The following is a 72089-nucleotide window of genomic DNA, read 5'->3' as shown; positions in this document are numbered from 1 at the left end:
TGAAATGAATAAGGACCAATCTGAGAAAAGCCAATTTCCTTGGAGGAGTGGGATTATTGACATGTACAGGGTTTACCAGACAGTAACCATACTATTGTAATCTTACATGAAGAGAAGTAATATAATTCCTTGAAGGGAAAGAAGAGCAAGGTGAGAATGAGGGGCTAAAAATTCACACTGTCCATGGCACATTCACTGCTAGGGCAAAATGTTCCAATTTAGTCTAAGACCACGTTCAGTAGAAATTTACATGTTAGAGATTGCAAAAAAAAGATAAACCAATTTATCAACATGTTTTCTTTCTTTTTTTTTTTTTTACTATTTGCATGACTATCTTTTGGAAATGCATTTTCTAGTCATTTATATTTCTAGTCACCTCACACAGCTTAGTTCCTTGTCTCATAGCTGTGGGTGCTGGCATATTGGTTGGCTGATCACACACATACTGAGCTGTAAATGATCCCCAAGTCTACTCTATGTATGAATAAACAAGCACAAAAGGGCCAAATATTTTGCCCATGGCCTCATAACATAACAACGGAAGTCACGAATTGAGCCTTGTTTTTCTATGACATGAGTACATTTAGTCTTTAGTTAACATACACTACAGAGTTAGTGTGGTGAGATGTAAAGTATATTACAGACCTGCTTTTGAGATCCTAGACCCACACAACTTTGAGAAAGTTACTTTATCTCTCTATGACACAGTTTTGACATCAAAAAAGAGGGCAATTCCTAATAGGTAGGCATACTGTGATTATAGATATGTCTAAAACAGTGGTTTCCAAAAGTCAAAGTCCATTAGAATCATCTGCAGAGCCTGTTAAAAGATGAGGTGATAGGCTCCATCCTTTGACATTCTCATTTTTTAGTTCAAGAGTGGAGGCCAAGAATCTGCGTTTCTAACAAGTTTTCAAGTGATACTGATGCTGAAAGTATAGGGATCATGCTTTGAGAACCTCTTATCTAAAGCAACTAACATAGACTGGACATTCAGTAATTAGTACCTATTATTATTTCTGAAGCATAGAAAGCATTTTAATGAAATGCTAGATGACAGGGAAGGTACTGAACATCCACAGAAGATATAATCAATAGCCAAGTCCTATCAACTCAGAACACAGATGGAAGGTCATTTCAGCCAAAGCTAATCTGAGAGATTTAAGAAGGAAGTGATGCTCCTTAATTTTTAGAAAAAAAATCCCTTCCTTTTATAAATGTCTTTTATACATTTTTTAATGGCTTGTACAATACACTATATGGAAATGATTTACTTCTCTCTCTTCTTCCTCTTCATGTGTGACCTCTTCCCCTGAATGTGGTGAGACTTTCATGGCCAAGAAGTTGGATGATTAACATTAATGGGAGTTGCCTGTGTTAATCCCTTGTGCATAACTGGAAGAATGGATTTTTATCTGCTAAACTATTCCAGATTTAGCCTTTACACACATAATATAATGCAGTGTCAGAAAAATTCAGTAAATGTGTTTTATGTAAAAATGAACACATGGAAGTTAGAATGTTGGCTCATATATATGAGACATGGAATACTACTGAATATCTAAACTAATACTTATAATTTTAAACAATGAATGCACACATGTAGGGGCAATTTGAGAAAAAGAACTATGTACAACACAAAAATCTCTTTTGGAACTATATATTAAAAAAAGCAGTTATTAAACCAGATGTAAGCTTGAGACTTGGGGCTATACCTGTGTTCCCTACTTCTATTAATTCTCCCAGTTATCAAAAGTTAAAAGTAAAGATAATACAAATATTCCTGTTCATCCATTCTTCATATCTAAGATGAACTGATTCTGTCCTCAACTCCTCTCTCTCAAATGTCCCTTCATTTTCATTGTCACTTCTCCCTTTCAGAGCCTCATTACCTCTCACCTAGAATATTTCAATAACCACTTAATTCTTCATTGCTCCATTCAAGGACATCCTACACTTAATGGCGTATAATTTTTTTTCTTATCATTCAACCCTCTAGTCATCAGGCAATCATTTGCATTGCTTAATGAATAAAAGTCCAAAGTTGGCCTGGTAATCAAGACCTCCGTGATTTGGCCCTAACCCCATTGCCCACTGTTTCACTATTTTTTTTTTTTTATATTCACCTCACTCCAAGCATATTGAACAACCAGACTGCTGACAAATCTTGAGCTTTCATTCTTCTATGTTGTTGCCCACAGTATCTCTGTCTCTAAATAACTAATAAAAAAAAATTAATGCTTTATTATTTATAAAACAATTTCACAAGAATAGTCTCAATTGATCCCCAAAGGATTAAATAGAGTTGTAAACTAGGCATTTTCCTTTCCATTTAACAGAAGAGTAGAGACTTACAGAGATTACATATTGATAGAAATAGCCCAGCAGAGATACAACTGCAATAATTCTAAAACAAAATCAAACCAAACACACATAGAATACATATGTGCACATGCGCTCACATACACACACAATTGGGAATCATTCCAGCCTTAGACAATCTCATCTTATAGATCATAATAAGGAAAGAAGTTGCAAGATCTATACATCAAAAGAATTCATCTGAGAATGAGCCTTGATAGAATGTGAATCAATTCAATGATAATTACATTTAGGGCAGGGTGATGTAGAATGAATTCCAAGAGCCTGAATATGGATCCTCTATGGAACTACCAAGTCATCCTCTTGAAAAGTTAATGACTAACAGGTTCTTTTTTAATTTCAAACCTAGGGAGTTTTGCACCTCCAGCAAATAGAATCTTCCCCCATTTTCCTTTCTTAAGTTTCTGTTCTTTGGCTTTTATATCCTCTTACCCCTCAAAAAGGAAACCAAAAGTTTGTGATGATACTAGCTGCCTTCTCACTGTTTCATATTGTTGTCAATAAAAAAATAAATTAATTTTATCACAAGAAACAAAAGTAGATGGTAGGTTTTGACCTGCAGAATCTAAAACATGTAAAGTTTGGACTGTAGGACCAACTATGTCAAAATGATCTGGTACTTTGTTAAAAATGCAGATATAAATTAGAATCTTCAGATATGGGGCCCAAAAATATAGTTTTCAAGCACTCCAAATGATCCTCATGCCCTCTAATGTGTAACAAACAATAGAGATCTTCCACTCATTTCAGTAATATATAACTTATATGAAACCAGACTTTCTGACTTGGACAATCATAAAAGATGAATAAAATGCAAAAAAACTAAACAGCTATTCAAAGGCATCTGAGAGCAACCAAGGAAACCTGGATTTGAGGGATTAGACTCAGGGTGAAAAGAGAAGTACATTGAGGTAAACCTCACATTTACTACCATTTTTTCTTTGATATATTTTCCAATTCCCAGCATGATTCAGAGAAACCATACAAAAAGCTGCAGCCCCAACCATATGGCAGCCATGCTGAGCTTGGAGGTAAAAATTTGAATTCAGAATTCTCAAGGCAACCAGGATGTGAAGAGCTAAAATCCAGGAGAAAAGAGAATCATAGAGAAGTAAACCAATGTTCAGCTTGGCTTTTGCCCTTTTAGATATTGGCTGAATGGAGCAAGAGGTAAAAAAGTCACCCTGAGCTGCTAAGATCTTTAAAAACTGAGCAGAACCTCACATTTTCACAGAGCTTAGAAGTCAAAATATGAGTTCAGGGTCTTCCAAAGGTCAGGGGTTATAAACTTTCCAGAGGTTCAGGTTAGACTTCAGAAGGATACCAGACTAGTGGTAAGAACAAACCAGAAAGAGACCTGTCTAAAAATCGGCCTCAGTTTACCTCATCATTGATTGGATCTAGATGATTAACCTTTAACTGCCTTCTGGGAAAAAAATCAATTTTCTCAGAATGAAGATGACATTATTAAAAACTTTTTCAATTTTTATACATAATGTCAAGCATGCAATCCAAAAATTCCAAGCATAACTGGAAGTAGGATCAAATGACAAAAAGAAAAAAAAAAGTAACGAACCCATAGTAATGCAGGTATTGGAATGATCACAGGGGATATTAAAATAACTGATGTATATCTTCAAGAAAATAGTTTAAAATATAGAAAACTTCATAGAGAACTGAATCTATAAAGTAGATGGTAGGTTTTGAAATAATTTAGAAATGAAGAAATTAAGAGATGAGTTTAATAACTATCAGGGAGTATTTGTGAACTAGAAGAAAGTTTAGTATGGGGCACCTGTGTGGCTCAGTCAGTTAAGCATCTGCCTTCAGCTGGGGTCACGATCCCGGGGTCCTAGGATCAAGCCCCGCATCAGGCTCTCTGCTCAAAGAGGAGTTTGCTTCTTCCTCTCCCTCTCCCTGCCTCTGTTTGTGCTCTCTCTCATGCTCTCTCTCTCTCTCTCAAATAAATAAATAAAATCTTTTAAAAAAAGAAAGTTTAGTATAAAATAACCAAACTAAAGCACAGACAGATCTCAAGTGAAAAAGAAGTACATAAGGAACATATGAGACAAGAGAAAAATATAAAATAAGAAGGAGGGAAAAAATGTGACAAAAACGTGACCAAAAAATGTGATTAAAAATGTGACAAAATGTGATTCAAAAAAAGTATTCAATGAGATAATGACCTGAAGAAAGATAGATCAGCAATAAGGTCTAAAGCTAACTTTTCAACAGAAATGAGAAAAACCAGGAAACAATGGAAAGAAATACTTAAGGGACTGAAAGAAAATAACTACAAACCTACAATTCTATGTCCATGAAAATAATGAAGACCAAGTAGAACTATTTTCAGACAAAAACAGAGAGAAGTCATTGCCAGCAGGTATACTCTAAAATAAATCCTAAAGGAAGTTCTTCAGGCAAAAGAAAATGTTAGCAGTTAGAAACATGGTGATGAAAACAACAACGTCTGGGAAAAGTTAAAATGTGGATGAATTTTAATAAATATTACTGTTTAAAACAGTAATAATAATTCCAGAGTTTAAATAAAAATTCCAGATTTCGAAAAAATGTATGTAGGGACACCTGGGTGGCTCAGTCGGCTAAGCTTCTGCCTTTGGTTCAGGTCATGATCCCAGGGTCCTGGGATTGAGTCCTACATCGGACTCCCTGCTCAGCAGGGAGCCTGCTTCTCCCTCTGCCTACTGCTCCCCCTGCTTGTGCACCCTCTCTCTGACAGATAAATAAATAAATAAAATCTTTAAAAAAAACAACTCTCAAAATATATACATAGATTAAAATGACAATAGCACAACAGTTGTCAGGAATAAAAGTACTAATGTATTACACACATAATGAGTCAATGTTCAATGAGTCAATGTCTCTAGGGTGACAATTAATTGGATAGTAAATGAATGTACATCTAACATGCCAGTATAGTGGGGGGGGGGGAAATGAAATAATAGTAAAAGACAAGAAAGAAGGAAAAAGAAGCAATGAATATATGGGTCTAATAGAAAAAACAAATAATAAATACATGGTTTGAAACCCAATGATTATATTAATCCTAAAGAACTAAATACTACAACTAAAAAACTAAAGATTACCAGACTGGTAAAATAACAAAATCCAAATATATAATGCTTATTAGATATATACTTTAAATATAAATATACAGAAAAAATGGAAATAAAATGATGGAAAATGCATACCGTACAAACACTAACCAAAAGAAAGTTGGTATTGCTAGGTCAATGTTAGACAAAATAGACTATGACAATAGGAGAACCAGTGGTCCATTTCATACCAATAAAAATGTTGATTTGATAGGGAAAAATTTGGTTTTCAGTGTGTAAGTAGCAGCACATTCTCAAAATACATAAAACAAAAACATGCATTTAAAGGAAAAATAGACACATTTATAATCATAGTACAAGAATTTCAATACACATCTCTCAATAACTGAAAAAAGGAAGACAAAATTAGTAGTAATAAATAAGATATTAGTAACATGATTAACAAATTTGACTTAATTGGTATATATAGAACATTACATCTAACAACTGAGGAATTTATCCTCTTTTCAAATACAGACAGAATATTTACCCAAACTGACCATCCGCTAAGTCACAAAGCAATTCTAAACACAGTTTAAAGGTTATATTCATACAGAACATGTTTTCTAACCACAGAGGAATTACACTAGAACTCAACATTTTTTTTAAAGATAATTAGAGTGTCCAGAGATAGCTAGAAAATAAGCAATGGACTTCTAACTAACCTATGAGTAAAAGAAAAAAATCACCATAAAAATTATCAAATGCTTTGAACTGATTGAAAGTGAAGCTATGATACAACAAAAATTGTGGAATACAACTAAACCCATATTTAGAGGAAAATGTATAGTATTAAATGAACATTAATTAAAAAGAAAGAAAGGCTTAAAATTGATGACCTAAGTATCCATCTCCAGACAGCAGAAAAAAAACAGTATACTAAATTGAAGGAAGTAGGGAGAAATAATAAAGAGCAGAATTTCATGAAATAAAGATCAAATGTACAATAGGGAGAATATTTAAAATTTTGTCCCTTTATAAAAACTAATAAAATTAATAAACCTTGAGGCACCTGGGTGGTTCAGTCGGTTAAGCAATCAATTCTTGATTTTGGCTCAGGTCATGATCTCAGGGTTGTGGGATGGAAAGTCGGGCTCCAAGCTCAGCATGGAGTCTGTTGGTCCCTCTCCCTTTGCTCCTTTCTCGGCTATCTCTCTCTCTCTCTCTCTCTCAAATAAATAAATAAATAAAATCTTAAAAAAATAAATAAACCTTACCACACCTGATGGTGAAGGGAGGGGGAAGAAGTCGGAGGAGGAAGGAGGGAGAGAAAAGAGAAGAGAGGACAGAAAAAGAAAACACAAATTGCCACTATCCACAGTTAAAAAATAGACTCTTATCCTTAAGATATTTAAAAGACATAGAGGATAAACAACTTTAAGACAATAAACTTGAAAATTTAGTTGATATGATCAAATTTCTTAGAAGATAAAACTGAAAACTGAGACAAGAAAAATAGAAAATCTGAATAATTCTCCATCTGTTTAAGAAATTAAATCTATAATTACTTTTTTTGCCACAAGGAAAATACCAGTATGGCTTTATCAATGGTTTTACCATTAATAAATAGCCTTTATTGAAAAACCACTCCATTTCATGATAAAAAATTTTTATTTTATTTTATTTATTTATTTGAGAGAGAGAGCGAGAGTAGGAGAGAGCAGGAGAGGGGTAAGGGACAGAGGGAGATGCAGACTCCCTGCTCAACAGGGAACCTGATGCGGGCTCCTTCCTGGGACTCCAGGATCATGACCTGGGACTCTGGGATCATGCCCTGAGCTGAAGGCAGACGCTTAACCAACTGAGCCATCCAGGCGCCCCAACATGATAAAAAAGAATTCTTCACAAACTAGGCACAGAAATAATCTTTGTTAATAAGATAAAGACTACCTACAAAATCCTACAGACAATATATTTAATGGTAAAATAGAAGATTCCCCCCACAACAAGGAATGCGACAAAGAGGTCCCTCAACATCATTTCTTTTTTCATTCTATCAGAGCCCTCGGCTGTAAACAGCTCTCAGCAGCTGACTCTCCAGGCAGCTGGGGGAATAAGTGCCTGTCCAGAAGAGGAATCGGAGGGGCTACCACAGCATCCACCATGGTACTTTACATGCATTATTTCATTTATTTCTTGTAACATCCCTATAAGGAAAGTGCTATTATTATCAAACCACAGTTGCAGAAAATAAAGAATCATCGTATCTTGCTAGCAGTAAAACCTGTATTGTCTACCACTCATTTTGCTAGGGTTAAATTGATGAAAGCCTACATTATTTTAATCAAACACTGAAGAGAAAAAATTTTGTCCTCACACCTGGAGAGTTGAATTTATTTGGAAGAAATAATAATTTAGAAGTCTAAAAATACTTAGATATTCTTCTACTCTGAATGTCTTCTACCTGATATTTTTAAAGTATTCTATACCCATACAAGGGTTTTCTCCATCAGCAGATGTTTTAATAAGCAACTGAGAGAACATTATTCAGGCCTTTCAATTATACATTAAGTGAAGATATTTATTAAACATCCACTATCATCATGGCCCTATTGATCTAGATACTGAAGGGCTCAGGGCTGGACATGGGAATTAAAAACCAAAATCAAAACCAAACCAAACCAAAACAAAAACACTTTCCTCTTAGGACCATTTATTCTCCTCAGCCAAATAAGCAATAAAACTGAAATTGCAATAGGTCTCATACCAGGAATCCTACTGAAAGATGAGATTTGTGAAAGATTTAAATGCCATTATTACAGGGATTCTAATGAATGTTAGTTATACTAAAACATTACAGAAAATTAGATTACTTGCTTTCATTTGAATTATAACCAGTCACCACATTTTAGAGTTTTCAGGCATCACAACACTTTTTGTATATAATTTTAATAGTTTTGAGATATAATTTATATATACTAAATTATGCATGTTTGAAGTACACAATTTGGTAACTTTCCACATATGTATACACTCATGAAACCATCCTAAAAATACAAGAAAATGAATATATTAATCACCCCACAAAAGTTTCCTCTTGTTGCCTTGTAATCCTTTCTTCCTACCCCGCACATCCCATACTCTATGCCAACATGAGATTTATCCATGCTGGTAGATGTACCATTTTTTTTTTTTTTATTGCTGAGTAGTATTCCATTTTAAGAATATACCACATTCATTCATCCATTCACAAGTTGATAGAAATTTGAGTTGTTTATAGTTTGGGGCAGGCACAAAACAAGCTGTCCAAGTCTTTATGTGCACATGGGCTTCCAGTTGTCTTGGGTAAACGTGTGGAAGTGGAATGACAGGATCCTATGTTGGTATATGTTTAACAACTTAAAAAATTGACAAACTGTTTCCAAACTGGTTGTGCCACTTTATATTCTCACTGGCAGTAGGGTTATGTTGTTCTTTACCATGTAGTTCTCCTGTCCTATTGAGATAAGCAGGCACGCTAGAAATATTCACCATGGAAAGACTCTTCTTCCTCCACAAAGATCTCTACCCCATGACCAGATAACATTAGCCAGTATGGTTTATCTATGTGATTCCCTACTCAGCCATGCCTCCTTTGGAGAGGAACCACTTCATGCCCCAAGTCTCCCGTCCACAGATTCTGTATCTTTTTTAAATAAAATTGATTCATTAATTAATTATTAATTAATATTAATAATAACTAATTGATTATTTAAATTTAATTATTTAATTTAATATATTTATATTTATAATAAATATAATGATTCATTGTTTGTGTATAACACGCAGTGCTCCATTCAATACGTGCCCTCTTTAATACCCATCACCAGGCACAAATGTCTGCTTTTCCTTTTAGTACCAAATAACAAAAGACTAAGGTTCAGTGCTTTAAGACCACATGAAGTCATTTTTTTGTTTGTTTGTTTGTTTTTATGAGAATCTTGTCCTGGTACTTTAGCATATTCTGGGAATTTCGAGGAAGTACCTCACATTCCCCAAGTCTATCCTCATTAATGTGTGTCACCTCTGACAACTCTCTTACTTCAGACTGCTTTCTACCTTCCTGCAACTCACTTCTTGTTAACTCATAACTAACCTCCCCAGATTTCTGCCACTTTCCATAGTTACCTTTTTTAATTACCAAAGTCCTGCTGCATACAACTTATGATTTTAGCAAGATATTATGGAAGACCTGGGGATAATAGCAAGACAGAGAAATAACAACTGCCAATAGAAGTGGATGGTCTTAGCGCTCCCAAGGCCAACCCCAACCTGAGTCCCTGGCTACTTCCTGTGAAGCATTCACAGGCTCAGGTCAATCTCCACCAATGAATTAGAAATCACCCAGAAGAGTTCTAGCCCAACTTCCATCAGCCCAACAAGAGTAGAGAATAGAAATGATTTATAGGGGCGCCTGGGTGGCTCAGTTCTTAAGCGTCTGCCTTCGGCTCAGGTCATGATCCCAGGGCCCTGGGATCTAGCCCCACATCGGGCTCTCTGCTCAGCGGGAGGCCTGCTTCTCCCTCTCCCACTCCCCCTGCTTGTGTGTTCCCTCTCTCGCTGTCTCTCTCTCTGTCAAATAAATAAATAAAATCTTAAAAAAAAAAAAGATTTATAGAGGAACCATCCATTGTATTGCAGGGGAACTCCATCCCTCCCTTTATGGATGCTATATAAGCCTACATAACCAGGACAAGAATATCACAATAGTCCAAGGTTATGCATTATCAGATAATATACCATGAGGAGCACACATGGAGGCAGGCCTGATAGTGTTAAAGCCCAGCTCAAGATCAAATCAAAATCTATCTTCCAAACGAACATAGCCCTCCTACTCTAGGCTCATCTCCCAACCTTCAATAAACAAAGTCTTACTTAGATCAGAACACACACATGCATACACATACAGATCTCCCAAGGGAAAGAAAAGTTTTCAAGCATAGGAGAGTCAAACTCCAGGTTTGGGCATGGGTTGTAAGAAAATCATCTAATTCTTCAGGGCAGAGTTCTTCTAATATAGCCAAGAACACATTCTTAAACTATATTCTTAAAATCTGTCTAAAATGCCTCCATTTGAGTCAATCTAAACCAAAATCAGGTCATATATGACTAAAGATGGTTATCAAAATATTTTCTTCCAAAACAAAGGAAAGATATGCCCTCATTCCTGTATTCCCCCAAAAGGCAGAAATTATTTGCAACCCCTAAAATGTTTTTCAACTAAATACACTTTTGTAAAATATTTTCAGCAGTTCAAGGTATAAATGCCTTAGATATTTATATCTTTCTCTAAACCAATGGGTATCTATCCTTGCTTACATGGCAAAATATTTAATAAGATATGATACCTAAAACTGAACATAGCCCTCCAGTGGACTCTGGTCCACACCAAACCCAGTGGGATCACAGCTTATCTTGCCATGGACACTCTACTTAGTTAATGCAGCCTAAGGTATCCTTAGCCTTCTTGGTAACCACCTTACATCACTGGCTCACTGCACACATTTTGGTCTGGGGGCACCTGGGTGGTGCAGTTGGTTAAGCATCTGACTCCTGGTTTCAGCTCAAGTCGTGATCTCACAGTCATGGGATCAAGTCCCACATTGGGCTTGGTGCTTTGCACAGAGTCTGCTTGAGTTTTTCTCTCCCTCCACCCCATGACCTCAAATAAATAAATTAATTTAAAAAAAATTTTTTTGGTCTGTTGCACAGAGATTTTTTTTTCCACATGAATAACTATCAAGCAAAGTCTCCCTCTGCACTTTTAGAATTCCTTTTTAACTTTAGTACACAACTTGAAATTTAGCCCTACTCAATTTCATCTTTCTTATTTTTGCTCATTGCTCATCCATCAAATAACCATTTTGAATCCTATCTTCTAATGTTAGCTATTGAGCATCAGTTTTTATTATTCATGAATATGATTTAAGCTGCCTTCTACTTCATTGACAATATTGATAAAATTTTTTTAACAAAGCATAGTCTCAGCTGGGATCCTACAGCATGCCACTATATACTTTAGTCCAGATTGATCTCGACTCACTATTTAAAATCATAATCCAAGGATCAACAAATTGAAGCCTGTGGGTAGAATTCAACTTGCCTTCTGTTTTTGTAAAGAAAGTTTTATTGGAACTCCTGTCACTCATCCATTTATGTATATCTATGGCTGCTCTCATGCTACAATGGCAGAGTTGAGTAGTTGCAACAGTGACCATTAGCCACAAAGCCCAAAATATTTGCTCTCTGGTATTTTCTGGCAAACGTTTGCAGACTTTTGCTCCAAAGTAACAGATGGATCAAACATTTATAAATATGACCTAATGGTACAATCATTCCATTTTTAGTCATACAAACATTTTTCAAATATCATTTTGCTAAAATGAAAATAACTGTATATATAAACCATTCTCTTAGTCTATAGATTCTCACAGCATCATCCATAGAGGAAATGAAATTATTTTTGTTTGGATTTTCTTGGTGCGCTCCCAGGCTCCTAGTGATTACTGCTTCCTTTCCTCAATTAGCAATTTTCCAGCTTACTAACCCATTCTAAAATGTGGCTAGTAATCCTCCATCTGTAGTTTTTAAATTTCTTTTTTCCACTCTTTTGGAAATTGAGTCTACCCTACGTTTCTGGAATATCTCTCATTCTCCATGATAAAGTATAAGGATTCCACAATCAAATAGGAAAGCCATTTCATTTAGCCATTGTAATACCAGACAAAATTACCACTAAGGTATTTCCTTTATTTAACACTAAGATACCTAAAATAACGTCAGTGTTTTATCTTTAAGAATGATTTATTTGATATTGTGAATTTTGAATAATTTATTTGATAGTATTAATTTTGAACAATTTTTGAACTATCAACAAACTAATTAGTACATTTTATAGCAAATACAAAAATTTCTAAATGTTATGAAACAAAACAATAAATTTATAACATTTGTATGTTAAACATACTTTATAGTTTTTATATAAATCATTAGCTGTTCCCAGTTCTGACACTTCTCTCTACCTAACTCCCTTTAAACCAAGCAGCTCTTGGAGTTCCTGCCTCTAATGTTGGTCTTCCATTCACGGGCTCCAGAACCTTTAAGCTAAGCTAATTCCCTCAACAGATTTCAGGAGTGCTGGCTCAGAGCAGTAAGTCTGCTCTGTAAAGTGGGGCCACAGTACTGCAATTATTGTCCATCTTCCCACCAACCCATGGGGCCTGGCCTGGACTTAGTCTACATTTTCCCCAACAGAAATATCCATACATGTCAAAAGATTTCTCCTTCGAGTTTCCTGCTTAACCTTTCCTTCTATGTTTGGAGTCAGAAACTTGACTGGGGAGAGGTGAGGTCCTGAGTTGTTGCCAGCTACTTTCAAATTACAAGTCATAAGAAAACTTTTTAAAAAAATCTGAAGATGGCATATTCTGACCCCATTCTCCATTCTGCTACCTTATTTCAGGCTTTCATCTCTCACCTGGATGAAGGCAGTGATCTCTGAATCCACCTTCTTCTGCACAATGCCCCCCAAAAGATGTTTCTCGGTGCTTCAAATCCTCCCAAGCTTCCCCATCACCCACAAGTATAATTCCAAACTTCTTAACACATTGTTCTCTGTTATCTTCCACTCAACACTCCAGCCATAACACATTGCATATCCTTGAGCACAGGATGTTTCTGTATCTTTGTACTTACTTCTTCTTTCTGGAATAATCCTCACTTTTCCTTCAGAACAACTGCTGTTGATCCTCCATAAAAATGATCATTTTAACCCATTAGTTAAGTAGTTCCTAACGTGCTCTTCAAGGTTATATTAAGTGTTCCTGTTCTGTTCTTTAATCATACTCTATACAAAGCTCTTTAATGGGGCTTATCATGTCATATTACAGTTACTTTCTTATATATGTTTATATGTTTCCCTAACAGAATCTGAACTCCTTGAGGAAAGGGCCATTCTTTTTTCACCTTTGTATCTCTAACTGCTATCACAGTACCTCCCTCATGGCCAGAGTTGAGCAGTACTTAATGAACAAGTAAATAGATGAGCAAACTCATTCAAAATAGTCTGGTCCTTTTTTAAAACCTCTGTATCCATCTTTAACTCCAATTATATCTTAATTGTATTTATTTGATCCTTTCTGCAGTTGGATGTGGTCAGATCATCTGTAATTTCTATACCTGCAATTTGCAGCTTCTTTTTTTTTTTTTTAAAGATTTTATTTATTTAACAGAGAGAGACACAGCGAGAGAGGGAACACAAGCAGGGGGAGTGGGAGAGGGAGAAGCAGGCTTCCCGCTGAGCAGAGAGCCCGATGTGGGGCTAGATCCCAGGGCCCTGGGATCATGACCTGAGCCGAAGGCAGACGCTTAACGACTGAGCCACCCAGGCGCCCCAATTTGCAGCTTCTTTAATTTCATAATTTGAAATCCATTTTAAATGGATCTTTTCTCCTAGTTTACCTCAAGTCAAATAAATGGTAAATTAAGCCAAAAGATGTCTCTGCTTGCTTTCACATCCATCAATGCCTCTCTTCCCACTGGGACTATTTTTGCTTCACAGCCATTCCTCTGCACACATGACTAAATCCTCCCTGAGGGTCCCTTCTTGATTAGCCACTTGCCCATCATTACATTTCGGACTGTCACTGCTGATTGTCTCCACTCTCTGTCCTGTTTCCTCTTCCTCCTCGTGTTTCTTTGTCTGCCTCACAAGACCCTTCCCTCAGCATCACATGGCTTGTGAGAGAGAGCTGGAAATCAGAAAATGTAGAGCACAGCTCCAGCTCCAACAGTAACCGACTAACTTAGAGTGACAAATAGCACCCATCACTGCTGTTGAAACAGCCAAAGGTATTTTATTAGATATTTCCCTTGTGTTCTGATGTGATTGTCAAAACACCCTGCAAGGTATGTACAGTCCATCCATTTTTAAAGATAAGGAAACTGAAACTGCAATGGTCACATGGCATATAAGCTGTGAACTCCAATGAGACAGCACAGAGTAAACCAGACAGACTAGGGTTCAAATCCTGACTCTATCACATATTATTATCTGGCCCATCACCAGCCAATTAATCATTTTAAGTGACAGCTTTGTATTTATTAAAATGTGGATACTACCACTAACCTTGCAGTAATGTGTATGATTGATAAGTGACTGGCACACAGTAGGTGCTCAAGAAATGGTAACTTTTTTTAAAAGATTTTATTTATTTATTTAGAGAGAGAGTGTGTGTCTGTGTAAGCAGGATGAGGGACAGAAAGAGAGGGAGAGAGAGAATCTCAAGCAGATTCCACACTCCTGACACAGGGCTCAATCTCACGACCTGGAGATCATGACCTGAGCTGAAATTAAGAGTCGGATGCTTAACTGACTGAGCCACCCAAGCACCCGGAGAAATGGTGATTCTTAGTATGACACAGTGACACATTTGGCACATGGCTTCAAACCTGCCTAAAAGTCTTTGTTCCTAGGACCATGATGCCCTGATTCTTAGGCAATTAATTTCTTCCTTAAGTAAGGGGTTCTATAAGATGGTTCTAAGTACTGCAATGACCTGCCTTCTCCTTCCAGCTTAACGTCTTCCTAAGATTGGCTTGTAACTTAATCTCTGAACCTCAGTTTCCTCATCTATAAAATGAAGGGGTTATCTTTCCTATCTCCTTGGAGTTTTTTAAGGTCAGATTACATAACATGAAATATTTTGAGAAATGTCGTATGTAAAGGAATCCCTCTATAGAGTTAACTGATTAAGACTCCTTCACCACCATCACCTCAGAAATGTTTACAGTCTTATAGGGTAAATAAGAAAATAAAAGCTACAAAGAAAAAAATTAGAATATCTAATTTTTGAGGCCCTAGACATCAACAGGTAAGTGTGAGAAGACAGTCTACTGCTTAGCAAGGCATTCAGATAATACCATGTGATTATATTTGGTTTCTAATTCATGAAGCCAGACCTAACGGAGCATCTGTTCTGAAAATTAGTGGGTCTTTTTACCTTGCCTAAAGAGTAGATTTCAATTAAGTAAGGAAAAAATTATCCTCTAAAAAAACAAAAAAAAAATATTAAGTGCAGCAAGCCAAAACCGGGTCCAACATAAATTGTGTGCAGCTAACACTGCCCACGGCATGAATGTACTTGGACAGGATTCTGTGCTCCTGAGCAACTGCACACCCCAGAAATATTATGGGATAGTTGAATGGCTAAACATCTCATTGGATGTAATTGGTATTATAATTACAGAATCCACTGAGGAAGGTCTTCTCTGAGAGGGGGTGAGAGTTTGGAAGCTAAGCCCCTGCATAGCCCGTATTTCACACTATGCCCTGTCTGGTCCATGCTGAACCTAGAGATAAATAAACCTGACCTGATATACAGGTTCCATTTCTCCATTGCTTTGAAAACTTCCTATATTCAGAAAAGCCATAGCTACTTTATGAAGAAGTCCTGAAACATTGATTCTGACCAAATACTGGGAACAATCTCAGCATCCTACAGTGCCTGGCTACTGTGATTATTACAGTGGTCCTCTTATCAGGTTTGGCTTCATTGCTCCTATAGAAATAGGGAGATATGGTACAAAACAGTAAAAAAAAAAAAAAACTCAATGTAGAGTCAGATCAACATTTAAGCCCTCCATCCAGCTCTGCCTTGCTGTGGTATCTCTCCCTGCCAAGCACAACTCTTCTCTTCCATCTGGCTTTGGAGCCATTCCCTCCTATTGCTTACATCAGGGATGTTTTATCTCCCATAGATCAAGCCTGCTGTCTTTGTTGTTCCTCCTTCTTCATCTACAGAAGATTCTCAGCTCTTGTTGATACCATGAGTCAGTCTCCCATTTGTGACCATTGGAGGGCCATTAATCCTTAAGAACAGTGGGTTCTCTGCTGCTTCTACTTCCTCATACATTCACTGAAGCCTCCTCTAATATAATTTCCATTTCCAATAGTCTACTGAAAATGCTCTCCCAAAATGTTAACAGTGATGCCTACACATTAGTTCCTACTCTTTTCTCTCAGGCCTCATACTACTGAAATTTGGCACTGTTGCCCACACTCATCTTCTTGGAACATTTCTCCTCTGATTTGAGACACTGATTTCTGTTGAGTCTCTACTACTCTTTTTTTCTCTACTATTCTTAACCATTCATATTTTAGGCTTATATTTCTCTTTAAGTGTCAGCAATCACTAGGATTCTATTCTCAGTCCTCTTCTAACTATTTACCTTGACTATGATGATGAATGTAGTCACAACTTCGTTGCAAAAGTTAAGATAATTGTTCAATACCTGGTGTTTACTAAGCATTCAATATTAACAGTAGTTATAACAAATTTTTTTACTTCATTTCCTAACACATTTTACTATAAAAATCTACATTTCGATACACATAAGATTTTATACTTTCAAACAACAACTTGGTATTTTCTCAGACATTATCTTCATCATGGAATGTCTTGCCCTTTCCCCTAAGGACTTGTTGTTGTTGTTGTAAAGAACACTTTTTTTATTGAAGTGCAGTTGACATGTGATGTTACATTAGTTTCAGGTGTACAACAGAGTGATTCAGTGTCTATATGCTTACCACAAATGTAGCTACCATCTGTCACCATGCATCACTATTACAATACCATTAACTATATTTCCTATGCTGTGCCGTTTATTCCCATGACTTATTCATTCCATAACTGAAAGCCTGTACTCCCACTTCCTTCCACCCATTTTGACCATTCTCCCCCACTCCTCCCTTCTGTCAACCATCAGTTTGTTCTCTGCATTTATGGGTCTGTTTCTGCTTTTTGTTTGTTTGTTTATTCATGTGTTTTGTTTTTTAGATTTCATATATAAGTAAAATCATATGTTATTTGTCTTCCTCTGACTTACTTCAACTTAGTATAATACCCTCTAGGCCCATCCATACTGTTATGAATGGCAAAATTTCATTCTTTTTTTATGGCTGAGTAATATTGTATGTGTGTGCATAAAATATATTACATATATATGTGTGTGTGTGTGTGTCACATCTTTTTTATCCATTCATCTATCAATGGACATTGGATTGCTTCTGTATCTTGGCTACTGTAAATAATGCTGCAATAAACATAGGGGTGCATATATCCTTTTCAATAAGTGTTTGTAAAGAGCATTTTTAAAATCAAATTACTTTAAGAAAAGAAAGTACAGAACAATAAAAAGCTTTTAGATATTTACATGGTTTAAACATTACACAACTCTAAGGACTTATAGCCTTCAAAAACCTGTTTAAATATCAATATCCCATCAGAATTTTGCTCTTGGCCCCCAGATCATATTGTTACCTCCATTAAAACTAATTGCCTTATGTCTTCAATAATAATGTAGCCTGTCAAAAAGCTGGGATCCCATGTCTCTATATGAAGTACATTCAAAAGGCAGTCCAACAATTAAAATATTTACAATATAATTCCATCTCCCCATTTGTATCTGCTATCCAATTTATAACCCACAATAAACCTTCTCAAAAAGTTCTTTTGCCATTTCTCAATTCTTTCTCATTATCTTCAACTGCTCTAGAACAATTCGCATGTTAAACCCTCTCCCACTCACCCGGTACCCATGATGTGGGAAACAAAGGCAGAAGGAAATGTAGATAAAATTAAATGTCCTTATAACCTGCAGCCCATTTACAAATACTTGAGGCAGGCAGAGTATAATGCTCCTCCAGGAAGCTCCCAACTGTCTTAATGCTAATGCCTTGCTAGAGTTAAAAATAACCTTGGTTTGACAAATAGCAAGGCCTCTGGTATCCTGTGAGTCTTCTTTAGCATATAAAAATCCTTTTGGAACTTCCCTTACCTTTACTTCTCCCAACCTCAAAGTATATCATCAGTTGCTCCTCACAATCCCGGGACAGCAACTCTTTCTGCCCATGGGTCCTGTCCCATGCTTTAATAAAACCACGTTTTTGCACCAAAGATGTCTTGAGAATTCTTTCTTGGCCCTTGGCTCCAGACCCCAGCAACACTACTTCAAAAACACATCACCCATGGCATTTTTTTTTTTTTTTGCTTCACCTTCTAGATTGAATTAGCCTCTTATTTTTCTGTTGTCTGTTTTTTGCATCAGTATTCAGATATTCCCATTTCTGTGTCTCCCAAAACTTGGAACTTCCCTGGAAAAGACAGAACTCTTAAACGTCATAGGAGTTGAGTGATACAAACGTGGGACTGAAGAGGAAAATTACCCAGAGCAGGCCCAGGCCAGCAGGCCCCAGAAGATGGAAAGTTACTAGCAATAGCAAGAGATAACCAGAAGCCCTGCTAGGAGCAAGAGATAAGAAGCCGTTTCTGCTTCTGTAGACAGGCTTCCCACCATGAGCTTCCTACACTGCCCTAACTGCTGTTCCCACCTAAAGCAACCTCCCCCACCCCCAATTTTAACCCACCTACCAGCAGTCAGCACAGCCCTTGGAACCTGACCCCCCGCACTGCCCTATAAAAGTTCTGTAACCCCGCTACCCAGGGCCCAGAATTTTGACTGCAAGCTTGTCTAGGTCCGCCAGCATAAAATAAACCCGAGTTTTCCTACTTCTCCAAGTGTCACTTGGTTTCTCACCAGTCTGATTTTTATTTTTTGCCACGGGACAAGGAAAAAACTAATAACCCTCATGTATGAAGAAATCACAACATCACAATTTCAATTGCATGTTTTCATCCCCTTAGTTTAAAATGGTACATAGAGGGAGTCTCTATGTCATTTTCATTATAAAGCACCAAAGCACCCATAACTCATGCATTTATTTGTAGAACATGCAGTACACATCCTGAAATAATAGAAACTGAGGTACAAGGGAGAGGAGGAGGAAGAAGGATAGAAGAAACAGGATCAAGAAGGATATTGCTCTTGGAGAGCTTATGATAAGTGATCAAGATCATTATGCCTAGCACATTAGAGACACTCAAAACTTATATGTTGAATTGATTGCACTACCCCAGCTACTATTCTCTATTTTGCAGCAAACTGGCATATAAAACTTCATAAATAACTTGCAGTTGTCCTCAACCTAGGCACTCTAATTGGTTGTGAGAATTCTAAAAAGTATAATAATAATTAAATGTTTGAAGGGTTTTGGGGGCGCCTGGGTGGCTCAGTCGTTAAGCGTCTGCCTTCGGCTCGGGTCATGATCCCAGCGTCCTGGGATCGAGCCCCGCATTGGGCTCCCTGCTCAGCGGGGAGTCTGCTTCTCCCTCTCCCACTCGCCCTGCTTGTGTTCCCTCTCTCGCTGTGTCTCTCTCTGTCAAATAAATAAAATATTTAAAAAAAAAGGTTTGAAGGGTTTTTAATTTTTAGGGTAAATTAGTTATTTCTGTAACAAGATCACTTTTACCTATTTGCTTATAATATACATTCTTAGCTGAAAGAAAAAGGAATGAAATTAAAATTAGTATGCTGTAAATTGCTAATAAACCTGGGTATATCCATAAGAGTGTGCCTTGCATGTGACCACCATTCCCACGTGTGTTCACAGTGAAAAAAAAAAGATAATAAGAACTGATGATCTAATAAAGGCTCCATATTTACTACTCCTCATAACAAACCAGCAAAAAAGCAATCACAATGATTAAGAAACTCTCTGGCATTATCATCCTTTCTATTCATGTTTTCCCTCACCTTTTCCTCTTCTTATAATGTCATTTTTATTCCTTTCACAAACTCCATTTCTTTCCAAATCCCTCATCCCCACCTGAACACTTTTTATTTTAAATGTTCATCTTCCATCCCTTTATATTTTCCTTTTCATTGCCATGCTTTCTCTGCTTCCTGCCCCACCTCACTCTCCAGCTTCCTTTTGGGAATGGAAGTGGCTAAAAGCAGCAGGTGTGGCTGAGAAAGCTGAGCAGGAAGGAGAGAGTGAAATAAAACTGATTAGCTGTATGAATATGTCATTCAAGGGCTTACAACCTCACAGACTTTACTTGGAGAGGTGACATGGAAGACCTTTAACCCAAGGGGAGATTCAGCATATGCTGAATAACTAGTTAGGACTCATCTGGATCTCATTTTCCTTGGAAAGACATTCCTGGATGTTAAGAATTAAAACCCACCATCCTCTTCATCTACTCTCAGTCAGCTCCTCCTGCACAATAATTGTAATGCCCTCTTTACCTCACCTTTTCAGAAGTTCTTCCTTTGCCATCTTTCAAAATCTCCTAAAACCACATTTCCTTAAGAAATTCTCCCTCACCTTTAAAGACAGAAAGGCCATTTGTCCTCATATTCAACTTACAATACATCATTCCCCATTCTAAATATGTTTATACCTTGTCTTTACAGATGATATAATTATTTAAATAAAGACACAACAAAGTTTGAGGGACTGGACAAGGCAATATTTGCTTGACTAAAAATTTACATATCAACATTTTTTGTTTATAAATTTTCAAAATCCCTTTTTCTCACTAAAACTTTTCTTCAATCTCATGGATACTATTTTATTGTCTTGAACACTCTATTTTCCCAACCTCATTTCCTTCCCTCTCCAATCATAGCCACTTAGGCTAGTCTTTTTCTAACACCTTCAACAGGGTCCTTTCATCGAAATCAACTCTAAACTTCTCAACCCTGATCCTAATAAATAACCCTCTTTGCCACTCTCCCACCCAGACCACTAAGTGCTACTGTTCTGTTCAGAAAGGAGGATTCCCTGATAGTGATTTCAGGGATGGTGGGCATAACCATAATTCATAGTGACTTAAATATTGTTTGACTCTTTGGCACCACTTGTTAATTTTATATCTGTTGGTCTAATTTCCAATCCCACAAGCAGCTATTCCAAATCTTCACCTCCCTCCTCAAGAATCACTCAATTTGTTTTATGGTAGATAACCCTGGTTCATTCACAGCCTAGAGGTTTGCCAGAAAAACCATATCCTCAGCTTCTCATCTCTCTTCATAGAAATCTATTTACATGCATTCCCAGCCTTACAGCCCTCCTTCCAGTTTCAGAGAAAGAAGCATCTTTGCAAAGCACTCAAGCCTTATTCTCTCAAATTTTCTTACCATCAAATTTTCCCTCAGCCTTTATATATTGTAAACATTTTTAAACAAATTTTGGGTAAATAGAGGTGGAGAAATTGGAATCCTCATCATACTTTGCCAGTGGGAATGTAAAACAGGGCAGCCACTTCAAAAGCAGTTTGCAGTTACTGAAAAATTAAACATAGAGTTACCATATAACCCAGCATTTCTATTATTAAATATATAATGAATAGAAGTAAAACAAATATGTTCACACATAAGATTGTACATTAATGTTCATGGCAGCATGTTTCACAATAGCCAGAAAGTGGAAATAACCCAAAGGTCCATCAATTGATGAATGACTAAACAAAGAAACAAAAAATGTGGTATACCGATACAAAAGAATATTCAGCCACTTAAAGGAGTAGATTTCTGATACATGCATGGATAAACCTTGAAAATATGTTAAGTGAAAGAAGCCAGACAAAATAAGCCACTTATTGTATGATTCAATTTTTATAAAATATCCAGAATGAACAATCCATAGAGATAGAAAGTTGGTTAACTAGTAGTAGCTAGGAGTTAGAGGAAAGAAGAATGGAAAGTAACTGTTAATGTGTACAGCACTTCTTTTAAAGTTGATAAAAACCAGGGAACCTGGATGGCTCAGCTGGTTATGTATCCACTCTTGGTTTTGGCTCAGGTCATGATCTCAGGGTCATAAGATCAAGCCCCGTGTCAGGCTCAGTGCTCAGTGCAGAGTCTCCTTGTCCCTCTCCCTCCCCCTGCTTGTCTGCTCTCTCTCTCTAAAATAAATAAATAAATAAATAAATAAATAAATAAATAAATATTTGAAAGTTGATAAAAATTTTCTAAAATGAGGTAACTGTGATTATCACATAAGTCTGTGAATATACTAAAACCCCTGAATTGTACACTTTAAAAGGGTGAATTTTATATTATATAAGTTATATATCAATTTTTAAGCAATTCTTTTTTTCCTTGCAATATAAATTTTCACAATTCTGTGGTACAGTGGGAGTCCTTTTTCATCCGTATTTGTCAGAAGAACCATTTTACCCATCACTCATGTTCCTTTGCTTTTGGAGAGAATTCCATTAGCGTAACTCTTAGGTTCTCTTGGACATTTATTCATTCTGCCCTGGAGGAGGTGAAATGACCACTGGAGTCCAGAGTACATTTTTTTTCTTGAGAGCTATCTATAACATTGTCTCAGAGTGTTCCACTTCTTTGGCAGTGTTCTGCTGTGGTGTCTGAAATATTCAGTCAAGGGGATCCTTTCTTGGTGTCTTCCCATAACAGTATTCATTGCCCTCATACATGGTGGCTCAGAGTTACAGACCTTCTAGTTTCTTTGTCAAGAGTAGAATCTAAGTTGTTTCAAGTGAATTTTGAAAGGAGAAAGAAAAAACGATTATCTTAACTTGACTTCAGTGGAAGCTTCCCACTAACTATTTAACTGACCTTCCTGATTTAGACCCAGGTCCCCCAATCCATCCTCCATAATGCTGCTGGGATAAACTAGCAAAACAATGGATCAGTTCTGCCCTTGGCTCAAAATTTCTTAAAAGGCTACAAGGTATGATCTCAGTTACTTTGTGTGATATTTGAAGTTTTTAAAGATGTGTTCTCTGTCAACCTAATTCCTCTTCCTTTTTAGCCTCAATCCCTTCCTCTTTATACTCCAAACAGATTAATACACAGGACGGCAGAGAATTTCAAATACTTTCACAGCTCTCATACCTTTGCACGTGCTTTTCTCTGTAAATTATCCTTCACCCTTGTACCCTTCTGGAAAACAATTTTACCTCCGAAAATCTATTTCAGATCAGATGTCCTGTCTGATGTGAAGAGAGTTAATTACTTTGTCTTCTCTGCTGTTTGTCCCTGTACCTGAACTCATCACACTCCACAGTAATTATTTCCTTATATGAAATTCTCAGTCTTTTTAAAATTATATGTCATATGTTTGTTAGATAGTCTTTCAACTCATTCATTCCTTCAAACATGTACTGAACAAGAGCTCTGTTTCAGATATGAAATACAAAGACAAATAAAAATACCCCATGCTTCCAAGAAAAACAAGGCCAGTATTATTATTTAATTTCATTTGGTTTTAAGCCATATATCTCTAATTATACTCTAATTACCTTGGAGGCAAACCCATGTGTCATATTCTAGAATTTTCAGTGCTTAACAGAGAATCTTGCATGTTGTCAGCATTTCATATTGCCATGGCCTACAAATTGGTCTTCTTTCCAGTTTTGCTTTGATTCCCCACTCGCCAATTGTTCTTCACAGGAAACTCAGAGTAATATTTCTAAAATACAAAGCTATATAAACTGTTAACTGCTTTAAGATGTTTAACGACTCCTCTTTTCCTTTAGGACAATATCTATCTCTCCTATTAGTCTATAAACTCAATAAGAGCTTAATCTTCTTGGGGCACCTGGGTGGCTCAGTACGTTAAGCATCTGCCTTCAGCTCAGGTCATGATCTTGGTAATGATCTCGGGGTCCTGGGATTGAGCCCCGCCTCGGGCTCCCTGCTCAGCAAGGAGTCTGCTTGTCCCTCTCCTTCTGCCCCTCTCCCTTTACCCATCTCTTCTGACTCATGTGCTCTCGCACTCTCTCTCTCAAATAAATAAATTAAATCTTTAAAAAAAAGAGAGAGAGCTTAATCTTCTTATAATCCTAGTGGTCAGCAAAGAGTCTAGCACCCAAATATTTGATCCCCATTTATATTGGTTGGATTTGCTTAAATATTGGTTGAAATTACTGAATGGATCTTGGGATTTGACTATATGTTTTATTCAAAGATATGTTAACTTCCCTGGATTTGGAGTGATTAGGACAATACTTGTATTTTATCTAGCTTATTTGTTTATATGTCATCAATATTCTGAGCAAATCATGCTCACTATCCAAGTGGAAAGGAACCATGATTTATTTACAGTGTGTAGGATCTAGCACAGTAACATGTTCAAATATACAGCGACTGTTTACAATGGTGCTACACTTGGGTTAACTGCCTAGTTTTTGAAAAGGAGACAATAACAAAAAAACAGATTTTCCAAAATCCATATTTTTTTGTTTAAGTACCTTCTCAGTTTTACATTTCCCAGGACTCTAATGTTTTACAAATAACTAAGGATATACATCTTTCTCTAAAGAGCTTAAAAGTAACTGTCATTCTTCTTTATCAAAGGAGGGTACTGAGACAGAAAGAATGAGTGATATGACCAAGGTCAAAAATACAATTATGAGGTGCAGATGATAGTGACATAAACAGAATCAGATAACGATTCACAGAACACAGGGAGGAAGGCCAGGAATACTAAGGAGGGAATAATGATGGGGATATTAGACAGATAATTCTACAAACTAACATGCCTCATCCTAAACAATAAAATCCTTGACCATCCAAAGCAGAGACCAAATCAGGAATAAGAGAAGCAAAATCTGAAACCACATGTGAAATAACTGTCCTCTCACTAAGGTTTTAATAAGAAAAAAAATCTTACAGAGAAAAGCCAAAGATCATGCCCCCAACAGAGCCTTTCCAAAAAGACAATGCTCATGTAAGTTTAAAGTAGTTCATTTAACTACTATCTAGTACCTAGACTATCTAGTACCTAGACTCTTCCTCATTTTTGCTTCTGAATGCTTATTATTCCTACTGAAGTTATGGCCTGGTAGTTGATCTCACAGTCCATTAACAGAAAGTTTCAGGTTTAAAATGTTTTTTAAAAGGGCATGACCTCGGGGCACCTGGGGCGGGGGGTGGGGGGCGCTCAGTTGTTAAGTGTCTGCCTTGGGCTCAGGTCATGATCCCAGGGTCCTGGGATTGAGGCCCACATCAGGCTCCCCGCTCGGTGAGAAGCTTGTTTCTCCCTCTCCCTCTGCCTGCCACTCCCCCTGCTTGTGCTCTCTCCCTCTCTCTGTCAAATAAATAAATAAAATCTTTTAAAAAATAAAATAAAATAAATAAAAGGGCATGATCTCATACTACTTTTTGAAGTATTTGCATTCCTTTATTCCCTATTTTACTACAGTCATGCTCAAAGGGGCACTTCTTTCTCCACAATGGGTTTAGGTTTTCAAAATCTCTTTATCCTCTGCTCTTTCAGGGACCTAATCAGGTGCGTCACCTGGTGGTTCAAGTCACAGCCTTGTCAGCCTTGGCCAGGGAGGAACTGGTCCTTCCCAGTCAATTCTGAAACTTCAAGGAAATCTACATTATGAAGGGGCTTTCAATGAATTTACAAGAAAGGCCAAGATGTGCTAATGATCACTGCATTTTTAGAAGTTATAGTTCCGTCTGGTCTGGCAACTAAGACAACTATCCTTTAAGTTATTTTTTGTAGAACCAAAGAGAACAATATAAAGAAACAAGTCCTAGCCAGAAAAAAAAAGAGAGGGTTTCTGCTTCAGCTCTGCTAATTCTTCTTTCTGAAGAATGATATGTGGGAAGAAGCTGATGGATTCTCTTTTCCCCTAGCCTCCCGTGTTAGCTGTCAATGGTCAATATGCATGCCACTGGAAATATGGGTATCTGTGAGTGGTACTTCAGAGCTGAGTCTTCAAGAAGGGATAATATCATATATTTCATATTATGACTAACACTGAGATTCTAGTAACAACACTCATGCTACTATAAACTACCCTGTCATGTATAAATTCCATGACCTGAGCTAAGTGAATCCTATTCTTAGGACTCCTACCTTTAGCCTCTCATCTTCAGAAAGCCATCCATGCCCTGCCTTTCTTTGAAATTATTTTTTTACTCATTAACCATTTGCTGCTTTCTTTTTCATTACATCTATACACCTCAACCAGAAGAGCATTTTATTATAATTATTGAGTCACCTGTGCATACTAACAAGCTATAAAATTCCCCCATGTGTGCCTCTAAAGTGAGGTCAGGAACCTTTCAAAACAACCAGGTCAGTTAATCTTCAGACCCCCTTTTTCCAGCACTGGAGAAGAAAATATGCAGGCTTTTAAGAGGACCCATAGGTGAGGTGGGGGACAGATATGAAGGAGGCCAGCCTTTTCTCTGAAAGAATAGATCATGGTTAATATGTTTTGGTTTGAGAAGGCTTACCAAAAATGTCTCTCCTACCTTGCCTGAAATCACTTTCATATTGTCACATAGCTCAACAGTCTACAAGCTAGATCCATCTGAGTTAACACACTTGCTTTTAAGATGCCAATATGCCCAGTAGGCTCATTTAATTGCTTTGTTTCCAAAGTCAAACTGAGATCAACCTTCACACACAAAACATGACTATGAATATGGGAAGAAGAGAATGGATTTTGCAGCAAGCAAGACCTCATTGTAGAATACTAAGAAAATAAGGTCTTCAGACAGCCAGAGTGGTCAGCAACAGGGCAATGTAAATAGGAATTTGAGGTAGGACAAGAAAGACTGACCATATTATGGGCCACTTTTAGCTCATTTTAATCCCCAAACAAGACTACAAGGTGTTATTGTATCCTGTTCCTTTTTTTCACAAATGAAAAAGTGGAGCTCAGAGAGGTTGTCATTTTTCCAAAACGTCTTGGTAATAAATGGTGCAGCTGGAATAGGATTCAGCTGTGTCTGCTCCAGACTCTGTACCCTTAACTATAGTGAGCATTGCCTGGAATTGGCCAGTGGGAGGGGCAGGCACAGCTCTGGAGCCAGGGTAGAAGCAGGGGCCACCAAGACTGGGTTCTCCCTTGCATTCTCCCCTATTCTGAATTGCTCAAGCCTAATCTCATCTATAGTCTCTTTAATTGCCTTCTAGAATTCCATAGAAGAGTGAACTTGGGAAAATGCCACTTTTTTTTATCGTACTCTGATAGAGAATAATCTGTAGCATAAACAAAGTAACAAAATTTTGAAAATATGGATTCCATTTTCTTTTGGTCCCTCACTCATATATCACTGCATGAAGGTTAAAAGCATGACCATAGCATCAGACTACCGAATTCAAATCCCTACTGCATCATTTGCCACCTGTGTGACCTTAGGTAAGCTCTCTAGGTCTTAGTTTCCTCATCTGAAAAATGGGGATGATAAAAATGTCGACCTCATAGGATGGAGGTGATGGTTCAATGAGATAATGTATATAAAGCATATCTGGCTTAGAATGAGCACTTAATAAAAGCCAGCTATAGATTGCTTTACTAAAAAAACATTTTTAGTTCTTGGGGCATTTTTAGAATCTAAAAATTTAGGTTGCTTATCTTCATATATGAATATAGAACATATTTATTTTCTATTTTATAAAATATTTTACTGATCATTTAATGTAATAATAAAGCAGAATTTTAGAGACAAAGGGTAATTACATCTTTTAGCAAAAATTTTTTTTCAAGGGGCTGAGGATTAAAGTATAAATTGCACCATTTTAATGTGGGTATTTTCTCAAATTTAGAAATATTCTTAGGATTATAGGGGCCTGTGGTCTAAGTGACTAAGTATTGCAGTTTGGCTTAGATTGCCCAAGTTCAGTAAATCTAGACATTAAAGAGTGCTATATAAATTAATCTTGATTGATCTACAAAGGTATCTCTGCAACTTATGTCTTCTTAAAATCAGTTCCATTCTTTAACACCATTCCATTATGCTTTAGTATGTAGTTTAATGGTTTTTCCTTCTCAGTATAAAATATAAGCTAAGAAATAACATGCTTAAGGCAGCATTTTTGATCTGGCAGTCTTCAATTTTACAGTCAAGAATGTGTTCAACAAGCCAGAGATGTACAATTCCCCAAGCAGGTGAAAAAATGTGATGGTGAGGGCTGACATGACAGTTTTCATACTATTTTCAATGCATGTCCTGTGCATCTGTTCTATATCTAGGAATATATTTTTATATTTTTTTCCTAGAGAAAATTAAATAAGTGTTTCTATGTTTAGTTTCCCAGTTATCATAAAATATGGAAAATAAAATATATAAATTAAAGGCCAAGGAGATATTTCTGAGTACAAAGCAGTAAAATTTCAAGGCTGGTTATAAACCTAGACAACTTTTGTCATCCTTACAAGTGTCTCTTCAAACAATGATGATATCACCACCCATAATGGGCATGGAGTAGAACCTTGTGTTTATTTTGTTTAAATTAATACATTCATTCATTTGTAGATAAATTTTGCAAGACTCTGAAGTCTCCTTTCAAATAAAGGCAATGAAAAATTAAGAACTCATTTAGTTGGCACTATAAGTTTTGCCTTGAATTTAACTGGATTCCAGTTAAAACTCCAATCAGCTTAGAGATATGATACCCATTACAAGATGTCTTACTTTTAAATTTTTTTTTTTTTTAAAGATTTTATTTATTTATTTGAGACAGAGAGAGAGAGCACATGAGATGGGGGAGGGTCAGAGGGAGAAGCAGGCTCCCTGCCGAGCAGGGAGCCCGATGCGGGACTCGATCCAGGGACTCCAGGATCATGACCTGAGCCGAAGGCAGTCGCTTAACCAACTGAGCCACCCAGGCGCCCTTACTTTTAAATATTTTAACAACACCATTTTATACATATATAAATACAAGAAAACAGAGCCATATATTACTGTTTGATTATAATCTGAGGCTTTTAACAGATATTTAACATTTGTATAGACCACCCATGTGTTTGTAATTATTATTATATAAGTATTATTAAAAAGTATTATAATAGTCATTTATTTGTGATCTTTTGGAATTTTAATTAGTAAAGACAACTGAGTAAAAAATGCCCCTGCTACTCTATTCTAGTAAAACACTTCAGAAAGGAAAAATTTAACTAGAAAATAGGGCATAATCAATGATTGCTATGGACTGAATGTCTGTGTTTCTTCAAAATTCATATGTTGAAGCTTAAATCCCCTATATCATGGTATTTGGAGGTGGGGCCTTCAGGAGGTGATCATGAGGGTGGAGCCTTCAGGAATACTATTAGTGACCCTACAAGGATATTCAGAGACCAGAGCTCTCCGCTCTCCACTATGTGAGAATATAACAAGAAGATGGCCATCTGCAAACCAGCAAGCAGTATCTCACCAAACACTAGATCCACAGCAGTCTTGATCTTGGACTTCCCAGCCTCCAGAAATGTGAGAAATATGTGTTTGTTGTCTAAGTCACCCAGTCTATGGAGATTTGTTATAGTAGCCCAAACTGACTAAGACAATAATATTCTTTCAAAAGTATTCATTATTCTTCTCCTTGACTTCCTCTTCTCCTTCCTTTTCCCTCCATTTCCTTCCTTTGCCTTCCTGAGTAATTCAACTGTAAAGACATTAGATGGGGCAGGCAAGATAAACATCCACTTGGGGAAAAGGGGTAGAATGCATGGAGTGACAAGGCCCAAGGAGGGTGATGAGGGATAAGATTAGGGTTTCAGAAACAAACAGGGTGAGAAGGGCATCCATGCTGGAAGGTGACCTGGTATAGGATGTCATAGTTCAAACAAGATGAGGTGAGGCAAAGCAGAAAGAAAGGAGGTCCAGTGTGGTGAATCAAAACACCAAGCAGGGTGAGGAGGACATTTGCCAGGGAGGCTGCCTGGCACAGTGTGACAGAACTAGGCAATTTGAGGAAGACAGCCATGAGGGGTAGGAGCTGGCCAGGAATGGGGCACCAGAACCCAAGAAGGGTGGGGGAGGTCACGCACATTGGAGAACAGCCTGGCACAAGGAGTTGGAGCCTGGGTAGAATGAGAAGGACATGTGGGTGGGGGGAAGGGGGCTACAGAGCCATTGGAAATTTATTACATACGGGGGAAGTGATCAAACAAACACATCAAAGATAATGGGAGCCAACTTCTTCAGTATAAGAAAAGAGAGTTATAAATACAGAATGTGAGAAAACTAGAATGAAATCTACAGGGTTGAATCAAAATAGGTAGAATCGGGCCAGGTTTTCAATAGCTGGCTAACTAGATAGAGACATAGTAAGAAACATACATGCATGCGTGTGTGTATGTATGTGTCTGTGTGTGTGTATGTCCACTGAGAGGGCCTGAGAACAGTGATATCCCAATAGCAATGAGCACACCTAGTGCGAGATCTTGGTTTCTAAATACTATTCCTCAATAAAGGAACCAGGGATCCTTGGAAAAATAGTTGATAACAAGGCTGAGGTAGGGAAAGTGAAGATGAATGTGTAACATTTTGTCCAGAAAGCAAAGATATGCTTATAGAATGATAGGGACATGTCAAAATGACACAGAAGCCCCCTTGGAAAATCTAGGACTATCTTAGCATAAAAATTAAAAAAATAATAATAATTGAATATAACTTATTAAATTAAATAGGAAACCATGAGTCCATATAGATATAAATAGATAAATAAAAATTTTTTTGAAATTTAACAACAAATGGGATATTTGCATAGTTTCAACATACTTCTCCACAAAATACTTATTAATTACAAAGGTGTGCAGGAAGTACCTTCAGAATGGAGAAGTTTAACAGATAATACCTTTAGTCAAATGATGAAAGTGAGCAAAATTGTGTACCACCTGTATCACCAAATCTGATTATAATGAAACATTTGAGAATCCTGCAGTGAGTGGCATTCTTCAAAAGAGTGGTATTCTGTAATCTTCAAAAGTGTCAGGGTCACAAAAGAAAAAAATAAAATTTAATTTTAAAAAAAGAGGAGAAACTATTCCAGATTAAAGGAGACTAAAGGGACATAACAAGCAAATGTAATCTGTGATTCTTAACTGGATCCCTTTTCTAAAAAGGCTATAATTAGCAATTCTGGCAAAACTTGAATGAGATCTGAGCATTAGATAGTAATACCAATCTTAATTTCTCAATTTTGATATTTATATTATATATATAAATATAAATTTATATTATTATATTATGTTGAATAATGTTCTTGTTAACAGAAAATACATATTAAGTATTTGAGGGTGTAATGCTCTATGCTAGGAATGAAGAGAATATAATTTAATTCCCTTCATTATTAAATCTTAAATTCCACTTTCCACTACATTCCTCCTGTATATTGAATTTTCTTTATGTCCAGGGAAGTCCTATTACAGATTCATTATGGAAAAATTCACATCTAGACAAAATAATTTTCAGCCTTTATTTCTCATCAGGTTAATAGTAGTCTTCCTTCATGGTCTCTTTCTTAAGGAAAGAGATTAAGGAGAAAGGGATTATGGAGAAAAATTAAAATAATATAAAATATAAGTTAATCTGTTTTTAAAAATGTGGACAACAGTACTCTTTTGGCTTGTCTCCTATGCCTATGGTTTGGGTTAAACAAGTGACAGGGATTAAGAAGCACACTTGTGATGAGCAGCAGGTGATGTATAGAATTGTTGAATCTCTATATTGTACACTGGAAACTAATATAACACTATGTGTTAACTAACTGGAATGAAAATAAAAACTTAAAAAAGGTAAAAAAAAATTTCATAAATTAAAAAAAAATTAATAAAACAAAATTATTTTCAAACTGACCACACAGAACAGTTGAATCAAGCCAAGAGCTCCCCAACACCATCACTGTACCACTGTGCTGTATGTTCAGCTAAATGTGACTATGGAGGCTTTAGTTGAAAAAACCCGAACTTCCGAGTTAGACACACCTAGAATTGAATTCTGGCTTTGTTATCATTGGGCAAAATACAAAAAAAAACCCTTAACTTCCATTTCCTCCATTTGAAAAAATTACCAAAATGAGATCCAGCTCAAAAGGTTGTGATAAGAATTTAAAGAAATAATGTACCTGTATAAAAAGAAAGGTGCATAAAAGTTCTCTTTAAATAGTTGCTACTACCATTTTTATTCTCTCCCAGGTACATAGAAGATTCACATTTAAATAGTTGCATTACTATTACTATATTCTCCCCATCTTTTTCTAATATACCTGCCTGTTCTGAATAATTTTTAACTCTTTCCAGCTACATATTCATGAATAGTAGATTAATGGAAAAACTTCTTTTTCAGCTGTCTTTAATTCTTTGTGCCCCTAATATTGCTCATTATAATGACATATTTATGACACATGGTCTCCTAGAGAAGATAAGATGGGGAAAATGAGGGGCTTTCCTGAGGACAGTTGGGAGAAAAACATGGCCAAGCTTTGGTTTCTGAAAGATGATGCCAAGTTTCTGATGTGTGGACTATTTGCTCTCACGTCTGTTAAAAATTAATGCTGCGTGTATTTTAAGTCATTGGAATAGATGCTCTTCATTAATGGACATATTCATATACATAGAAAATCAATGGCTTTAACAAGTTCTTGAGAATGCAGAGGTGCAAATGTTGATATGTTGATGTGGATATTTTAAAAGAGTTCTAGACAGATGGAATTTAGGTTCCTTTTAACTTCTTGGCCAGCATTCCTTGTCACGGCAGACATACTGATGCACTAATCTTGTCATATGTCCCAACAGATTTGGTTAACTCTTCAATAAAGAGAATGAGCAATCTTGCCATTGAGGAAGCAAATTTTGCATAATGACTAAAAGTATGGGCTTTGTCTTCAGATTACCCTAGATTCAAATCTCATCTCTATCTCTTTACTATCTATATGATTAAGTAAGTCAACTGAGTACTGATTTCTTCAGCAATAAAATGGACATAATGATAGCAAGCTCATGGGGGTAATGTGAGTGTGAAATGAGAGAACACTTACTGATTATACTTAGCACACTATTAGGCACATGGTCATCGCTCAACACATTGCAGTAGTTCCAGCTGTTCTTTTAATTGTTCATAGAAGATAATGGGATAAGTGGGGAATCAGTCATCTAGCCAGGTTTGAAATCCAGAAACCCATTTTATGGTAATTCTCAACCACAAGTTCTTGAAATAGCAGGTAGACCGTAAAGGTATAATACAATTTAGTTAACATATCCATGAAATAGAAGAGAGAATCTAAGCCCCTAGGTACTCTTAACTGGTGTTCTAACCATTCACTATTACAAATAAAAAGCAACTGTTGTCTCTGCTCCTAAGATAAGAGTCTAAAGAATATAAATGGCCACAGGTATTTTTTAGGTGGACAGACTCTTGGTATTTTAAATGCACAGAGCTGGTACAGTTTCTTCAGCACTGAGGCCCTAATTGAGTCTGTAGACATCTTGTCTGGAAACTTTAAAAATTGGTTGGCTTGGTAACCAGGAAACGGTGATTATTTTGCAAACCTTAAGTCAGGCTTTCAGCCAATGCCCATCTACAATAGTGAATGGTTAGTGCACCAATCCTTAAAGCCTGAATACAAGCCATAAACTAAAATGCCTGGCAATAGCCAGGGACTAGCACTGGTGTGATCAATAGCCCCAGCCCTGGTAGATTTCCAGCCTTAATATTCTGAGCCTGTTGCAAAAACAGCAGCAAGAAATCTGTCATTGGGACATGCTAGGTCAGGTTCTGCTGAAAGGCTGATGATTAATGTAAATATATCAGTCAAGGAAGTAAGTGCTTTATTCTGGCAATTCTTCTGAAATACATGGTAAGAGATTCAACAGAAACACGGAAGGAAAACATGGAAGCAGAAACAACTTTGAATTTCTTCCTGAAAGAGGGGCCAAATGATGTTGCTCATCACATCTCAAGCCAGAGAAAGTTTTTACTGGATAAAGGCAGTCACCATCTGGCTACCCTGGGCCACATCTCAGCCAGACCACCAAACGGTGCAATAATCTTCTTGCCAAAACCTAAGTAAACTAAGAACAAGTGTCCTCCTTAGCACCACAGAAGAGTTTAGAAATAATTAAAACTAGTGTTTTCTGTGTCACCTATAAGAGGTAACACCAATATGGAACTTCAGCATCATCCAATATAGCAAGAGGGGGCAGAAACAACATTAATTTCTCTGGAGTTACCAGTCTAATTTTGGAAATAATTTAACATAGATTAAGTACAATGATGACTGACAATCTCACTTACAAAAGTGTATTTTATTCAATATTTCATTATTCCCTTTTATAGATTTTATTTTTAAACTATTTTTATTGTTCTATTTAATAAACATTTACATAGCATTTACTTTGCCAGGTACTTCTAAGCCCTTTACAAATATTAGCTCATTTCCTCCTTTAATAACTTTAAGAAATAGATACCCTTATTAACTTCATTTTACATATGAGGGTATTGGCAGTGGTGTGGTTTGAGTTTCTAAAAGAGTTTCTAAAATCAGTGAAATAAAAATACTCAAGAAGACTCTTGATTTCTCTAAAAATTAACATTCTAAAATGCAAAAAGGTAAACAGCATTCTTATCAGCATAAAACAGGCCCAAGAATCTGAAGACCAGAGTATAAAATACCCCAGAAAAGCTGTTATAATGCCAAGTCCTGGTTATTTTAATGGCATACTTTTCAACTAAAATTTGGTGAGGTAGATTCAAATGACAAATAGCTTTACACTCACTACCCATTTCCCCTTCTAGCATTTGTGCTCCCTCTCTCTCTCTCTTCCTGTCTTTTTTTCTTCTATGCCTTGCTTCTCTCAGACTCCCTAAAAGAAGTAATTATCAGAGGACTTTTCTCCCTCTGATAAACTGCAGGGGCTAATAAAGAGATTGGGAAGAGGGGTACAATATATGAAAGGACTTAACTTCAAAGGCCTAGCACATCAAAGTGACTTGCCAGGAAGTCAGGAGATGTTGCTGAACTAAGCTGGGGCAGCTTCCTTCTCCTCTCACCTCCTTGCTCAAACCACCACTCAGGGGAAGACTCCACAATGGAAGGTATTTCTTTTTTTTTTTTTTAAAGATTTTATTTATTTATTCATGAGAGACAGAGAGAGAGAGAGAGAGGGAGGGAGGCAAAGGGAGAAGCAGGCTCCCAAGGAGCAGGGAGCCCGATGTGGGACTCGATCCCAGGACCCTGGGATCATGACCTGAGCCGAAGCAGACGCTTAACCATCTGAGCCACCCAGGCACCCAATGGAAGGTATTTCATAGCCCAAGCCGTCTGCCTTCTTCTGCACCAGCTGGGGAGAGTGATAGATTTATAGCAGGTGTCACATCTTTTATTTTGATTAAGTAAATGCTCTCAATAGATATCACTGAATAATATTATCACCTAATTCTCTTGGGGTTTCTTTCTCTTTCTTGAAGTATTTGACAGTAGTTTTCAATTTAGGTAGCATAAATGCAAGAAGGATTTCTGCCAGTGTAGCCTAGTGTGTTGAGTGATGAGACTAACAGATGAATCATCTGTGATGTCATCAAAAGTGTATTATGGAAGCTGCAACAACACATTTTATAAGAAAGGAAACAAATGAGCTAAAAAGAACCTATCATGCTACAAAACCAAATGAAGGCTTTATCTTCAAAATTGGGCAGTGTTGACAATATAACATATATCCAGATGGAAACTGAAAGGTTCTGATTGTCACACCAATTATTTCAAACATATGGGCTTATGTTGTCACATAAATGAAGCATTTGGATGCTTTTCTTTGTCACTTTTCATCCATATCTTAGCTATACTTACGTAATAGCCTCAGAATTGTTTATGAGTCTGTCTTTCTCCTTAGTACCAAGGTCCATTACCCATTTCCCTTTGCATCCTCTCCACTTCTCAGCCCTAGCCCTGTCCACAAGAGGGATGAATAACACAGAGAAAATGTAAATGAAGACCTTTGTGTGCAACTCTTTCATGGCTTGAAGTTGATCTGGAAGACAATGCTTTGGCATGCATTGTCTAATTCCAACAGGACAGCCCATTTTATGTTAAACTTGAGAGGATTTTTGCTAACAGTTTGCTTTGCATCTTATCTTTCTAAGAATGTGAATTGGAATTATAAGCAGTTGATGGCAACAAAAGTCTATCCTACTTTTTACTCAGTCTACCAACTACGTGATTCCATAGTACAAACAAAGTAATAGGAAAGAATTTAGGGACAAAATATCTTCTCTATATCTTTGAAGACTGAAACATATGACTGACTCATGCCCAATGTTATGTTTAAGGACTTAGAAAAATCCAACATTAGACTTTTAGTGCTATCATCATTTTACAGTTGCTGCTAAAACCTGTAATTTTCTAAACCTCCTACAGCTTTGGATTTACAGGGCTATCTACAATAGAGATTTACTTCCTAATGTGTTCAAAAACTGTAATAAACCACTACTATTGTCAGCTGAAAAGCCCAGAACCTAGTGCAGAGTCTGTTTCTTTTCCTTTGCTTCTTAAGACAAAAAAAAAAAAAAAAAAAATGCTCATCAAATTATATGATCATGTCATTTGGCATAGAAAAAGCATTTGACAGAATCCAATACCACTCATAATAGAAACTCTCAGTAAGTTAGGAATAGAGAGTTGTTAACCTCAACTTGATAAAGAACATCCACAAAAAACCTATGCTAACATCATACTTAATGATGAAAGGCTGAATGCTTTCCCTGTAACATCAGCAAGGTAAGGATGTTTGACATCTATTCTCACCACTCTTATTCAATATACTACTGGAAATTCTAGCCACTGCAATAAGGCAAAAAAAAAAAAAGGCATATAAATTGGAAAGAAAGAAAGAAAACCGTCTCCCCTTGTATGTAACATGGTTATCTACACAGAGAATCCCAAGAAATCTACAAAAATAATCTTAGAACTAACAAAGGAGTTTGTTCAATAAGGTCAAAAGATAACAAATCAACATAAAAAATCAATCACATTTCCACATACTAACAACAAACATGCAGAAACCAAGATAAAATTGTTCCAAAGGAAATGAAGTACTTAGGTATGTTCAAAACACAGCATGTACAGGATCTATATACCGAAAATCACAAAATACTGATGAAATGAATCATGTCCTAAATAAATGGGGAGACATACTGTCTTCATAAATTGGAAGACTCCACATGGTAAAGATATCAATTCTTCACTAGATCTATACATTTGATGTAATGTCTATGCCTATCAAAATCCTATTGAAAATTTTTTGTAGGCATAGCAAGTTTCTTAAAAAATTCATATAGAAAGGCACAGGTCTTAGAATAGCTAAAACAACTTGACAACAAAAAACATAGTGGAAAAAATCACTCTGATATTAGTGTTTATTATATAGCTATAATAATCAAGACAGCACAGTCAGTGGAGGGACAGAATCATAGATCAATGGAATAAAATAGAGAACCCAGAGATAGACGCACACAAATATGCTCAGCTGATTTTTAACAAAGGTACAGAAGTAATTCAGTGGAGGAAGAAGAGCCTTTTCAATAAATGGGGCTGAAAATAATGGTGCCTCTAATCACAAAATGTGAATCTCAACCTAAACTTTACTTCTTATAAAAAAAATAACTTAAAATGGATCATAAACTTAATTGTGACCCATTGGACTTGTGTAAATATAAAACTATAAAACTTTAAAGGGAAAAAAGAGAAAATCTTCAAGATCTAGGACAAAGCAAAGATTTCTTAAACTTGACAGGAAAGCACAATCTGTAAAAGGGAAAATTGATAAATTGGACTTCATCAAACTAAAAAATGCTAACCATACAATAAAAGGTTGATAAATTCTACTACATAAAAATGAAGAATAATGATACATTACAAAGCATCCTAAAGAAAGTGAAAAGGTAAATCAAATACTGGGAAAAGATATTTATACACATTAATATCCAAAATATATTAAGAACTAATTCAAATGAATTTTTTTAAAAATATCAGGCAACTCAAAATAAAATGGTCAAAACTATGAAGAGGTAATTTTATGGAAGAGAAAATACTAAAAGCCCAATAAACTGAGAAAGAAGTCTAACTTGGTTAATAATAAGGGAAATGAACATGACACCACAACAAGATAGTATTTAACATTCATTAGATTGGGAAAAAGTTATGTCTGATACCAACAAGGCTTGGAGACAACATGAAGCAAAGGGTATTCTTATACACAGCTGGTAAGGGCATGAATTAATACAGCCTCTTCAAAAATAAATTTGGCACATTTTAGTATGGATAAATATGTGCATACCCTTTGTCTTTGCATTTCCACTTTTGGGCATACACTTGGAAGAAACTCTTGCCCATGTACATCAGAAGGTATTTCCATGAATATCAGTAAAAACAGTGTGCTTTACAGCTAATTTTTTAAATTAAAAAAATAGCTTCCATATCCATCTAAAAGAAAATGGATAAATAAATTTTGAAAAATGCAGTGGAATATGATATAATGATGAAAATGAATAGGACTAGAAGCTATCACATGAAAGGATCCTAGAAACATAATGTCAAGTCAAAACATCAAACAGAAGACTGAACATAGTATGAAATCATTTTGAAAAAACTAAAAAACAAGAATTGCCTAGAGATACTTACATATGTGATGAAACTAATAATCATTTTGAAAAAACTAAAAAACAAGTAAAGTTAAGAATTGCCTAGAGATACTTACATATGTTATGAAACTAATTTTTTTTAAAAATTTATTTGGGTATAGTTGACACATGATGTTACATTAGTTTCAGGTGTACAACATAGTGATTCAACTTCTCTATATGTTACGCTATGCTTACCACAAGTATAGCTGCCCTCTGTCACCATACAATGTTATTATAATACTATTGACTATAGTCCTTATGCTGTACCTTTTATTCTAATGGCTTATTCATCCCATAACTGGGAGCCTACCCCCCTTCCCTTTCACCTATTTTGTCCATCTCCCTATCCCTCTTCCCTCTAGCAACCATCAGTTTGTCCCCTGTATTTATAGGTCTAATTCTGCTTTGTGTTCATTTGTTTATTCATTTGTTTTGTTTTATAGATTCCACATAGGAGTGAAATCATATGGTATTTGTCCTTCCTGGTCTAAAATAAGGGAAAAGCAAACAGGATGAAAGATCTGGAAGGAACACATAGGAAAGTCCTAAAAGCCTAGAAATGTCTTAGTTCTGAAATTGGGAATGGATTCAAAGTGTTTATGTTATCTTGCTTTATAACCTTCATGTATCATGCATATGATCCTTCCTTATATGAATCAAATATTACAAAATCAAATTTCTAAAAAATTAAACGTTAAGGGGACAATTAAGAATAAAGAATAAAATGTAGACTTGCAATATAAATTTCCCAGTAATCATTTCAGTAAAATGACCTTTAATGCAAGCACATATTTGAGTGGAAAGAACACTGTTTTTTGAGTTTAATAATATTTGGATATAAATATTGGCCCAGGGAATCGCAAGTATGTGGCAAGAGTTTGGGCAAGAGCTACACATTCAGCTTCCTCCTCCATAAACGAGAATAATTGCATCTACCTCACAAGCATATCGTAAGGTTGAACTGTGAAATAACACAAGAACAGCTAGCACAGAATCCGCTCAGGAAGGATACAATGTGTTCAGTCCATGGTAGCTATAATTTTATTAATGATCTTTTACAAATTGGTTAATCCTTTGAGGCACAAGCAGTTACCAGGCTCCAAATTGTGGGGAACATCTTACTTTCACCACCAGGAAGGAATGAAGAGTGGAGGAAGGTGGAGACTACCATTTTGGTAGAACATCTACTATCTGCTAGGTATGGTTTAGTCCTAAAAGTTCTACAGATATTCAAACATCAAATCCTCAGGCAATTACAGTGAGGAAGGCTCTTTCAACTCCATGATACAAATGAGAAAACTGAGCTTAATTACCTTGCTGTAGATAATTCAGGTGGTCACTAACAGACCCAGAATCAGACCTAAGTGGGCTCCCTTGTCCACACTGCAGGGCCTCTACTGGAAGAACAACTGTCAACAACCTTTCTCCTCGTTTAACCCAAGTCATCCCCTGCAATCTCACTCTCCAGCTCTTACTTTGGTCTTAGGGTCCTGTATAGTTCACAGCCCATTTTCAGAGAACTAAAAGTTGATGCCTTTGAGCTCTAATGAGTTCTTAAAGACTTCCTTGATCAAGTTCCTTACTTCTCTCATTTTATAAAATTTGAATTAGCTTCCATGAGTCTTCCATGAGGAAGTGACTGAAAAATTGTAGCTGAGTTTTACCATATCTAAACCTTTACAGTTTGTGTATATTCCATAAGAATAATACACAAACAAGGTTATTACCATAAGGCAAACCTTAAATCTTATCACTAAAACTCAGCAAAGACCTTTGAACTCTAGTAGACATTTCACTGAGGAAGAGAACAGAGAACGAAAGCAAAGCAGTGTAACAGGTGGGAAAAGATGGAAAAGAAAACTTTGGAGGAATCCAAACTGAAACTGAGCCTGCTTCCCAGTACTGCCAGTGGTGATTCTCACTCCATGTGATAATATATCATCACCCTCATCTCACTACTCAGAGCTCCCCACTACGTTCTAGTCACTGGCTTTCTAAAAGCCTACACAGTTTATATTGTCCACATATCCTTTAAGTCTGTCAATTTTCAAATTTTCCTCTCTGAGATGGTTGGTGGGTAGCTAACAAATCATACTGCTGAAGAGTGTAGGCTCTGGAGTCAGAACTCCTCAGTTCTGTTTTTTATCAGGTAGACAACTTTGGTCACGTTATTTAAGTTTTCTGAGGTTCAGTTTCCTCATCTTAAAATGGGCTTTAATAACAGCGTCTGCCTCATTAGATTGTTAAGAGGATTAAATGAGGTAATGTGACACCTCCAAAGGGCACAGCCCAGGACCCTGGTACACTGGAAGTGCCAAACATTCATCACCAACACTGGCATCAGCATCAAATCGTGAGCTCCAAATTGCAGTAATTCTAATGTATTTTATGCAGAATGGGACCTTCTGTGATGTTTGATGATATTAATGATACGAGATGATGATGTTACAAGAACTAACCAACTGGAGAAAATGCCTTAAGAGAACTTTTTAAAAATATAATTGCAAAATAATTCACAATGGTTCTGTACATAATGAGAGTTATAGGCAAAGCCTGGCCCTCATCTTTTGTTTCTGTGTATTGTATCCTTTTCTTTTTCCTTTTTTTATTGCCTCAACTTGTAAAATAATTCATCTTATTATAGCAAGGATTCCAGATTACTTCATAGGAAATAGGAATAATAGGGGAAGAAATAAGAAAAGGTGACACAACAGCATATTCTTTCATATTTTTACTTTGGTACCTTTCCCCCACCCCAAATGTGATATAATTGTATGTCTAAAAAAGATGTATTCTTGGTGATTTCAGGCTCTACAAGAGCACAAAAAAAACCCCTCATGTTAATTTATGGCAGTTTATTTTACAACCATATGGGAAAGTTCATTTGGCTTGAACTTTTTTTCAGACACTGATGAGGCTGCTATTGATTTAGCACTCTCCTAGAATACAAACCCACAAAACACATAACAGGGGAAAAGCTAATTATGGTAATAAGAATCAAGCATGCATAATTCCATTAAAAATAGTCACCTCTCTTGGTATATCATAATTTTTTTTTAACAACTCTTCTGTTCATTAGGAGAAAATTACCTTTTAGTGTTAAGTGGACTATAAATGCACTGTTTACATTGAAACTGGAAAAAAACCTAATGTCATATTTTGTGTCAAGATGATTATTGCTATTGGTGTTTCCTGACTGTATTCTTTCAAAACAGTGTGTAATGAACGCCTAGTTTGCACGCGCTGAGTCACTGTCTGAGATTTCATTGCAGAAGAACATGCCCCTCCTGTCCTTTGTGGGTAGACAGTTGAGTTGAGGCTCACTTAAGTTTCAAAAGTTACCTTACTGGCTCTTTCTATAAGGAGCAGGTGTTTTCTAACTACTCAACTATTGGGACAAAAGTTTTGTGGGTTTTTAAAATTTCTCTAGGAACCATAGTGCAAAAATTCAAAGGGATCCTAGGGTTTCAGAGGTTGAATAAACAGCCAAATTCATCTATTTCAAACTTCTAGCAACTGAAGAAATCCCCAAAGACAGATGCTTCCAGCAGGAAGTCCATTGCCTCAAAAGGCAAGCTATTCTACATATGAGTATCCTGTTAGAAATTTCTTTGCTGGTCTTAACAGCTCTGTTATCCTTATCTGTTGGAATAAGTTCTTCTATCTAAACACAGATTAAGAACAGGAAGACACAGAGTAATGATGTGAGAAAGATGGAAAAGTTAAACAAATTGAACAAATACCACAAGAGAGGTAGGGAATATTTATGTGCTATAAAAATATGAAAAATTGTCTACATTTCTATTGTCAAAAAGACACAAATTAATAAAATAAATTGCCATTTTTATCTATCAAGCTGACAAATACTTTTGAAAAGGAATCAATTTTAGAGGGCTGGATGAAGAGTAAGATGTGGGAAATAGGATTGCTCATACAATGTCAGTGGACTGTAAATTGTTACACATTTCCTACTGTGCATTTTTGCAGTACGTATCAAAAGCTTCAAAAATATATTTATTTTCTGACCCAAACTTCCATTTCTATTAATTTATTCTAAGGAAAAATGTATATAAGGATGTTCATTAAACTTACTTAAATATAAAATTAGAAATCATAAATATTGGGGCGCCTGGGTGGCTCAGTAGGCTAAGCATCTGCCTTCGGCTCAGGTCACGATCCCAAAGTCCTGGGATCAAGCCTACATCAGGCTACCTGCTCAGCGAGGAGTGTGCTTCTCCCTCTCCCTCTGCCCGCCCCTCCCCCCACTGCTCCTGCTCTCTCTCTCTCTCTCAAATAAATAAAAAAGAAAGAAATCATAAATATTAATAATATTTTTGTGACCTTGTTTAATTCAAGGGACTTCAAGGGGTTTTCAGGGTCAAGAGTGGTTTACACTGGATGCCTGAAGCTCTCTTGTCACCTCTTTTGTGGAAATCACTTTTTGGGGAATTAGTCAAAGCAGGTCCAGAAAGTCACAGAAAAGGGAAGTAAGAAATCTTGAATTGCCATTCTGGGCCATCTGCCTTCAAACTGGAATCTACATGAAATTCTATCTTCACAATAGCAGCAACCCTAAACTAATGCCTCCTTACTCATCAGAGTCACCATCATTTAAATCTTCATAAAGATCTTCAAAATACAGTTTCCAAAAAAATAATTAAGTCATCTTGCATATCATTGTTGCCTAAGTAGTTGAAATTCCCCCTTTAACATTTTAATGTGGCTTACTCTGCGATTTTAACAGGAGCATGCTACTACAGATAATTATGTTATCATTACTTTAAATTGCATTAAAATTCTTAATTGCAAAAAAAACTTAATTGCTTATACTATGTCTTTATGTCTTTTACTTTCATTTGTTCATAAGTTAACCTTTCAAAAATGATTTAGGAAAATCTTGTGATACTGTGTGGTTTCTTGACTATTTGTTAAGCAGGAGGTAGATGTCCATTGAATAGAATGTAGGTCGAAGATGTGTGGGAATTTGGAGTTGTGTATTACTGATTTTGGGTCAACTTAATTGATAGTTCACAAATCCTCTTTATTTTGGTTTGCTCATGGTAAATGATAGTATTCATGGTAGAAGGTATGCAATAATAAAATCTCTTACAGGAAGCACTTACTACTTAAATTACTATATTACTTAATTTTAAAAAAAGGGATCTCAAATGAGAAAAATTGCTTGCTGAGTACAAAGAGCACAGTGTTTTTTCATTGAGCCACCTGTATGAATGCAAATGCGCACATATTACTTTAAAAGCAATGTAAATAAAATAGAGCTAAAAATCAATACAAGCAAAACTGAAGGGACTAGAAAATTGTGCTTCTGTAATAGTGACAAGATTTGTAATAACCTGGGGAAGAAAAAAAAATAGGCATTTCTTTAGAGGTGGTAGGGAAGAAATATGACATAAGAGCCAGAGTCTATACAGAGCCAGTGAAATTGTCCATTATTTAAACTGCAGGTGGTGACACTCACATAAACTGGTATAGCAAGATGCATCTAAAGCCAGTGATGTGAGTGGATTTAGTGTGAAATCCACTGTGGGATTCTGTACTTCATGGAAGAGTACAGGTGTGCTCTGCCTTAGGAGAACATGGTACTAGAAATGCTACCTCTGAAAGAAGACAAATTAAAGTCTAAGTACATCGAATATATAATTTAAACCCTGTTTATATATTATTAACAACTTGGCAGAAAATTTGGGGAATTAAGTTTCTTGAGGTAGAAAAGAAGGAAAAGATAGTAAGGGAAAGGAAAAGAAACGAGACAAGAAGATGAAGAGGAAAGCAAATGCAGTGGAAGGGGGAGATGAAGAAGGAAAAAGGAAAAAGTGAAGTGTGGAAAAGGAGAGATATCTAGGAGATAGGTAATAGAGGTAAGATCCAATGCTGCTAAAATATTGAGAATATATTAATGGAAATCTCCAAAAAAGTCTTCCTGCTTCCAGACAAAATTGTTAAATTGATGATGTTGGTCTTCATCATGTCTACTCTTAGCTTATATTTCAGTGATCATATTTTCTGTAAAGGTCCTGATAATAAAAGTTTTTGGCTTTAGCAACTACTCAACTCTGACTCTCCATAATTTTTACAGTTATGCTCCCTGTCTTTAAACTTGCCTCCCTATTTCTTGTCACTTAATATTAAGTCTTTCTGCATCTTTCAGGTAGCATCTAGCCACCATAATAAAATTTCCCTGCTTAGAAACTCACAAGAGGAAGACAATGACAATCTCGAGAGCACCACAAGATCTTTCTATCACTACCGAATGCATTCCAAGTGAACCGCATTCGGCTCCTATCCAACATCTACATCATTATTCAGTCATTCAAGAATTGAGTACCTGTTATGTGTTTCACCCTATAAACAAACATAATTTTTTAAAAATTAATTCTTGGCCTCAAGTGATTCAATCTACTATCAGTAGAGATTACTTACATGCCCATCACCTTCTTACATCCAGCCCACCCCATCAAGTCATTAGAAAGCCATTAGTAACTTCAATAGTGGCAAAATCAAACTGGAATAGGAAGGCCAGAAGTAGGAAAAATTAATGAAGAAGATACTTGAGGACCAAAGACTTGATGATATAGCAATTATTTCTCCCCATAGGAGTTTCATTTCTAGTCAGTCACTAGGACATGTCAGGTAGCAGGCACCGAGAATGCTCTGTCCCGATAAGGGAGAAGAGAAGAAAACCAATTTATCAGATAAAAGACTGTCTTTACTCCTTCTTTAAGTTTATATCATTTTGTGAAGATCTTCCAGAGAGAAATGTCTCATGACTACCAATCCTTGATACCAAAACTAAATTAAATTTTTTATTAAAACAAATAAGATTCAAGAGTCTGCTTATGGCTGTGGAACATTATAGTATATCAGATTAATCTTCCTGCCAGTACCAACTAGAAAAGCCGGGTAGCATATAAGAACATCTGCTTGGAGGCAGCAAATGGCTACCATGGTAGCAGGACAAGCATGGAGGTACACATTCCAGTCTCCATTCAAGAGAGAACATGCTGCAAAGATTGCACTTAGCTAACAGCCCCCACACTTCAGAACGTGCTGAAGCACTCATGCCGAAGCCATGTACTCTCCAGGCTGCTCTTGCCCAACAGAGAACTCTTCTAATGAGCAGTCTACTCTCCAGCTCCTTATCAGCCTAGCTGAGCCTATCTCAGAGCTGCACTAGTCTGAGAGTCTTCCTATCCAGTCCTCCTGTCTCCTTCCTCCTCTGCTCTCACAGGCATCAGGTCTGCATTGCAGTCTCTCCGCCTACTCCTACTCTCTCTACCCTATGACTCACATTTACTAACCTCAAAAATGATGACACTTTCTCAGTAGTGCAGCCATATTCCACAAGAGGCTAACAAATGGTATTTTAATCAAATAGTTTGCTTTGGAATAAAACCAACAGCTTATATAAACATAGCAAAATACTTCCTACCATGTGAACTTTTGGAGTGTTTTGCCAAGCAAAATGGCTGCAGTTTTCTATTAGTGGAGAAGTTTTTCCTGAATGGAAATGCATAATTTAGGTTTAATAAGACTTTTCAATATAAGCTGTACATACAAATGTGTGTTTTCTCCTTTCCTTGTGTTTACAGCATGAGATAAGCTGTAGACCAATTTTATATAGCTATTTTATATGCAAATAAGAGGTTATTTTTACGTGTCTTCAGTTTTATAGGAGACAGCAAGAGAATTTCAAATAATGCAGTTTTCCACTCTAGTCAGAGAACTGACTTTTATATTTTCTGCTTTCTGTGGACATCTTTATCTCTTGACAGCTGACGAAAAATGTTTAAACACTAAAGACTTAAGACATCAATACAATTTTATAAACAATTTTATTATTTCAGATTAAATGAGCTCATTTGGGCTTTTTGAGCATGAGTTGAGATGGTCAGTTGACCTCTTCCTCCATTCAAAAGCAAGAAGCATCTTCTGTATGAATAATTTCCCAGGCTCCCCACATGGAGGTAAATCAGGCCAATTTGATGTCACCTGCCTCTGTCTTCATAGAATGGGGAAGAGGAGTTAATTTATTGCTGGCATCAATGGCCACAAAAGGAATTGAGAAGAGGATTCTGACATGAACAGATTACAGATCCCATAAATGGAGCTTCATTTTTGGCAAGATGGATAGATTTGGAAGGACCCATAGACCTAACAGAGCTAATACAGACAGCATGCTGTTGATCCAATGATTCTCCAGCAGGAACAAAATCTGCCTTGGCCAGTAGTACATTGAAAGAGCCAACGGCCATTAGGCAGAGGCTCAAGTAAGCAGGTGGTTTCTGTCAATGGATGTCCTACAGTGGACAAAACAGAGCATGGAGGAGGAGAAGGAAATAGGTACACAATAGGTAGAGATTTGGGCAGGGAGTCTTAATGGATATGGTATGGTGGAGGGAGCAGAAACGAGTTCAGCAAGACTTGAAAACCAAAGAACAGAGAAGTGAAGTGACTTGTCCAAGGTTACACATTAGCAAGTGGCAATAGCAGGATTTAAACAGAGACTCAGGAGCCCCCACTAATAGTTTAGTTACACATAGCATCATACTTCTACCATGGTGGGGGGAGCGGATAGAGAAAACTATGTAAAAGCAAGAATTGGTCCATTTAGTACCTGTTTAGAATACCAGTGGTAGACCACAATGAGATACACAGTCAAACTGTGGCAGCACATTTTTAATGTAATTTTTCCAGTGATTATTTCCCTAACTATGTTCTTGGCATGGAGCTATGTTAGCACAGCCATGGCAGGAGCAGGGTTTATGGCCAGAGCCTTTATTACCAGCATGAGCAATGGTGCTGTAATGACCAGCATCCTTCTGGGTTGTGCTCCTCTGTTGTGCACAGAAACAAGCAGTAACTGCATCATTTTCCCTCTGATTTGTAAATTCCAAAATGATAGAATTCTATATATTAGATCATCATGTAACCTATCGACAAAAACTTTAAATATCAACTTATGCCCCCAAGGATCTGGAAGATTCAATATGGTTTGCAAAGGCATCGACTCAAAAAAGCTTTCAATGATAATTCATCAAAAATAAAATAAATGTGAAAGAATATTTTAAATAGCAGCCTGACACCTATGATATATCCACAGTGTATTTAATATGTTTTGATGTATTTTTTTACTTTTACTTAAGCAATTTATGCTCATTTTAGATAACTTAGAATAACATCATTTAAAAATCACCTGAGATATTACCACCAGAGATGATCACTATAAATATTTTATTGTTAAGCCTTCCAGAATTCTGTCCTAGTCATTTAACATTTAGTAAAAGTAAAAATACATTTGTCACACTATATATCCTGTGTAACTGCCTCTCTCATTTAGCTATATTATGAATACCTTGTCAAGTCCTATATAAAATAACATTTTTTAAGACTACAGGTTTTTATTTTGCTTTATGAGTGCCCATAATTTATTTTGTCAATTCCCCATTGTTGGGTATTTATGTTATTTCCAATTCTTCTTATTTATTTATAAGACTGCTTCTTACACTTAGCAAATTAACATTTAATCTGTTACGTAGAAGTACTGTTCCTAGTTTTCCTTTTAACTTTATAGTAGTTTGCATTCAAAAGTGTATTTTTAATTTTTATGTAGAAGTGTATGAACATTTCAACTGTGAATTCTGCTTTTGGTGCCATGCTGAGAAAGCCTTTCTTTCAAGAATGAAGAATACCCCTCCTACCCAGTGATATGCGTATATTCAGGGGTGTTTTCCTCCAACACTTTTATGGTTTCATTATTTTTCATTTAATATGTTTTTGAAAGAATAGATACTAACATAGTCCTGGAAAATCACATATCAAAAACTTCCAGATAGCTTGCTTTGTAAAAGAATATTGAGATGACTCTGCTTCACAGGAGAAAGGGGCCCTTGTATATTACAAAAACTCAAAGTAGAAGACACTGGAGAAGTGAAGTAAATGATTTGATTACATTTCTATAAAAGTTGTTAAGACTGTTATAAAGACAAGGAGATATAATCTTCAGTGTAGATATCCAGGCCAGGCTACCTGTGATTAATAAGCATATCCATTCCCTGCTCCATTTGTAAGGACTCTTTTCTGAAGATCTACACCTTCCCACCAGCTTATTCTAATTCCAAATGGACTGCCTCCATGACTTCGTCTATTTCTTTAGAGGACATGAGAGATATTTTTACATCAGAGTACACTCATCAAAAAGAGAGGATGCATACCATGGCTGCTACTCCTAATAATAGTACTACACTTTCAAACCATGTAATTTGACCACAGAGATTTTTTAAAGTAGCAGCTAAGAAATCTGACATGTAACGTGCAAATTGCAAAACCTGGACAAGATTCTACATGCCTTTTTCTTTCCCCGATTTTATTTCTAAATTATTTTTTAGGATCCTACAATGCCTCTACGATTAAACTTTAATAACCTTAAAATCTATTCATTATTCCATGGCCACCTTTAATACATCAGCCAGTGATATCACTAACTGCCCAGTTTAAGAGGTTTTTCCCCTTGGAAGAATCTGTTCATTACAATAGTTAACAACTACTCAGTTAGCAAAGAGCCCTAAGACAAGGCATGGGACAAGTTAATGGTGTAACAAATCAGTCATTAAGCTAAATGGTCAGTTTGCACAGTAGAGTATTATTGCTTTATTGAATCCAACTTAAAGATTTACAGAAGTTACATTTTATTCCAGGTACAAGATGCACAAATGAAATACAGAGGGGTGCAGTTTTGTTTTACGCTGCTTTCATTAAGAACCCAATTGCATGGCAAAATCAGTTAGTATATATCTCGTTCCATGTGACAGCCAATTTTCCACTGAGATTGGAAACTCTTGGAGGCTTTTAATCCTTGTTCCTACTCTGGGAGTACAGGAGTGGGAGTTACAGCATGTTTTTAAATTGTTTAAAGTAAAGCATCAACGGTAACAAGGGCTTCTCCCTGACTCCTGAGCAATGGAACATCTCTGGATGGATGGGGCATGGCTTGAACTCTAGGTCTACTTTGATGATGAAATCTGTATGGGACATACTTCTTGGCCCAACATACTAAGGTGGTTTTTTTCCAATGAATTTCTTTTCAGCGAGAATATGTAGTGTTATAAACATAGCCGCACCACGTAACCTGTGACACAGTCAACTTGACCACCTAAAGGCTCAAAGCTGATAGCATCATCATTCATTTAACAAATATTTTTTTGTATCCCTAATACATGTCAAGTATGTGCAAAGATCTAGGGATCTAGTGGGTACCAATCCTCATGGGGTTTATATTCTTGTGGAGAAGGCAGCCTTCAAAAACAAATAATTTTACATTAATGCATTATTGTATTACATTAAACAGGATACATTAAGTACATAAAACATTACACGGGATATATATATTAAACAGGATAAAATACATTAAACACGTACATTAAACAGAATAATTTTGCAAGTAATGAGTGTTATAAAGAAAAAAATATATCCAGGAAGAGTGTTGAATGGAAGTCAACTGCTCATGTAAGGAGTGGAAATTATGTTATTTGGAGGACTGCAGACAATCGATCAATCAGGGGTCCATAAGAAAAAGAAAGATAAGTATTTCACTGAACACTTATAAAGCACCCTTTTACATGCTTTCAAAGGCCTGCTGCTTTTAGTTTCTCTGAGCAAACATTTCTCTTCGGAACAGAAGAGCTATAGCAAAAGATTAAAGCTTAGAGTTAGGGATAGTGCATGCTCAAGATTCCTGCTCAGTGCCCAGCACTACATACATAATGCTTTTTATAGCAGTAACAACAATGATGGGAAAGGTCAAATAGCTGAGGATTTGGAATAATTGCTTGGTTCAGATCTATAAAAAGCTATTAAATCAGTCCTCTAGAGAATAATATGTTTTGTTATTCTATAAGGGCATAAGTGTAAAAGTTCTCCAGCTTACAGACTAATTCTGGACCTCAGCTTACTTTCACTTAATATATTTATGTTCTACAGTTGCAAACCACAAACTCACTTTTAATGTCTTCAGTGGGAATAAAATACCACAAAATAAACTGTTAGACTTTGTGTGTGTATGTAATAACATCTGACAATCCTCACTTTCCAGACGAATACTTATGAGCCAGCAACAAAAAAGAAGAGATTTTTCAGAAAGCCTGTGTTCGAAAGTATACATATCATTTGAAACATTTTAAAAATGAATTCTTTCAATAAGAGTTATTTCATTTCATATTGTGCTTGGCAAGGTAAACCCTTGCTTTGACAATAAAAAGACTATTTATGAAAGACTAATAACATCATGTGTAGCTCACATCATATGGTATATTTGCATAAATGTAAATGACATCATTTTAGGATCCTTTGTTTCTTGCTCCACTGGTACTCTTCCCAAATACAGGCTGACAGTGTTCCTAAACTAATTAATCCATTCATTAAAACAAGCATAACAAAGCAAAACCTATTGTCCTTTCCTCATGGAACTCATTGAAAATTAAATGAGAATTCCCTGTCATGGGTCTTAGTTCTCTTGGCCTTAGGCAGAGGAAGCAAAGTGTATCAGTCAGGGACCCAGAAGGAAACAAGTGGCATTGTCTCAAAGGTAACTCAACAGAGTGTAAGGAATGGGACATCTTATGAAGGTGGGGGCAGGTTAAAGGAGACCAAGGGACGGGGTGGTGCAGCAACCTGGAGCTGGCAACAGCAAGAACAGTTTCCACTATGCTTACAATGCCAAGGGGAGTGTGTTAATTTCCTATTGCTGCTGAAAAAATTTACCACAAACTTAGTGACTTAAAACAACAGAAATTTTTCTCTTATAGTTCTGGAGGCCAAAAGTCCAAAATCAGTCCTACTGAGCTAAAATCAAGGTGTTGGCTGGCAGAGCCACTCTTCCTCACGAGGCAGTACTGAAGGATCTATTTTCTTGCCTTTTCCAGGATCTCAATCTGCATTCCTTGCATTCCTAGGCTTGTGGTCCCTTCATCTTTCAAGCTAAGAGTATAGCATTTACTCCTTCTGACTTTGCTTCTATCACATGTTTTTTCCCCCTATCTATATGTAGTCAAATCTCCCTATATCTTCCTCTTTTAAGAATATTTTTAACTAGGGGCACCAGGGTGGCTCAGTCAGTTAAGCGTCGAATTCTTGGTTTCAGCTGAGGTCATGATCTCTGGGTCATGAGATGGAGCCCCATGTCAGGCTTTGTGTTCAGCGGGGGAGTCTGCTTGAGATTCTCTCCCTCTCCCACTCTCTCCCTCTCTGCCCCTCCCCCGCTTGCACACATGCAAACTCTCTCTCTCTCAAATAAATAACTAAATAAAATCTTTTAATGGGGGGGTGTGCCTGGGTGGCTCAGTCAGTTAAGCATCTGACTCTTGGTTTCCGTTCAGGTCATGATCTCATGGGTCATGAGACTGAGCTCTGTGCTCAGCAAGGAGTCTGCTTAGGATTCTTTCTCTCTCTTTGCCCCTCCCCTCACCGTGCTTGCTGGCATTCTCTCTCTCAAATAAATAAATAAAATCTTTTCTTTAAAAAAAAATACTTTTAACTATATTTAGGGCCCCCTTGGATAACCCAGGATAATCTCTCCATCTCAAGATCCTTAACTTAATCACATCTGCAAAGACCCTTTTTTATATGAGGTAATATTCATGAGTTCTAGGGATTAGGATCTAAATATCATTGGGGGCCACTATTCACCCTGCCACAAGGAGAGTCTGGAGCTGTAACGAGAACCCAGGGAGACCTAAAGCAATAGGGAAAAAACATCTGACAGAATATGTGGTTTATAACCACTTACCACATATGGTAGTAGAACATGGCCACTACCAAGAGATGACCAAACAAGAAGAGAGTCTGGGAAATAAGTACCCCAACCTCTCTCTTATCCCACCCTCCAATTTCTGCCAGTGCCTCCCACAGTCCAACCTCAAATGGAATCCCACAGTCCAACCTCAAATGGAAGGCCAGACCATCCATCCATAAAGGTCAGCCTGCTAGCACTCAGAGGATGACAGAGAAAGCTGACCAGTGGTCTCAAGAATCAAATGAAGACTAAAAGCAAATGGGCACTGGAAGGAAACTGACAACAGTTCTGAGGCCATATGTAAAATGAGGACTTCTGCAAGAGACTGAGGAGATATCGATCAGATTACCATGGCTTAAAAAAAACGAACCAAGCAGCCTGAATGCAGAGAAGTAAGGTTCATTTCAACACCCACCATAAGGGCTGATCCTGGAGACTGGGAAATCATTCTAGAATTAATTCACTGTGCATTCAAGGAACTCAACCAGGCTTTAACTCTGCAAGACTCATTCCAAGATTTTGGAACTTTAACCAGGTTTTTCAATTAGAGATTTATAGTTTACAAATGGAAATAAAGAATGCATTTGTTAAAAACACTAATTCAAAGGGATACAGGCACCCCTATTTATAAGCAGCATTATTTATAATAGCCAAATTATGGAAGCAGCCCAAGTGTCCACTGATGAATGAATGGATAAAGAAAAGGATATATATATATCATGGAATTGTATATAATATATATAATGGAATAATATATATATAATGGAATAATATTTAACCATAAAATAGAATGAAATCTTGTCATTTGCAATGACATGGATGGAGCTAGAGAGTATTATGCTAAGTAAACTAAATCAGAGAAAGACAAATACCATATGATTTTACTCATATGTGGAATTTAAGAAACAAAACAAACAAAGGGAAAAAAAGAGAGAGAGACAAACCAAGAAACAGACTCTTAACTATAGAAAACAACTGATGGTTACCAGAGGGGAGGTGGGAGGGAGATGGGGGAAACAGGTGGTGGAGATTAAGGAGTGCACTTGTTGTGATGAGTGTAGGGTGATGTATGGAAGTGTTGAATCACTATATTGTACACCTGAAACTAAATAACACTGTATGTTAATTATACTGGAATTAAAATCTAAAAACTTAATAAAAAAAGAAACAAAAAGATGTATTTGTTTTAATTGGGTGGGAAGAATCTAATGCATCTTACCCTGGTTTGGATTAATAGTGTCATAAAAGTCAACGTTGTGTTTGGAGCCTCCTCTTTTTCTCTAGAGATACTTAAGCTATAGTTGAGGCAGATGGGATTAAGGAAGGCAAAACTTGGTTCCATTTGATATCCCACTGACTTTATGGCCAGGAAATCAACTTGCTTATGTGAGAGACCAAATTAGTGTCACATCTAGTCCAAAGTCTCTGCAGGGAATTCAGTCCATGCTCCCAAAACTTTGAAACTTAGGATGTTTGGCCTTCGTGGTCTGTATTTCACTGGCCATGATATTAAGATCCAAAGAGTGCCAAACCCTTGGGCAAAGCCTAAGGAACAAACACTTTGTGATAAAAAGGTACTTAATAAATGAATTAAATATTAGCATTTGGATGAAAAATCATTGCAGTTTGTTGTGAATAGTAGGAATTCTAAAGACTACTTTATTTCACTCCTACTTTAGAAGTGATTAAAAAATATTTTTGAATAAAAGAGTAGCTAAATGTAACTTAAAACTCCACCAAAACAAAATGGTTGTAATATAAATGATTTGGTCTATAGGTACAAAAGACATGTTATTTAATCAGTAGAGTCCCAAATGACCCTGATTTTTATTCCTTCCAAGCTGATCATTGTGTAACTCCTTTTTGAAAATAAGATTTTATTTATTTATTTTGAGAGAGAGAGAAACAGTGCAAGCTGGGCAAGGGACAGAGGGGGAGGAAGAGGAAGAGGGAAAGAATCCCAAGCAGATTCCACGCCAAGTGTGAACCTCCATCTCATAACCATGAGATCATAACCTGACTGGAAATCAAGAGTCGGTCGCTCAACCAACTGAGCCACCCAGGTGCCTCATAGTTTAACTCTTACACAGAGAATTATAACCGCAAAGCCTAGATGAAGTATAATGCTGCTAACTTTGCCAGAACCCCCAAACCATGGACAGGGACTGGACACTCAACTGGCCACACAGTGAGACTCTTCTCTCACCTTCTTCTACCACTCTTGGTAGTCTTTTGTGCCACCCTCTTGCTTGGAGAGGGGCCTGGAAAGTAGTTGCCAGTGGTGCAATATCTTAGAGTGGATGAAGAACAAGTGAAAGAGTCAATAATAAAAATGAAGAAGTGGAGGGTTAAAAGAAATGAAGCCACAGATTTTTTGAAGGAAGAAGATGTATTTGGGGAACCAGATAGACAGGAACAAGTGTCTCACAGGAAGTAATCTGCTTGGGATTCTTTCCCTCTTCTTCTACCATATTTATAAAAGGAGAAAAGAGACTGGCATTGTGAAGTTCCTTATAGACTTGATACACAGGGTACAGAACTTTTGTTGTTAATGAGACATTTTGTTTCATTATCCTCAGGATCACCAGTTTTATATCCAGAATATCACAATTCTTCATCTAAACACTGTAGGGCCATTTCAGAAACAGGCAATTGAGAGACCCCTTCATTCCTCTTTGAGAGTCCATGGGTGGTTGACCCTGTGATCTACTCATAAATCTAAATTCAAATATTTGAATGGCAATGTATTCCAAGATGCTACCTTTGATCAAACAGTTACAATTAATGAAAAAGAATAGGTTAGATGAAGAAACAATCTTTACATATGTTTCTTGCTGGTTTTGAGCTACTAGCTATTGGATTTTATTAATTCCTATAATCTAGAAATCAAAAGAGATTCACACAGAAAATAGAAATGGATACATCAAACCAGTGTAATGTTAATGGGAATTCATTCCTCATAAAACTTTGAATCAGATTGATAAAGTTTCAACCAGAAGTTTTCCCAGAACACAGACACAGAAGAAATCAATGGGATCTGATGAGCAAATGGTCCTTTGTGCAACAATTCAGACTTTACTTAACTGTCCCAGTATTTTTCAGTTTGGAGGGACAGAAAAGCAATATCACCATAAAAGGCAACTGCAACAGATGTGTGGACTGAGCAATCAGAGTCAATGGTCATAATGATGCTGAAAATGTACCACATTCACTTCTGCAAAGTCACAAATTTGCTTTTCTAAAACCACTAGAATCCGTGTGTGTGATGTGTGTAAACAGTTGGTCTCATCAGAATCATTATTGTACCACCTGAAGCACATCTTTAGAATACTAAATACAGCACCTGTGTCTCTTATTTACAGTTTCTAATATTTCTCTCCCAAAATACAACATATATTTGCCCAATATCATGGTAGATTTCATGCCTCAAACTGTATGAAAGAAAACAATCTGTGTCTTCTCAAACCATTCCAGATCTACATTGAGGGCACAGATAAGCTTGTTGTTGTTTTACAAATGGTATTCTAAAGACACAGTAATGCTTTTTAGCATTTAAAAAAAAAATGCTGTTCTCTTTTCTTGCTCTTTAATATGCACATTGAGAAATCCTCCCAAGGGTTCAAGAAATTTGGGGACCTTCCAGTGACGAAATTGTGAAGCATGAAAATTTCTGCTGACTTTGCTACATAAACCTCACCTCTATTTTTTAACAAAAACTAAATAGTACCACACACACACACACACACACACAGTGAAAAACTTGGGATTAAGGGGAAAAAGTGACTTAAGTAAGGATAGTTTATAAATGATCCACAATTAAATAAACATTGATTAATGAACAATTTTTAAGTTCTAGAAAGTACTTAGTTTTCCTAAATTCTTAAATACATAAATTATATTTTATAGCACTTATTGTAGAAACTAAATCAATAGGTAATTTCACTGAAAAAAAAAAATCTCAGGGACATACTTCCAAATCAAGAGCTGCCCTTTCCCTCTCCAAATGTCTCCCAAGTAGGACACATGGGGCCCAGATAGACAGGAACAAGTGTCTCACATGAAGTAATCTTGAAGACTTTTGGTCCAAGATAACAATCTAAATCCACATCTTTAATTCTAGCCCCTCTCAAATTATCCCATTTAAATATCTGAAGAAATATAATCAGCAATTATCATTGGAAATTAGGTAAGAGTGCCACCCACATTCTAGAAAACTTTAAGGACTTTCCATAAGATATAATGAAGATTAAACAAGATTGAGGTAAAGACCTCCCAAACTACAACCACTAGAGAGAAGTACTTGAAAGAATTTTCCAATGTAACTTAATGAACCCCCCTCCCCACTCCTCAACTCAAACAGCAGAGAAAGAGGGCTATCAGGTCCTAGAAGGGATTAATAATTTAATCAGTCACACTAATACTCAGGAAGTGGCCAGATTCCAGAATTCACACAGATCCTGCTGAACATCTCTGACTTCCAACATGGCATGAGCATAATAGTGAGTTGAGCAAGCAGGGAACATTACTATTCCTTAATACGGGTGTTTTTACCTATTGGAGAAGGAAGTTACCCACAAGAGAGTTAGGAAGGGCCCTCAACTGATAAGAGATACAGGGAGAAATTTTGCCTTTCTGCTTCTACCTTCATAAGCCATCTGATTGTTCTGCCTAAATAACTACAGATTTCTTATTTATCCTTATAACCCAAAAATGTCAACAACCTTTATCTAAATGTAAGTTAGGTTTCATCATTCTGCTTTATATTCGAATCTTCAGCATTGTTTTTAATTTCTTTGACAATTTCTATTTCATTTTTCCTGTTCACTCATACAAATTTTATTATAGGCATAGTTGATATATATTCATCATGTCTATTTTCTTGAATTTCCATGTACTGGTTTTGAGTATAACTTTTAATAAAGCAATTTGCTTTTCATTGGATGGAATCTACAATTCACTGTTGCCCTTTTAATTGGAGAAACACACTAAGAAATCTTTCTTGGTCTTACATTGCTCCCTTGTTATGTCATCAGCTATAGTTTTAGGAGAACAATGTCTTCTTAAATCTCACTGAGAAAATAAAGTATTATAAATGTTTATTCTCATTTCTTTATTAATAAATTATCATTTATCCAAATTTTATCAGACCCCTGTGTTTTAAGTTACAAAATCTTCATTTGCCTCTTTGTTTTCCTCTGTTTGATCACCCTTACCAATGAGAGTTCATGTAATGGAAAATGGGAAATGAGATTTACTGACTTTTACTTCCCCAAATTAGATTCAATTGCTCTTTTGATATTAAATAAAGACGAAGATAAATGAACAAAATATTTACTTCAAAAATGTAGAAAGGAACTTGAGAAAACTAAAATGATGTCATTAATAAAGATTAAAAACAACTAAATTAGTTAGAAAATAGGAATTCAGTAAAAATCAATTAATCAAAAAGCTGTTATTTGAAACAATACAATAGATAAAATCTTGGTAAGGCTAATTGAGCAAAAGTGCGAAAATAGAAATATAATCAGAATTATATTATTTTTGAAACAAAATCATTTAAATCATATCTCAATATCTTTGAAAATAAAAAATCTTCTAAGAAAATATAAAACACCAAAACTAACTAATCAAACAGGCAGTAATTCAGAATAGACCAATATTCACAGAAGATATTTTAAAAGTTGCCAAAGAATTACCACCTCCCCCACTTCTGTTCATCTAACCTGGATATTCTCATGGTTTAAAAATGTGACCATTCCTATAGTGTTACTGTTCCGAAGCACCCCCCCAAAAAAATTTTTTTTAATTTTTTTTAATTTAACTAGTTAACCTGCTACCAAAACCAACAAAACAACCATAAAACAGAACTACAGAGAAACCCTATTTGTGAATACATATTAAATATTTCCAAATAAAATATTACCATTTGAGCCCAGCAGCAAGTTTGGTGTACTGACTGATAAATAACAAGTTTTATTGTTAGTATAAAAGGTATACATTCTCCTTGAAGAATAGCAGGAAAAGCAAAAATCCCTCTAATTTCCATTACCAAGATATAACCACTACTAACATTTGGATAAACATGCTTCCATTTTCTCTCTAAAGAGGCACACACACATACATATAGTTCAATGTTAACAACTTTGTATAAATAAATCATAATATATGTACATAATATATGTAATCTGAGAGTTTCATTCAACAATATGTCATGGACATTCATCCATGTCAATAATATAGATCTATACCATTTGTAATGGTCACCTATTATTCAATTGTACTTATGTACCATAATTTACTTAACCTGCTTAATGGATGTTTGGGTTGTTTCCAATTTGGTGCTATTATGAATAGCTCTATACTATTATTCCTTGGGCATAAATCTCTTCCCATTTTGTGATTACTTTCTAAAAGTAGGATTGCTGGATTATATAGCACATACATTTTATATTTTCTATTACCAGATTGCCTTCCAGAAAAGTTCCACTATTTATAATTCTATCAACTACGCTTGAGAGCGCAATTGCCTCACACCTTCACCAGCACAAGGTACTGTAGTCATTTAGTAATAGATAATGATTTGATAAAAGGGAAGGCCAGTTGTCCAGTAAGTTTACTCACCATTTTGGGCATTCAGTTATTTAACAAATAATATATTAAATGTCTATAGATGCCAGAAGTGAGATAGGCCTAGGCACTGAGAATTTATTAATTAACAAGAGAAATGTGGTCACTGGCCTCAAAAGAACTTTTTTTGAGAGAAGCAAAGACACTAAATGAACAAATAAATACATGAAGAAAATAATTAAATATTGAGATTATTGGACTGCAGGAAATAAAGATACTTTGTGAATAACAGGGGAGGGACATAATTTGGTGGGGAGAGTTAGAAATTGCATCTCTGAAGAAGTGATATTTAACCTGAGATAAGAAATATGAAGTAACATAGTTCCAGGCAGAAGGAAGACAAAGGCAAAGATTTCAAGGCAGGAAAAATATTATGTGTTCAGGGAAAGAAGGGAGTCCAGTATAGCTGAAGTGCAGCAAAATGAAAAGAGGTAGGCCCCAGATCATGCACAGCGTTGACAACCTCAATAAAGATTGTTAATTATCTTTTAAGATCTGTGGGAAGACACCGAAGCAATTTAAATTTGATACAATTAGATTTACCCTTTAAAACGTCCCACTGTTAACTCTATGAAGATGACCTGGGTAATTCTTGGCTTAGAAAACTGAGTCAGTAGTGATGCCACTTACTGAAATGGGGAAGTATGGGTGAGAACAGGTTTTAGAGTAGATGAATACCAACTATTCCATTTTGTACATGTTAAGGTAGAGATGCCTATGAGATAGCTAAGTGGAGATGCAACATTAGCAGCTGGATATGTAAGTCTGGGGCTTAGATAAAAGAACTGTTATATAATTGGGAGTCCCCAGCATATGCATGGTACTTAAATCATGCAATTGGATACACCCATCTAGGGAATGAATATACATTGAGGAGAGATTTAAGAAATGTTCTTAAATTTAAAAAAAAAAAAAAAAAAAAGGCACACCAGAATGTAGATCTATAGTCAAAGATAAAAGACCAACTAATTACTATAAAAAAAATTTAACAAAAAAATGTAAACTATGTTAACCAGCATCATAAGGGATCAGTATTCATTAGGAAATATCCAGTACCATTTTCCACACAAAAAAAGCACAATCATATGGTTAGGTTGTTTGTCTTTTACATTTTACTGCTTCAAACTTTGGACGAATTGCTACTAAGTCCTTCAAGGTTTCTGTGGACAAAGGAGAAAATGAGGAGGCTGCCTCAGCCCTATGAGGTAGGCTATATACTCCTCATAGGGAAGCCAGAGTGGAGACAGAAGGGAGCTGGGATTTGTGCTAAGAATGTGTCAATGATGACAAACTGCCCTCCCATTTTCTTCTACCCCAAGAGAAGTGCACAACATTCTACCTAACAATGACCCCCCCAGTACTAGGGGTGTGAGAAGGAATCCCTGCTTCCCACTGTGGAACTGGGAACCTTTCTTCCTCGGGAAGAAGATAAAGCCCTGGGCATCACAGCACAGCATTGGGCCTTTTCATTCCATGAGATTCTGACAGAGAGCACCAGCCACTGGTAACAATAGTCTTCTCTGACATGTTGAGAAAGTTACCATTACTACTATTATTATTATTATTATTATTATCCCTCATTGGCATATAATTCAGAAAGGAGAGCTCCGAGGGGATTCCTGATAAGAATCATTAGTCTGTATTATAAAAAGATGTAACTAGAGACGGTGGCACCTGTACACGCAACTTTAGACATTGTAATACAGCGAATTACAACATTCCAGCCAAAACAACATTTAGATAATGATCAATTCCTATTATACCAGGTCAAATACAAGCCCCAAGAATGGAAGATAAATTTATCTTTCAGTGGCCTGTGTAAATCCCTTGGTTGAGAGAGGGGGAGGGGATGGGAAATATCACTAAAAAAATCAATATCTTTATTGATTAATCAGGCTACTGTGATTTATTGGGCACTCATTCATTTGTTTGTTACCATCCTTTCATGCATTGCCTCTGGCTGTGATAAATGGTCTGGACTCTTCTTTGGGAAAGAGCAAAGATTTTTAGCATTGTTCTTGTAGTGTGGGCCTTCCAGATACCTACATATTTACTTCCATGGCAAGTTAAAAGCCTACAGATGGCGTTTAAGCGTGGCCTTGAAAGTATCAGATTCTCTCAATGTAAGGAACCCAAATAGCAGTGCACACTGACATCAACTCTGGGTTCTTCCAAAATGGAAAAAGAAAACTAAAGTAGAAGTATCTAAACATATGATACTTATTCCTCATTGGCATGTAACTGGGAAAGGAGAGCTCTAAAACATATGATATCTAAACATATGTTACTTGCTGACATGGTTAGGACTTACTATCTCAGAATAGGCCTGGCATTTTCTGTTATTTACTGTGTGTGTGTTTTCATTAGGACATCAATAGCCTACCTCCTGTAGCTGCTTTGTTTTACAAATATTATATAACCTGATTGTTGTCTCCCAGGGCCCTTTTAACTACATTCAGTGGACATAATCCTCCTTTACCTCTGGAAAAAAATTCTGTCTGTTGCAAGGCACTATTGTTGATTCTTGGGGAATAAGTATACTATGGTTACTTTAAAACACAATAAATAAGAATGTACCATCCAAGGTATCAAAACACCAGACTTGACTTAGTATTATATCCTCACTTGACTTACTATTATGTCTTCTTCCCTTCCTACAAGGGAAAGGAACATGGTACTTCTCTTCAATTTCATCCAGCAAACTTCTGCTCCTACTTCCAGCTGCTATTTCATTCTTGGCCAGAGATGAAGGAGGGAGTATGAAGATGGGCCAGTTCTTCCCTGACGAGGTGGCTTCCCGTGCTCTGGGCCTGCCAGATGGTGAAAGCTGCATCCCCAAGTGGTACCTGGCAGATCAATAAAGGTGACTTTTTCTCTCCAAGGATATGCTTTCACTGGATCTTCAGAGGTTCCCCGATAGATTGTGCTGGCCTACCGTTGTACTGCCCCAGGCCAAATAAATATCTATTCCAAGAGGTCATTTGGACCTCTTTTCATTACACTCTTTCTCTCTCTCAAATAAATAAGTATTTTTTGAAAAAGTTATATTTTCTACTTTTCAGCTATCTAACACCCTCAAGAAGCCACTACTCCATTCCAAGAGGTCTTGCTATGCTCCAAAATGCTTTCTACTGATATTTTCCTGCCCCTCCAGATGGCCGTACTGGATAAGACTCAAGATGACCCCATGCCTGCTCTTTCCCATGTGGTTCATATCTAGACTACAGGAAACAGGTCTCCCTTCCTTCACAAATGCTAAGGTTGCTGATCAATCTTAACACAATATCAGGGTGACCAACCATCCTAGTTTGCCCATGACTACCCCAGTTCTATTACTGAAAGTGCCATAAATCAGGACTCTCCACAGTTCTGGGCAAACTGAGACCCTCTAACTGCAGAGCTTTTCTTGGTGGCACCTTCCAATTGCCTCCTACAGACAGACCCATCCAACTCTACAACCTACAGTCAGACCCACCCAACTCTACAATCTTACTTGAGCCTTCTTGGTCCTAAGCCTACCATTAGTCCTTTGCATCTCCTAACCACAAGGTACGGCATTCAAGGCTCAAAGGGGATCCTCTTAAAGCCCCTTTCATTTGGCTGAGAATATAAGGTAGCATCCCCTTCCACTAAGCCAAGATGGTACTTCTCACACACCTTCAAAGAGAGGACACCATGAGCCCAGAGCACTTCTCAATTTATAAAGTTACCCTAGGAGATGAATTGGTGGATTGAAAACATCATCCTGGGAATTTGTTCCCAATTAAGTTCAATTAAGTAGAAAGCTTACATCTTGTTTAATTTGTGACACAGATTCACTCATTCAAATTCAGGAAGACATAAGCAATGTATACCTCTGGGCCTCACTCTCGATTCCTTCCTATAAAAGTCTCCTGCTATCAAAAATTTGTACTTTCAGGGCACCTGGGTGGCTCAGTTGGTTAAGTGTCTGACTCTTGGTTTCAGCTCAGGTCATGATCTCAGGGTCATGGGATCCAGCCCTGCGTCCAGCTCTGTGCTCAGCGTGGAGTGTGCTTGGGATTCTTTCCCTCTTCCCTTCCCTTGCCCTCTGCCCCTTCCCTCCCCTCCACTCCTGTGTGTACTCTCTCTCTCTCTCTCTCTCTCTCTCACTTTCTCACTCTTTCTCTCTCTCAAATAAATAAGTATTTTTTGAAAAAGTTATATTTTCTACTTTTCAGCTATCTATTGGTAGAAACAGACAAGCCTTGAGGATCGAGTGTGGATCATTAAGCCTCTATCCAACATGCCTCCGCACATGGCACAAAAAGACTCAAAATACCCCATGGAGTCATCATGGCACCATGCTAACTAGAATGACTGTGGCTACTGACTAGACTTGGTGGTCGAGATGAAATATGGTCCCAGAACATAACAGAGAGAGAAACTGCTTATATGGATAACTATTTGGTGCCACCACCTAGATTTTCATAAATAATTCTCCTCCATGGACCAAGGATTCCTAGAACTTCCCATTTCACATTACTCAGCTTAGTAGAAGTTAAAAAAAAAAAAAAAAAAAGCCTTGTTCAGCCATCCTTTTTCTCATGCAGCTGGTAAAATGGCTGTACTAACAACTATAGTGACATTTGGGTCTATGAGACTAACTTATAAGTCCCCTTAAAATTCTACCAACAGTCAAAGGCTGAACTATTTCTTGCAGCCATTTTCATTGTGAGACTTCATGCCCTTTGCTACCCAGGCCCAAATTCACACAAGAGATTCAATTTGAAATTTCCTCTGTAGCCATTCAAACCCCAAAACTGTAATATTCTCTGGATACCCCTCATGAAATTCTTTGACCTCTCCTATTCTGGGATCATAGCCAAATTCCCACATTTCATGACTTTGTCCCTTGAACACTACACATCTGTTCCTGCTTTAGAATTTTTTCTAATAGGCTGATTGCTCAAATCCTGCCAATCAGGAACAAGTCTTCCTGATTCTTCCCAAGCTCTGTTCACTTCTGCAGAGAAAAACCTTTAAGTTATTTTCCAACTACCTTCTTCAGCATCATTATCACAGGCTCCCATTGACCTCTCCAGGATGATCACACACACCCTCAAGAAGCCACTACTCCAGACATCTTATCTGTGCATACAGCTCTTCCTAGGCAGCACTAACATTAAACAACAAAATATAAGAAATTAAAATACACTTCAATTCTTTGGGATGCAGCCAGATGAAGATAAGCTTGATTTTACATAGGAATTTATGATGGTTGTAATATGCAAAAGATCTGGTGCCAGAGTTCATATGCATAGAGTGCAGTATAATGATTCATTTTCCTCAAACCATCATTAATACAAGCTGATGCCATAATGACCCCAACCTCCTCCTCTACTTGGCAAGACAGAGAACAGGAATTTCAAGATGTCTATATGCTATATACCCCAATATGTGCAGAGATAAGAAAAATAAACTCTGGTAAAAGGCTATAATTTAAAGAACAGAGGGTTATAAATCTCTGGTCCCTAGGTGATACTACTCATTAATGGCCTCTGAGTAGAAATGCCTCCAGTAAGATAGAAAGAGAGGGTGTGGGTTGCAGTCCTTTGTACCTGCTGCCGTTTTCAGTCTAGTCGCCTATGTTTATTTCCCTAGAGAAGGCTTCCTTGACCATCCACCACCCCTAGACTATTCCTTACATGTTCCTATATGTTTTTTCCTATATGTTCCTCTAACAACTATACTTGTTTTATTACAGGATCCATCATACTTTGTTATAATTTCTTGTTTAATATTTGTCTACCTGACTCTAGTCTGACCTTTGAGCATGGAAACCATGTCTACCTTGGTTCCTGCTACACTCTTCCTAATAAATGGCACAAGTGCAATACTATTTGATAAGCAACTGAAACAAAGAAACAAACAATGATTTGCTGATCACCATCACAGATATTCAGGGTGCTTGAATCAATTTTTCGCTTCACTACAATCATTTGATTTTGAGGGTATATAATTAGATAATGTGCCACTGAATTGATACAATCATCCTTCATATGTTGATTCTTTAAACTCATCTACCTATCAGGTAAAATAAGTATAAAACACTAAACTATTGTGATAAATAAATCTTAATGCCTACATATAGTTTACAAATATTTACTTTGCTTTATACCAACTTGAAGTTCTAGTAATTTAAAGTTAAAATTGGAAGGGTATAGTTCTTTTTCGACTAAATTTTCCATTTATTTTATCTTTAAAATATACTCCAGAAAGAACCATACATGAAGACTAAGTTGTAACTTAGTACTTTCTTAATAAGAGTTGTTTCATGAACATTTTATTACATCTCTGGAAAATTTCAACTAGTAGTACTTTGTTTCCACAAGTTCAGAAAGGAAAAAATTAATATTGGCAGCCCCATTAAAATGGAAAGCCTTCCACAAAAGTACAGAATCTTTTAGACTCACGACATGTCCCAGTCCCTGGCTGTGTGCCTCCAAAGCAGCTGTAAACACAGCCCATGTTCACTGCCAGAGTCTCTTCACCTACAAATAGGTCAAAAATGCTCCCAGAGACTGACCATGTTTCAAAACGGGTAAACATACTTCATTACTCCTTTTTAATGCTACTTCTATCTTTCTTTCTTCCCTATCTTTTAGGAGAACTCAGGAAATTTATCTCTGAGGCATTTGCCTGTTTGTTCATTTTAGATCCTGTCTTATCTTCAGAGTGACAGGAGCAGCCAGCATTAATTTGAAATGGTCTTATAAAGACATATTTTCTCCCTGTTTTTGGCTTAGAAAGGCAGTACTTTCCTTTAGTGGATGGATTATGTGTTAAACGACCTACAGCAGATGGTTTAATAACATCAGCTTCACTTGAAGAATTCTGCACGTGTTGAAAAGTCATCCTAAAGGCATTTGTTTTCATGATTCTTTCACATCTACTCTAGCCAAAGGCTGAGTTTCCTCAGGATTCTGTGAAATCAGTGGCTACTGACATTCCTCAGCCAACCAAAAAGTCACCCTTGATTGAAGTTATCTGTCTGTTTAAAGACAAAACCATGATACTCTTCTAAGAGAAAGTTGTTATTTACCTTTGTTTCTGGTTTGAATTCTCTCAGGTCTAAGAGTGCTCTCAAAATGTTCTCCCCATGACCATTCTCAATCCACAAGCATATAGCTTAAAAAAACATCCAACCTTCATCTGGAGGTACTTCCAATATGGGCTAAGAAACTGCTAAAAGATTTTCATCAAAGACATAGTCTAAGGACATAAATCACTGAGTGTTTATGACTTGAAGAACCACCTCTGGCACCCACAAATACGCCCCCATTGGGATGATAGAATTTATTTTTCTTATTAATGATAATAATTATCTATATTTACAGTTTTCTGAAAGTAATGAAAATATGTTTAGTGGCTATGTCCTGATTTAATAGGAAGATCTTTTTTCAAAGTTCAATTTAACCCCAACTGCGTCACTATTCTAAGAGCCAAAGAACAACCAGCCTAGAATCAGTGTATGTCTAAACAAAATCATTAGGACAGCAAACCTAATCTCATTCTGGTGGGAAATGATATTGTATGTAACATATGATCACGAGTCAGGAGGAGTCTGTGCACTGAATGTAATCCATCTGTCTGACACTCTCAAGACTCCATCAGCAAAGATCATGATAGACATGTAAAACTCTAGAAAACGCTCATGCCCAACATTCACAGCCTGGCCACAGTTAATGGCCTGAACATCACTAACTGATCATCAGGACAGTCATATTATGCCAGTCCCAGGATACCCAGTCCATCCCCCAAGACTCTAATCAACATAAGGTTCTTCCCTACCTTGTCTTCCGCTCATACTTCCCAGATCTTCCCCCACCCTTATTCTCTGCAATGACCTTGATTTCCCTGTTAATGGAAGCAATTTTAGAGAACTCCACAACCTCCTGCCATTACATCTACTTACCCTCCTGCATGCGGGCCCAGATCCTCAGTTCCTGCCCCATTTCTGTGCTCTTTCCATGGCCCTAAATTGGCCAGTCAATCTCCCAGTGACTTACATGCCAGATCCCATTCTCATCTATCCAGTATTAGCACTCCAGCAATTCTCCCCTCTTTCTCTTACATCGTGAACCTATCATTCTCACTGATTTCTCCCACTAACATATAAAATACTTTTATTTTTTCCACAATAAAATAAAGACAATCCCCTCATGATCTCACTTTACTCTCCAGCTAGTGACCATTTCTTTCCTCCCATTTACAGCAGAATTCTTCCAAAAAGTTGTCAAACTCATTGCCTCTAATTCTCCTATTTGCTTTTAAGCCTCCTGTAATCAGAGCTTTGCTTCCACAACTTTACAAAAACTGTTCTTAGTGCTGTCACCTATGTTTTCCATCATACTGTCCAAAGCTTTGGGGATCATCCTTACCAATAAATAAGTCATTTATGTGATTTGAGGAACTTTGAAAGAATCCATTGGCCATCTTGGTAAATCGGAAGTTACCTCTCTGGAATGTCCCCTTTTCCTATGGGGCAGGTCCTTCTACAATTGCAATTTCCTAAACAAACATATTACACAGATTAGCAGATATATAGGTCAGTGAATATCACCCTGAAAAACAGAAAAATGAATTCACTCCATTCTATGCCTGTTAATACAAATATACAATGAAGGGATTGGTGGGGCACATCAGTCAGCCTACATGTTGGCATAGAATTCTCTTCCTGCCATATGGGGCAGTCATCAAAAAGGCAACATTAATTTATTTGAACAGATTTGTGTCATTGTCCCTCTTAGGGAAAAAGGCCAGAAAAAAAATACCACTTTTGTTGAAAAATATTCCCCTCCCCTAACCATGTCTATAATTGACTAAATTGCTAAGCATTCACTTTTAAGGATTAAAACTTGCTCTGCAAGAAGATAATTAGTTACCTAGCTAACACATTAGCATAGATTTCTTAAGGTAATTAATAAGCCACTGCCACCCACTAATACGTATCAGAAAGTGGGGCCCAGAGGAAGGAAAAACAGTGTGTGAGAGAGGAAGAACCCTAATAGGATGAGGCCACGTTGGGGTATGAAGGAGAAACTGTCACTTAGAGAGAATGTTTGGTTGGCCATGGCATCTGAGGAGCAGATACCATGAAGGAATGTGAAGGAGAAATATTGCAAGAAGTGGTAGGAGGATACCCAGGGCTCTCAGCTTTCTTCACACTTTTCTCCAAGAGTAATCCTGCTTCTCAAATGTTTGACCTTATCTTTTCCTTTCACTTCTATTGTCACTAAGCTCCAGTAAGATTAAGTTCTGATAGAAACTACATCCTAAGAAACTTTATAATGCATTTTTTGAGGAAAATAAAGTGACAGTAAAGTAGGTTGTATTTGTTGACTAAAACTGACCTCCAATTATCCTTTTCCCATTGAAACGTTTATTGCTTAAATTTTAAATGTGTCTTTTGATCTTTCAGGCCAGCTTCCATTTATTTTGCTCAGATGTCTTTTTCCTCACCTCATGGTGAAAATTCTCCACCTTCACCTTCTTCTCCTCTAATTTAACAATCCCCTATTTACTTGTATATATTTTTTTCTCTCTCACAAATTACCTTTACTGCTTAAACAAAAGGTTTTAATAAAGCCAATGTATTATTAATCACTGGCACACTGACTGTTCTCATTTCAGCTGGTACTAAAGATGATTCCTAAAAATTGGGTGTTGGAATTGGAGCCAACCTTGGAATAAGATGGGGATTTATCTTCTCAGGCCTGCAGTCCCCACCCTGAACCCCAGAAGAAGAGTTAGAGTTGGGATCTTAGAATGTTAAAGCCGAAGGGAAATTTAGAAATCACAATCACAGACCAGCCATCTCATCGTGCAGATAAGATGGATGCCCAGAAAGATGGAGAGGTTTTTCCAGAGTTGTAAAGAAAACTCTCACAAAAGTTGTTACTAGAGAGTTTTCCAGGGTCAGAGACCCCAAAAGCAGATTCTGAGACAAGGTTTCATATACAAGTGATAAAGAAATGCTCCTAGAAGCTGGTAAGGGGTGTAACTAAGGTCTGGCTGGTGAGGGTCAGAAGGAATCAGCACCTCACAGAGGCTTCTGGCTCTCTGCACATGTGCAGGCAAAGCAGCTCCAGGAGCCCCCAGGCTGTTGGCTACAGGTGGTCTGAAGGGGCAGGCTATCAGAATGAAAGCACACAGGAGCTGGGGGCCAGTGTGCACAGAAGGAAAAAAGACTTGAAGAAATCCGGGCCCAGTATCAGTGGTATTTCTGGGTGTTCCGTCTCTAACTCCATAAGTGTCATCCTGTTGCAGGAGATGGGAGAGGGATATTTTCCCCTTTTGTACTTTCATAGAATTTTTGCAATTACCTTACAGAATTCTACTTTTAAACACTCAAATGTCACCTTGATCATGTTATTTTCCTGTTGTGGCTCCTGTTACTTAGAGATTCAAGTCTAAACACTTCAGTCTGACATCCAAGACCTTCAAAAATATTATCCTAAACTCCACACAAGGCCTACTTTCCACCTCAGAAAAAAATGTATTTGAGGCAAATTGGTAGCCATCTGTCTTAAATTTCACACCTTTCTACCTCCATGTTTTTCTCATACCAAGCACTGCCAAATCAGCAAATCTCCATCAATTTAACTCAATCTTCCAAAAATCTCACTCAGACTACGTATTTTGTACAATCCTTTCTGACCACATTCACTTGAAGTAATACCTCCTTCCTCTGAGTTTCTACTGCAAGTTTTGTCTAAACTATGCATTTGGCAACACTGTTCTGTGAAATCTTTCCTACTGTGTTCTTCTTCAATTTACTTTTAATTAACAGACTTTACATTTTAGAGCAGTTTTAGGTCCAGAGAAAAATTGAGCAGAAAGTAAAGAGAGTTCCCATATACTCTCTGTCTCCTCTGCCCTCAGTTTCCCTTATTATTAACATCTTGCATTTGTGTGGTACATTTGTTACAAGTGATGAAACAATATTGATCCATAACTATTGAATAAAGTCCATAGATTACATTAAGGCTCACCCTTTGTTATCCAGTTCTATGAGTTTTGCATAATGCCATGTAAACACTATTACATTATCATACAGATGAGCTTTACTGCCCTAAAAATCCCGTCCTTCATCTGTTCATCCCTCTCTACCCTCCCCTGAAACTCCTCGCAACCACTGATCTTTTTACTATCTCCATAGTTTTTCCTCTACCAGGATGTTTTCCTCAGCTATTTTTAAATATCCTACTACCATTCCAAAGTCCATGCACTTGTGCCCTGCTTCCCTGTATAGACTGGAAAATTCTCATTATATTCCCATTAGCATTTACTAGTGAATGAACCATGCACATGTAGACTTTAGTAAGTATGCATTGGTTTTATTTAAATGAGTGTGGATTCAGGTTCTTTTTTCTTTAGGAAAATTATTAAAATACCTACATTTTGATGTGAAGAATTGGCTTTCCAGTGTGAGGCAGAAAAAGTTTGTTAAAGATTTTTTTTTTTTTTTTTTTAAAGATTTTTTTTTTATTTATTTATTTGAGACAGAGAGAATGAGAGAGAGAGAGAGAGAGAGCACATGAGAGGGGGGAGGGTCAGAGGGAGAAGCAGGCTCCCTGCCGAGCGGGGAGCCCGATGCGGGACTCGATCCCGGGACTCCAGGATCATGACCTGAGCCGAAGGCAGTCGCTTAACCAACTGAGCCACCCAGGCGCCCCAAGTTTGTTAAAGATTTTTAAAAGTTAATCTAATAAAGAGAATCAACTGGAAAAAAATGTAGTCAGATGTAAGTAAATACACTAAAGTCAATCTTTCCCAGATGCCAGAAATAAATTGATTTAAAATATAATGTTAAAAAGATTGTGAATAATCCTAAGAAAGGCAAATATCTTAAGAAAATTATAACCATGATATTTTATGGAGAGGCAGGAAGAAAAGATTTGAATAAGTGACAAGTGAACCATATTCATGGATGGAAGGATTCAGCAATATAAAGAGGTCAATGATTCCAAAACTAACTTATGACTTACTTTTGAGAACTTAAAAACATATTTCTCAGGTTCATCTGAAAAAAATAAATTATATGAATACAAAAAAAAAACTTTTAAAGAAAAATAAGGAGTTAAAAAAGAAGTAAAAGAAAAATAAGGACCTCTTTTCTGACAGGTATAAAAACATAATAATGACAAAAGTAAAAAATATTTAAAATCTAAATGACTATAACCTTTATGTTTTCTAAATGTGTCAGAAGCAAAAATATGTTTCATAATTTTGTATATGTGCTGCCAAAGCCAAGCACTGTTTCATAATTTTGAAAAGTAATAATGGGAATTAATGAGCAGCCTAAAAAGAAGAGATGGAATCCAGAAAATAGAAATAAATTGGGAATGAATAAAGAATACTAATAGATATACTAATACTAGCAGTAGGGTATAGTGGCTAAAAACCCTTAAAATGAAGGGGTTATTAAATACTTAATTTCAATTTTTTTGCATTGCTATGCAAAAAGTATTTTGCAAAAGACTTTCACTAAAAGTCTTCAGTAAAATATGAACATAGACCCATATAAACATGCCACAAAGAGAGAATCTTGAAGACTTGAGGAACAGGCAATGTATCAACCATGTCTCAATGCAGGAAACAGAAACCATCTGAGATATTTCCAGGAGAAAAAATTTAAGAGGATACTAGATACTTTCAAAATATTTTAAAGGGCTGGGGAAATTGGAAACAGGGAGCCACAATACAGCTTCTGCCTTGAAGATCATATTAGTGAAGCCAGGATCCAAGTTTTGCTCTGCTAGGAACTTTGCTGCTGACATCACAAGTGCCCCACATTCATGAAGGTGATAACAACAATGGAATGTGGGATCTCCTGGATTCCTTCCTCCTGGAGGCCT

The 72089-nt window shown here is 36.7% G+C and overlaps 1 pseudogene; it reads left to right on the top strand.

Annotated features, from left to right (window-relative positions):
* Nucleotides 1-27450: 27450 nt before the first annotated feature.
* Nucleotides 27451-55767, top strand: LOC116631393 (annotated as a pseudogene).
* Nucleotides 55768-72089: the final 16322 nt, after the last annotated feature.

This window comes from Phoca vitulina, unplaced genomic scaffold (genome assembly GCF_004348235.1).
Source record: "Phoca vitulina isolate PV1807 unplaced genomic scaffold, GSC_HSeal_1.0 scaffold5, whole genome shotgun sequence".
Taxonomy (NCBI): domain Eukaryota; kingdom Metazoa; phylum Chordata; class Mammalia; order Carnivora; family Phocidae; genus Phoca; species Phoca vitulina.
Note: the sequence above shows the minus strand (reverse complement) of the source record. Positions and strands in the feature narration are given on the sequence as shown.